The following is a 71,009-nucleotide window of genomic DNA, read 5'->3' on the forward strand; positions in this document are numbered from 1 at the left end:
TTTCCCTGAACTATAAACACTATTCCCTGCTTTGACACATGACTCAAATTTGGTGAACTGGTACTGCAAAACTCTACACACAAATCCCTACATTTTACAGTGCTTACACCATGTAGTCATGTAGAAAGCACTAGCATGCAACAATGTTAACTTAAGTCAGCATAGCTTGAGCCCAATTAGCACACAATTAACCAGGTGGAAACACTAGGAGTCAAAATTTAGCACACACCAATCAGAACCTGCGATGGATAGATAAAAGGGCCAAAGTCAGCTCATTCAGGTTTGAAACAATGGATCCAAAGAGATGCAAAGGAAGAGGACGTGGTGGAGAAAGAGGACGTGGTGAAAGAGGAGGACGTGGTGGAGAAAGAGGACGTGGTGAAGGAGGAGGACGTGGTGGAGAAAGAGGACGTGGTGAAGGAGGAGGACGTGGTGGAGAAAGAGGACGTGGTGAAAGAGGAGGACGTGGTGGAGAAAGAGGACGTGGTGGAGAAAGAGGACATGGTGAAAGAGGAGGACGTGGTGGAGAAAGAGGACGTGGTGAAGGAGGAGGACGTGGTGAAGGAGGAGGACGTGGTGGAAGAGGAGGAGGAGGTGGTGAAGGAGGTGGAGGTGGAGAACGACGGCGACAAGGAAGGGGAAGAGCAAGGGCACGAAGACAGTCAGTCTCGGATGAAATTCGAGCCACTTTAGTTGACCATGTCCTTGTCCATGGGATGACTATGAGGGAGGCTGGGCAACGAGTACAACCAAATTTGAGTCGCTTCACTGTTGCCTCCATCATCAGAACCTTCAGGGAGGAAAACAGGTAGGTGTACTTGCAGTAAGACTGCTTTGTACAGTAACGTTTAAGTTACTGAATTTATGTGTCTTGAGTTTCAGTATGTTTCCATTATTTTCCTGTAAAATGAATGTGTGACAGTTACAGTAATGAGTGCTTCTATTTTTGTAGGACACAGAGACGACCACCTGGTGGAGGCAGGTTAAGGCTTTTGTCGGAGGAGCAAGAGAGGGAACTTGTAAACATGGTAATTGCAAATAATGTAATCCGCCTGCAAAAGATTCAAAGGAGAGTGATTGAGGATGATCATCTTTTTCGAGGCATAAATGCCATCAGCCTCTCCACAATTGACCGCATCCTCCGAAAGAATCAATTCCGGATGAAACAGGCATACCGAGTCCCTTTCGAACGAAACTCTGACAGAGTGAAAAACCAACGTGTGGAATATGTTCAGGTATGAGTTTTGATACTGTATAAGGTATTGTGTACCATCACAGCATGGCAGTTTATGCTGCCATCTCAGCACTCTTGAACTTTGGTTCAGGGTACCGATTGACTCTACTGTGTTATGTGTTTTGCAGAGAATCTTTGAGATTGAAGGACGGCCTGTTCCCCATGAAATGATCTTTGTGGATGAGGCAGGTTTTAACCTGACCAAAAGAAGGAAAAGGGGGAGGAACATAATTGGCCATCGGGCTATTGTAAATGTCCCTGGTCAGCGTGGGGGGAATGTCACTATGTGCGCAGCCATCAGCCAACGAGGGGTACTCCACCGCCATGCCGTACTAGGACCCTATAACACTATGCTTCTCCTTGCTTTTCTTGATGGTTTAAGACAACATATGTTCCAGCTGGACTACAGGGAACCAGCACAGCCAGAGCAGCCTCACTACGTTGTTGTGTGGGATAACGTCAGCTTCCATCGCGCTGCTCTGGTTCGTGACTGGTTTACCAATAACCCAAGGTTTTCTAATATCTTTCTGCCTGCATACTCCCCCTTTCTAAACCCGATAGAGGAGTTATTTTCGGCATGGCGGTGGAAAGTGTATGACCGAGAACCTTATGTCCGTGTTCACCTCCTTCAGGCCATGGAAGAGGCCTGCCTAGACATATCAGTAGATGCATGCCAGGGGTGGATCAGGCATGCAAGAGGATTTTACCCCCGCTGCCTGGCTGGGGCCAATATAGCCTGTGATGTGGATGAGATTCTCTGGCCTGACCCAGACCAAAGACAAGATGCTGTGGTGGGATAATGTTTCTGGTGTGTGTTGTACTGTATAGTACATGAATGACAATGTGCCACTGTACATACATTGGTTGCGTCTTTTGTGTTTATCATGTGACAAGGGTTTTGAAGGGGAGAACCATAAGCAACCTAATTGTTTTGGAACTATTGTTTTGAATTAATTGTACCAGTGTGCAAAACTCTGTTGTAGTGTGTGTGTTTTTGAGGGCTTGTGTTTGATGTCTGAGGGCAAAGTTCGGTTTTTCAGCAGGGGTGAATAGTTTTGGGTGTAGAGCTTCATTTTGACCTGGAAATAGGATGTTTGGGGAATTGAGTGAGATGTTATGGATTTGTGTTTACTGTTGTGCGGATATGAGGCGTAGTTTCAAGAAATGTGTTTTAGCAATCGAGAAAAACTGTAATACCCATAATATGCCATTTTCGACCTGCCAAAAAGTGATTGTGGACTATAACTTGTCAATGAAATACTATTTCTGCTTCAAACTTGGTGGATGTCATTCAGAAGGGTCATATGTCAAATATTACATCTCAAACAGTCCCTCAGAACTGCTGAATAACCTTTAAGAGAACAATAAAACTGATAAAATGCCATTTTCAGCCTGCCAAAAAGTGATTGCCGCTCGTAACCAGCGCGCTTTGCCGTCAAGGGCGATCATTGGTTAATGGTCATGTGACTGATGCAAGCCAGATCCTTTTATTTAGTAAAAATGTGATTAATAGTAAAATATTATTGTTGAGGGGCACAGACAGGACTCCGCATGCACACACACATTTTAAAAAAAGAAAAAAACATTTTTTAACTTTTTTAACATACTGTATATGTGACACAAATATAAAAGTGATGTCTATCTATCTCAGCCAATGTACTCAAGACGTCAGGGCAATATGGCAGCTTCCAAAATGTAATGTGATTACAATCAATAGATATTTATAATATACATCTATGAATACAATATTATTTTTTCTATTAGTAAATAAAATTATTTAGTGGTTCACCTGGATTGAATTGTAAGTGGGAGCCAAAAGAAGGACGGAGGCAGATGTTCCACAGCAGGGCTGGACTGGCCATCGGGCGTACCGGGCATGATTTTTCGCTTTTATGGGCCAATGGGGTTTTATTTCTTTTCTTTTTTTAACGGTATAAATGAATGGTGGTGGACTGGCCATTTGGTCATGATCGACTCTGGGCTGGACCAATTACAGCCAAGGAGGTCGAACTTTAACGTTTAGGTGAAAAGGAACGCGATTTGTCCCGTACTACTTCAGCTAGAAAGCTGCTAATTCAATCATGAAACTGATGAATGATCAGCTGATCGGCTTTTCTCTCTGCGGAAGAAAGAGGAAACCAGTCACGTTAACCAACAGCAGCACGTTTAAGCTTGATCAGCTGTTGTTAGAATTTATTTAATATTACTTTCTAGTATCAGCTGATGTTTGCTGGAGCCACAGCTGTAAAAGCTGCTCGTCATGATGGTTTGGTTATCTGGTGAGAGGGAAACATGAAGATGAAATCAGGAGATGTCCTTACTGAATCATCAGAGCTGAACAGGTGATGGAGAAACAGGTTTACCTTTTAGGTGACATGAATGAGTTGAAGGGAAGTTATGAACTGTTTCTGAGAGACAAATAACACCAGGATCCTTTTCTATGTAGCTGACAGCTGGTAACTGTGCAGGGGCGGGTCTAGCAAAGTGTTGCCAGGGGGCCAGGTAGGGCATTAACAGGGAAAGGGGGGCACAAAGAAATACTTTTTTTTCTTATTCTTATTTAAAATATCTAGCTTTTAATAAATAATTATATGAATCTTACAACCAAAGTTTTTATCTGATGTAAAATGTATAGAAATCCATTATTGTATTCAGTAAATATTAAGTCTAGTATATACCCTAGTAAGTTATAGTATTCTTTCCTTTGGGAAGGTACCATCTGTGCAGTCTGCAATTCTGTTGAAGAAAGATGTTGAATCTATTTAATTGCTGGAGAAAAATAATAGATTTCTGTGCGTTTGTTTTATACGTGCATTAAATTAAAATCGGTTTTGTCAATTAAGCATCTTGAGGCAGAGGATGGGGGAGTGGTTCCCTATTTTTCTTTTCTTTTCTTTTTTTTCTGGGAGTTGACAACCCTATTAGTTAGGTATATGTAATTATAAATTAGGTTGTTTTATATTTTTGCTAAGTATTGTTTAGAATACCAGAACAGGGAGGATGGTGTAGGTTTAAGTTTATTATAAAGGTTTTATGGCTTTTCCTACAATACCATGGTGGGCCGGTCACTAGTCAAAATGCCCCGGCTGATTTTTTGTCCCAGTCCAGTCCTCTTTCAAAGACAGCGTGTAGTGGTACAGGCCCCGTACAGAGAGAGGAAGGGAGCCGGATTTAAATGCAAGCGTGTCAGGAAAAAGTGAAGAAATGAACCAAAACATAAACTGAGCAGGACAAGAGGTTTCAAACTTTCCAGGCCTCAAACCACATGTGCATTCTTCCTAGTAGTAAATCTATAAAAGTAAGGCTTTTATGAAAACACTGAATAAATTTTCAGGGTTTAAAACTTTTAATCGTGGTTTTGGTCCTTGCATAAGAAATGCATAGCTCACTGAAAATCCTCCTAATACATGACAAAGATAATTTTGTTGTAAATACAGCTTAAATTTAAAAAATACGTTTCCAATATTTTGCCCCACCCTCGTGAAGTTTTGAACGTGAGCTTCTATAGTAGCAGCTTCTTCTTTGTAATCTTTTTTCTCCACTCCTCATTATTCACCTCCCAGTGTTCAAACAGTTTGACTTAGTAAAAGAAGAACACTCCTTATCCACTCCATCCATCAAACCCACCCTCTCTCCGTTTTATCACCCCTCTCCACCTGCCCTGTGGCATCCCTCCATTTGTCTAGTGAGGTCATCCCTCTGTTCCATCTAATCCTGCGAGGTGCTCATCTTTCTGCCTCCATTTAATCCGCCTGTGGCCCCTGGCTCCAACCACACATACACATACACATGTGCATGCTTTTGCACACAGACTTGCAGTTATTCTTGTATTGTATAGTCAGACTCTCAGTAATTCTCACAGCATGCATACACGCATAGTCATTCAGATAGCACACATGCACTCATTGTGCCACGCCGCCGCTCTCTATAAAACTGCCCTCGTCTCTGTACAAAAGCCATTCTGTCTGTCCCTGTCCCTCTGTTTGCCTTTGTCGTCTGCTGATACCCCATCATCACACAGGTATGTCTCGTCTTTAATTAGATCTTTCTGGGGTTTTATTCTCATGAGTTAGCATAATTAAACAGTTAAACAGACCATTAAACATCATAGAGTGCAATTTTTATGGTCTTTGTTTTCTAATTGAGAATTGATTTTTCTGGAGTTTTCTTTCCTCAGTGGGATAATAGAAATAAAACTAAATTAAACAACACAGTGCAATTTTTGCAGGCCAGCTACTGTCACTGTAACGGATGAGACTCATCACCACTGGTCATTCTTTCCTGTGTCAGTATGTTCAAGGAATGTAAACATCCCTGAACGCACCACAAAGGAGAAATCATTAAAATGCGAATATTAAAATCAACAATTCAGGCCAGATAAAATAAATGGAAAACATGACAAGCTTAAATGTGTTAATCTGAGAGAAAAATCCAAATAAATTTCAGATTTGTGTTAGCCAAAATCTCCAAGATGGATTCCTCAAAAAAAAGCATACAAAGACAGCACAATTAAGTCTTCAAGAAAATGTCAAAGGTCATCAACACAACACGGTTGTTGTATAGCTTCTTCAGAGTTTGCTGTCTGACAGCTAATTAACTCTTATGAGTATGTGTGTGCGTGTGTAGCATACCACCATCAGCGTTGTTGCTTCGCGGTCATGCTCAGCAGCAGACACAGTTGCTGATAGTCTGATATCAGACTGGTTCATTTAGCACTCAGATGAAGTACTTAACAAGTGTGCACAAATGTGCTTGTGGTACATTTCCAGCAGTTACATCATGCCTGTTTCTTTCATCATCCGGTTAGTCACTCTCCAGTGTTTTCAGGCCTGGATTGTTGAGTAGAGCCTTTATTTCAACAAAACAAACAACACAGTGAGAACTTGCATGTTCTCCCTGTGCTTGTATAGGTTTCTTCCAAGTATTTTGGAATTTTTCCCACATTTGGAAGATATGCATGGATTTAAATTGGACATGAAATACTGTATGACTGAAAATGGGGCTTGTTGTCTAAAGTACTTTGGTCAACAAGTCTAAAAAGTCATCTCATTAAGAAATAAAGTTACACTACATTACACTAAGTTGGACACATACCAGCACCTAAAAACCACTGAAGCAGAAATGTGCTGACAAAGACGGATACAAGCCTGTAGTAAAAAAAAAAAAAAAAAGCTTTGAAAAAAGTTGTTCTGGAATCAATTTTGTTTCCATTTACAAACTGTTTTCCAAACTCCAACTTCCAAACTCTTTTGAGTTTGACCACACAATAGCTCATACTCACAATAAACTAATGATATATTGTGCTGTGGGCTGTGCATGGCACACACACACACACACACACACACACACACACACACACACACACCTGTTGTCCTTGACTAAAATTAACCCACTAAAGCCTGTGCTAGTTGCCCACTGAAACTTGACCCTTCTCCAGAGCCCCTGGTTTACTTATCCCCCCTCCATTCAGTTCCAAATAGGCACTTTCCAGCTATACCGGCAAGAAGTGTTGAAATACAAATATTTAATTAATCCAGTTGTCATTTCTCTCATTACCGTGTGTCATAACTTTATTCATAGGCTTCACTGCTGTAAAAAAAAAAAAGCCCTCTCTGGTAAATTAGGAGTCAAAACAATTCATAATAAAATGACACTACCTTTCTATGTGAATGCAGAGTGAGGGCAGCACACACTCTGGGTCCACTGGGGCTCACACCTGGGTCCCCGCAGTGTGAGCACCAGATGTGGCCTACAGTCACAATGGAACCAGTTAACCAGTTAACACTTTTGTTATTCTTGCAAGAAAGCACAACACACTTGCATAATGGGAGAGGGGAGCTTTGCTTAATTATACAATGGGTTTCCCATCATAGTACTTTCAGACACATGGCTTTGATACGAGTTTACATGGAGGTTAAAATGTTTTTCTGTCTCTCTGTCTGCACACCAACAATATCTCATGCTCAGTTCCTGTTTTCGTTGTTCCCCGACTTTCAAAAAACATGCTGTTCTAGGAAAATATTATTCATATAGTTCATTTGAATCCATGAGAAAGTCTGTTTGAATTAGAAATGGCTGTAAAAATCAGGTGGTACAGCTGCAGGAAATGTCACTTCACAAAATGAATGATATTAATGAAGCTCTAGGATTTTACATTCCTGATAACAAGTATTTTGAACAAGCAGTTGCTCTGCAGCTCTATTTAAAAGGTGTTAATTAACCAGAATTATAAAAGCATTAAAATAAAAGCCAAAATGTAAGTTCGAATTCATTAAAAATGAATTTTAATGAAATGCAATCCAGCTTTATTTCATTTGTTATTTTACGCAGTTAACCCCAAAGACACACTTTTAGAAGTAAGACAAGCCCCAGTTTTATGCAAATACTAGGAACATCCCATAAGTGTCTGTTATTGGGAATTTACTGCAAGTTGTGTTATTTTAATTAACAATCATGATGCACATCATGTGTTTTGTAATAGAAGGATGTGTAATATTGTTTTGGATGAACATAGCTAACAGGGTGGACAGGAAGGACATTACATGAAAGGCCCCTTCATCCCGGATTTAATGAATGATGTGGACACGGGCACCAAACAAGGCCTTTCTGCTCAATTAAAAGAGTAATGAAAATCCCAGAAAAGTTAAATTTCCTTTCCACATGAGTGTGTGGAATTTGCTTTCAATTTTGGATATACCAAATGATTTGGAGGTGTACTTTTGGCATATGGTCTCTCTTACTCTATGCCAAAAGCACACCTGGCTGTGTCTTGTGTCTGAAACTCATTGGTTAATACGCTCCAGCTCAAGTTTGTTTAAGTGGGACTGAATCTTTATACTATTTTGATTTAATGAGTCCTGTAAGAATAATTATGTCTATCCACAATAGTGGTTTGGATCAGTACGTTTCTGGAACTTATATATCATGCGGTAAGCTAACATGTGGTTAGTGTGTATAAAGAGAAATTGAATGCCTTGCTGCAATTCTGAATGCTGCGTCAGATTCATTTACTGGCCGTCCTTCATCTGTGTATACACATATACACAAAGTGAGGGGGTGAGTAACAACATGTGGAAGAGTTCACACTTTAAGATGCAGCATTAAAGAGCTGAGGTCTGCACCACACAGGGAAGAGAAAGCTTAGAATAATTCCTGCCTCCTTCAGTTCAACTGCACAAGGCCATAAATGGTTCAAGATGACAGGAAGAGGAGCAGGCCACAAATAAAAACAGAAGAGGTCATGTAATTTACTTATTTTTAAATTGTTAATCCATCAGTCAACCTACAAGGAACATTTTTCACTCTTTGAAGCTTCATGCCAGAAACTCAGTCTGTTAAAACTTAAAAAATAAAAAATAGATTGGAAATGAATCGCACACTCTTTCAAATTCTCTCACAGACTATGTTTATACGACAACGACCAAATGTGCTGAACATTGTCATTCCTAAATTATATTGTTTTATTGGTCAATTTTCACATTTTCATGGGTTGCTATCTTAACATACCTATTTCAAAGTTTCATCAGAATTCATTCAAAATTTTTTGACCTTCTTCTTGCTGAACTTCTGAACCTTGGTAGTTATTCGGCTGCTTGCAAATGCCCACCACCACCACCACCTTTCCAATCCACACCCGCTAAACTGTCAGAAGCACCACTGAGAGGGTGCACTGAGGACAAACATCAAGAGAGAGAAGGGAGACACTAGAAAGTGAGAGAAACCCTATCTCTCCTGCTCTTTATGTGTTTGACCCCTGTCACATTCTCACCTGTTGACACTCCATCCATCTCCCACGTGTCCCCCTGCCAGGAAGGTGTCAGCGCACACCCACTGTGAATGTTTGTCTCTGTGCAGGGTTTTATGTCAGAACAATGGCAGCTCAGATGGATAGTGTATGACTAAAAGCGTCACGATGGGGATTGTGTATTTTTCTGTCTCCACAGAGACGTTAGTCACCTGTGATTGAGTGAGGATGACAACCTCATATATTTAAGCCTGCAATGCATCATGTCACAATAGGTCGTTTCACTAGCAGGGACCCATCCTTGGTAACAATGAGGGATGAGGAAGTGTGAAATAGTGCTGCGGTTTGGGGAAGGCCTTGAAGGGGACTGGCGACGGCTCTCGGGCCGGGCAGATCCCCATGTACTAACGGGAAATGAATGGAGGAAAGGAAGAGAGGAGAGGAGAAGAGGAGAACAGAGGAAAAAATGGGGGGGAGGGGGGCATGAAATGAGAACAGCAGGTATTGGAGAAGGGGGTTTTTATAGGCTGAGGTCGGAGGGGGCGTGAAGGAGGAGTGGTCCCGCTCCTGAAATTCAGATGATATCTCCACTTGTTTCCATAGTCCAGTAAAAGCAGATTTTTTATCTGTTAGATATATATATTTATATATATGCATATTTGTTTCCTTCATGTATGACATATGGTGTGCAGTTAAATATCAAATACAATCAAAAAAGGAAATCTTGACAACTGTTTAAGACTTAATTATTTTTATCTTCCCTCTTAAAACAAAATATAGAAAGAATTCCCTGAAAGTAAAATGGCACAACAGAAAAACAATGTACTTACTCAATGCTTCTGACTGTTTTAAATTTTAAATCCACAAACCGAGCAGCACAGTGTTCACAGACAGCTGCTTTATTTTAAACGTCTACAGGACAAGAACCTTATTTTGAAATTTCACGTTTCACCTCTGGTAGCCATTTAAAAACTTGTTGTTTCACTATTAAAGTTTCATTTTTCTATCCATTTTCATCGTCCAAGATAAATTGTAAAGTTTTTGGACCTCCCTGTGTGTTTGCTTGTTATAATTCTGGGCAGCCTGTTGTATACCATCAGTCTCCATGCTAAAGTACTGAAGGAATAAAGGGTTCCTTTGTCCTTGTAGGCTCTGCTTTAAATGGGGTAAATTCAGGATCATTGCAGTTTTTTTTTTTTTATTGACTTTGGCTCAGGAAATAGAGTAAGTCAGTTGATCCCCGGCTCCTCTAGTCTGCATAGAGTCTGAGTGTGTGGGGCTTGAAGTAAACACAGCTCTGGTTGCTCCATTAAAGTCAAAAATGGGACATAAGTGCTGGTTCATTTTTCCATTTCCCCTGACTTTCAATTTGCTTTTGCTCTTTTTCTGAAAGAAATTCAGCAAGACTAAATTTGTCTGATCATAATTTTATAGAACCTTCAAGAAACGAACAATATGATATATTAACAGTAAATAAAATTATCTCTAAAGACACTAAAGGCCAAGTTTGTATGCAAGATGTTGTTTTTAATGATTACATTCATATATTTCACTGATCAGGATTTATCTTTACAGAATTTAAATGTAAAAGTTATATAAAAATAAAATACCAAGAATTAAAATAAAAATCAGAACAACAGTCATATGTGTTCCAATCAACTGAACTGTCTATACAGAAGTTACCAGCCAATGAGAACGCAGTGCTGTGATACCTGCCTATGTGGGAGGTTTGTGTCAGCACTAGAGAAACTGATCAGTAACAAAAAAGTTGAAAATAATGTAATCAAAGTAAGATGATCTATAAGATTATACGAGCGTCTTTGTTTGGCTTTTAAATTACTTTTATTCAGTTTCAGTTAATTGACTTTTATTTCCTTCTAGGGAAATCGTATTTAGTCATTCATTTTAACATGAGATAATAATGTTTTCTTTTTAATAATAAAAAATTAATCACTGCGCTCTTTTTTATAAAAATGCATTAGTTAGTTATGCAATCAGTTGGAAAAAATCTTTTGCATTGATGTTTAACATCTTGGCGTCATCATCCTGCATTTTCATTTTGTTGCAGGCATGTCAGACGCAGAAGAAGAATACGAGTGAGTGGAAGAGAACTTACAAGAGTTTTTCATTTGATGTCACCTCTCAGCTTTTACACTAGTGTAAATCCATGAGCTGACATGTCTATTGATAAATATGGTTTTTCTCTCATCCTTTTTCTCACGTCTCCAGGGAGCAGACAGTGGGTAAGTTCAGTCAGATCAGTCCATATCAGGCACAAGCATAGTGCAGTAAAACCATTATGCCTTAAAAATATACTCTTTGAATTCGAGTAAGTTAAATGTAAAGACCTCAGTAAAAACTTTCCTGATTAGCTTATGGCAGTGGTTCCCAAACTGTTTTTGCTAGGCCCCCCTTTGTTTTACAAGAAAAATGTTCGCCCGACACTTTGGGAACCTCTGGCTTATGGTGTCATTTGTAACATGATCATTTTGTCCATTATTGTTTCTGTTGGTGCCAAAAAAGTCAACAAACCAGGGTTCGCTTTACAGCAGGCCAACCCTGTGTTGGTTTGTTCACAAGACATGTCCACCTTTTAAATACACGCCATATAATCAGCATGGGTCTTTAACGTGGACAAGACACATTAAATCAGACACATAGTAATATAGTGACTGTACTATTGTACACATATCTGACTTGGTCTTTATATTTGTTTTCCTTCTCCCAGAGGTTGAGGAGGAGCAGGAGGCTGAGCCTGAGCAGCAGGAGGAGGAGGAGCAGGCGGAGGAAGATGGAGGAGGTAAGGTGTTGGAAAAACTGTTTCCATTGTGAATGGATGAGAACTTTTCTCAATCTCCAGAGATGCTCTCAAAGAGTTGTTCAAGCACTCTTATTCATAAATGTGCGAGTTGGGGATGAACTGACCTATCAATTTTCCCTGTGTCCTTCTTTCCCTTGTTTCCCAACATTGTTGGCTAATGTTCTGCTGTTGTTCTTATGGACCATCAGAGCAACAAGAATATCAAGGTAGGGTGATTGCACACCAGCTTAAGTCTCAAGTTTACCACATTTCATTTCATTTATTAGTCACTCACTTATCAGCAGACTGAAAACTAATAAATGATTCAGAGTTAGCCCTACACGCTAGTTTAGACACCACTTGTATACACACACACCTACCTATCTAGCTGTATACACACACACACACACACACACACACACACACACACCCCTATCTATCTGTATACACACACACACACACACACACACACACACACACACCCCTATCTATCTGTATACACACACACACACACACCCCTATCTATCTGTATACACACACACACACACATATATGCTTGCTGTTGCAATCTGTGTTTTAAAGGAGCAAACACTCAAAACAGAAGTTAAATATAATATTTATTTGTAGAGTGTGCCGTTTAAAGCTGCAGTAATAAATGTTGCCTTATTGCTTTATTGGATCAAGTTATGTATAATGTGACAAGCTTGGCTCATAACAACAAATGAACTGGGAATTTTACAAACTCTGCAATTGACCTGTGCTCCGAAATTTAGTGACTTTCAGTTCATTGTTGGGGTTTTACGGACCACAACTTTACTGTAAGAAACTTTTTACTGTCCAGTACCACATAGCAGTTAGACAAGTTAGCAGCTAAGTGTAACCACTGTGTAATTAGCAACTAAAGCTACAGAAGCTGTCCTTAGAAGCTGGGTTTGCTTGATACAAATGGATAGAATTCATTTGAATACCAGCTGGATACTTATGACATGAAAGAAGCACATTACTTCAGTTTTAAAAGCTCAGTAAAACATCATAATATTATATGAAGCTTTTGTTTTGGAAAATGTTTTCCTTTTAAAACTTGTACTGTGTTGTTTTCATTTCATCATCTGGAACTTCATCTGGAAATATTCTGGTGTTCATTATTACACGCAGTGCAAAGTGTATAGATGCGTTTCCTGCGTTTCCAATTCAACCTATGAAATCAGTTTGACCTCAGAGAACGTTTATGAGTCAAACTAAAATGCAAAAACATCTGCATTTTGCAATAATGAATGCTCGCAGAATATTCCAAAAGGCTACATTTCCCACAGCCACCATGTGCCAGTGTAGAACTGGCTCTAGTTGCATGTTGGGAAATGACAGTTTTAAAGCAATAGCTAAGCATTTTGGAATATGTGCTTATTACTTGGATGCTAAGAGTTAGATGAGATGGTTGATAGAACTCCATGTTTTAGTAAAAGCTACAGCTAACAGCCAGTTAGCTTAGCCCAAGAGCTGGAAAAAAAAAAAACGAGCTAGCTACCAGCACCACTAAAATGAGTTTATTAGTGTCAACTTACAGAAACATTGTTTCCACGTTTCCAGTCTTGGGTGTATATTTGTATTTACAGTACAAATTTAAATACTGTAATCCAGGTATTAGCTAGAAAGGTAATTGGTATATATTCCAAAAATAGCTAAAGCTTGCAGCACCAGATATATCCTGGAGCTTCTTCTGGTCATTTCACAACTCTTTTCCCATTCATTTATCACATTTTTTTCCTCTATTTTATTTATTTATTTATTTATTTTTTACTTTCTCTTGTTTTATACTTCCTTCTTCTGGATCTTTACAACTTCATTTCTTACTCATCTGTATTTTATTCTTCTTTCAACTTTTGTTCCCACTGTTTTTCCTTCCTACTACTTTTTTTGGTTTCTGCCTCCTCTTTCTTGCTTTCCTCATGTTCACACTTCACCCTCAATTAACCCTCCTTTGTCATTCCATATTATCATGTTACCATCCTTCCATGCTTCACTGTGTCTTTATGTGGATGGTCCTTCAGATCAAGATGCCCAGGAGGAAGGTGAGATCTAGTAGGCGTGCAGTTCCCTGAAGTGGTCACACTCATCACTTTCTTCTCAAGTTGGCACCGAATTTACGTCATTAATTATCTAACACATTGAGAGCAGGTTGACTTTTGTGGTTCTCACTGGACTCAGCAGTTTTAACTGTAGCCTTAGGAAACTACATAACATAGCTTTCAAAGTTATTACTTTCCATTTGCCTCATTTTCTGGTAAAATCTTCCAAGACAGCCTAATACAAACTAGCTGGTCAAATTCATGTAGCGGTTTAGTGTACCCAAGCCAAGGTTTTTTAATAGTATTATTTCACATGTTGTTATAACATTTAAAAAACCCGTGTTGCATTTCTTTCTCACTCACATGCTTGCTGTGTATTAAATGCAACGTTTGTATTTGACTAACGACAACCAGTCAGTTGTAAATACTTTCTACTCATATAGCCATTTGTTTTATCTTTGTCTCTCTTTTATTCAGAAGAAGAGCGCCCCAAGCCCAAGTATGTTCACTCCATCTGTTTTTCTTCTGTGAACAGATGTTCTCTGTTCATTTAAAGAACTGCTGTCTCACTTTGACTCTCTCTTGTATTCTTTACCTTCAGACCCATGGTGCCCCAACTTGCTCCCCCAAAGATTCCTGAAGGAGAGAGGGTGGATTTTGATGTAAGTCACAAACATGATATTAAACCAAAACATCTTTATAATAAATCCACGGCAGACCTCACCACGTTTTCATAATTTTCAGCACACTTAATTATTATTTCACAAACTTGGCTGCAGCTCTCCTGCTGCCAGCCGCACACATTACCCACAACACCCCCACACCCTCAGGATCCAGTACTTTAAACAGAGTGGTGTGATGAGCCGATGCAGCTCCGGTGCGTCAGCTTCTACTGCAGCAGTGCCGCAACCACGCCTGCCACAATCTTTATATTCCCCTTTTTTTTTTCTTTTTTTTTTTACACTTTTCACTTTTAAGTTGGCAAACACAGTCATCTTAATCTTAATCAAGTTTTAATTTGGAATTATTTCTGTTTCCTCTACCCTCACTGTCCTTGCATATTCTTAGCCTGTAACCGGATCCAATCCCTTTGCCAAACGCATGCCAGCTAGGGCACGAATAAGTTTGTTAATAGCGATAGATTTGGATCTGAGACTTGCTGCTGTTTTAGATGTGCAAATTCACTTTAACGCTGTGTACATACTCTTGCAGCATTTTAAGGGCATTTTCTTTTAAGCGCTGTGGCTTAGATTGTTCTTCCACATCTGAATCGAAACTCAGTGTGTAATATTATATCTTTCTATTCTATGAATACGGTGTTCCTCAGGGACTGGTAGTAGGATCACATCTTTTTGTGCACTTGCGTCAAATTATACAATGTTATTTATTGTTATTAAGCCATTAACATTAATCTTCCTGTTACATTAAATTATTCCTGCAGCCTGTAGTCTATCTAAGATCTATCAACAGATGTTACATTTTCTGAAAACTGTAACTGTCCCAAGAATTTCAAGTTTGTTTTTCAAATAGTTTACCCAGTTTCTGGCCAGTACAGCACTGTAGTGCAGCTGGTAACACTCTTTCCTCACAGGAAGTAGATTCTTGGTTCAAACCAGCTGGTTTAGACCTCAGTGTGTGGTCTTTGCATGTTTTATCTTTCGTGGATCTCCTCTTGATAGTCTCTTTGAAAGTCAAAAAGAATGCATTATGGGTCAAGTGGTTGTACTTGACCCAAAATCTTTTTCTAAGTTACAGAAATATTCTTCTTCCCCCAGGACATCCACAGAAAACGTATGGAGAAAGACTTACTGGAGCTACACACTCTGATCGATGTACACTTTGAGCAGAGGAAGAAGGACGAGGAAGAACTCATTGCTCTTAAGGAACGAATTGTAAGTTTACTTTGCTACCAACACCTCTCAAAGCAGTTAAATCCAACAAATGAATCATGTGTAGGATAAATGCTTCTTCTGTGTTGTTCTTAATATTACATGTTTTGCTGTCCTCTAGGAGCGTCGTCGTGCAGAGAGAGCTGAGATCCAGAGGGTTAGAGCAGAAAAGGAGAAGGACAGACAGAACAGAATTGCGGTAACAAACTTACACTCTGACATAACTGTAAATATTTAGAGTGAAGGTATTTCCAGCTTTTCTTTAAAGGTCAAGTAGACAAAGCTAATAGAGTTAGCCAAATTGTGAAATTACCTTTAGTATACGGTGCTTCATAATTTTAAATTATTATTGTGTGCCAATTTATTGAAACATAACATAAGACAAAAGCAAAGTTTGTACAGTTCTAATGAGCTTGAAAGGTAATATTTGGTGTGACTACTTTATTTGGTCAATACGGTTTGAACTCTCTTAGGTTTTCTTGTCATTTCTTTAAGTAGTTTTAAGGAATAGTTCTCCAGGCTTCTTGAAGGATATTCAAAGCTCGTCTTCGGATGTTTGTCTGCCTTTTCCCCCCGTTCTCTGTCACGGTGATCCTCAGTTAGCTTGCAAGTCAGATGCATTCCAACAGTTTTAACATGGTGGATCAAAATCTGACTGTACTTTTCTACAATCATAATTCCATCAATTCTGACAAGATCCCCATCACCACTGGCTGTAATGGAGCCCCAAAGCATGACAGACACTCCAGTGGGTTTAACAGATGGGCTGTAGACCCTCACTGTAGTACCTTTCTCCTGACCTCCTTTATACTTATCGAGAACAGTTTGAATCAAAAGTTTCCCGTGAATCCATCATTCCATAACACCCATTGCACTGATTTTTATTCCACCAGCTTCTTCATCTTCTTCTCCCCGTTGCCCACCCTTTTCTTAAAGTGGCTTCATTACAGCAACTATTCCACAGAATATTGTGCAAAAATACATTTTTGTGTCCGTCAAGATTTGTTGCCTTTAGTATTTTTTAGAGATTCAACTAAAGAAATGAGAACAAATGTGTTTTTGCAACAGGCTGATAGAAAGCTACAAATACTAAAGATACAATTAAAAAAATTATGCTGACTGTAGATTATGTGTAGAGACAACCTAACTCACTGTCTTTTTTATGATTGAACGTGCTATATATCAGTGTGTAGTGGCAAAACCCTGACCTCCAAAAATGGTCAGGTACAAGAACTTGACTGAAAATAAACGATATCAAACCAATGTCTAAAGACATAGAGAACTGTTGTTGAAGACCACTTGGCTCCTTGGAAGCAGAATATAAAGAAATGAGGGGTTACTCTAGACCAGAGGTCTCAAACTTCAGTCCTCAAGAGCCGCTGTCCTGAATCTTATCCATGTGTCCCTGCTGCAACACACCTGAATACAATTAGTAGGTCATTAACAAGACTCTATAGAACTTGACTGCATGGTGAGGAGGTGTCAATGGAAAATTGTACTTAGTAGTCAGTATAAGCTTTTAATGATATAAGTTTGCATATGATAGAATACTGTATGTTGACCTTTTGATGACTTAGACTGTTGTCCACTACAAGACTGTTTTATAAATTCTTTCTCACAGCGATAATAGCTGAACAAGCAGGAAGAGGAGAGCTGGACACTTTTATCTGACGCTCCCTAACAAGAAGAGAGGCCGCGTCTTTCTGTATCCCACAACACACACACACATACACCTGAACCACTCTTATCTTCACTCCCTGCGCACCAACTTTCCTCTGCCTATGAATAGACGTATTCACTGTTGTATTATTTTTGCATATAAATAAAGACAAGTGCAAGAACAGAGCGCTGATCACAGGGCCCCCACTCTGTTGTGAGCGTTCTGTGACCGCCCTTGTATACAAGTGAAAACCACAGCGTCTGTGTGTGTTTCTACCCTTAGACTCTTAGCTGAAGAAGTGTCTTTAGAATAAATCTCTTGACAGGAGGCAACCCCTAACCCTACTCAAGTATATGTAAGTGTTTGGAAGAATTTATCAAAGTACTTTTATTGCACCATGTGCATTCACTCACGAGCTGCTGTAACATGAATCAAATAGCTGAAATGCCACTTCAACATGCAGTCAAGGTCTACAGAGTCTAATAAACTGCTAATTGTGTTCAGGTGTGTTGCAGCAGGGACACATGGAAAAGGTTCAGGACAGCGGCCCTCGAGGATTGGAGTTTGAGACTTTAGCACAGTACTGTATGTTTTGAATTAAGAATACCAAATGTCCGTTCAGTTCTCTGGAAATTTTACCACAGCGTGCCTCTCAGGTCAGCCATACAGTTTCCAAATGTGTTTCTGGCTCAATTTCTGTTTATCTGACAGGAAGAGCGTCACAGAAAAGAAGAAGAGGAGGCCAAGAAAAAAGCTGATGATGATGCAAAAAAGAAGAAAGTGCTGTCTGGAATGGGGGCGAACTTTGGAGGCTTCCTGGCCAAGGTAGACAAATGGCTGTTGTCAGTCTGAGGTGTGATGGTGATGATGAGATATGGAGAAAGTGTTTACATATAGAATAACTGTGAAACATATGTGTTCTGTCCCAGGCAGAGTCGAGGAAAGGGAAGCGCCTGACAGGCAGAGAGATCAAGAAGAGAACTCTGACTGATAGACGGCAGCCACTAGCCATCGACAGTCTGAGAGAGGACGGGCTAAAGTGAGTCTCCTCCAGTTGGGACTGCAGACACCCAAGTAGTGATTATAATAAAATAACTACTATAACTTCACTATAAAGCAGCCCACCTTTTCTTAAAGCATTTTCCAGAAACTCAAGATAGTGATGATGCAGCAATAATGTCACGATTTCAGCACAATGATTTAATGTATTTATAAAGCTCAAAGATCCAATGAATGAGTGGTTTGTAGAACCAGTTCAGCAGAAATAAATGATTGTCTTGTCTATATGTATGTAGCTTAATCAGGCAGCAGGTCACAGTTGATAAAACTGGGTAGCTAAGTACCAAATTAGCTAGATTAATTAGACAAATCACAGTCGCTGACTACAAATGTGTAGCCTGCTACAAAAAGTAATTCTAACTATTTTTCACTTAAATGACTTAAAGCAGCGGTCCCCAACCCCCGGGCCACGGACCGGTGCCAGTCTGTGAGTCGTTTGTCCGTCAGTCCGTGAGTCGTACCGGGCCATGAGAGTTAAGGCTCGGCTGTGAAACTGATGGTTTTCAGGGTTATTAACTCAGTTTCCCTGGGGCTTTTCGTGTGTTGTAGTTGTGTGTCTTTGTTTGAAATAAATATTTACACGTTACTATGGCGCCCAGAGAGCATTAAGGGGCAGAGAGGAGGACGTTACTGTCAATGTTGTTGGCGCATTTCAGGAGGTCGCGGCTAATAAAGTTACACAATCACACAGTGAATTCGCTTTTATTATTAAATTTACAAAATACCACAGTTTGTGTCTTGGTCATATCATTTTAATTTGTTGTATTTATCCACCACACCTTAAAGGCTGGTCCATGAAAATATTGTCTGACATTAAACCGGTCTGTGGCGCAAAAAAGGTTGGAGACCGCTGACTTAAAGTAAAGGAAGATCATTTCTAACTTTACCAACTCTGCGTTTTAGGCAACGAGCCCAAGAAATGTGGAACTGGATCTACCAGCTGGAATCTGAGAAGTTTGATTTCATGGAGTGCATGAAACACCAGAAATATGAGGTAATACTGCAAACTGACTTCTCCACTTTAAATGTCAGACGAACCTTTACCCTGGCAGTTTTGTTCTTTCCACTGTGCATATGTTAGTGAACATTCTAAAATGGAAGGCTTTCTGTTTCATCGGCTGTGACATGAGGTCGGTTATGTAAATTAGACAAGTGGGCTATCCACAAACCTCAGAATCTTAGCTAAAAGGTCATAGAAATAATTTCCCCTAGGGATCAATAAAGTATTCTGATTCTGATATAAACCATTTCCATGACCACCAAAAGCAGTGAAAACAACAAACCATTAAAAGAGCAGTTACACAATTTCACAAAATTGACATAACACACAAACAAGTGAACCCCGTGTTCACTCCGACCACGTCTAACCAGGCAAACAACTAATTTTCTAAAAGCCAACATCTCACAGATTTCAAAACTGCAAGTTTCAAGCTCTGACCAAAGTTCAGCTGCAAAAGAAGACCACAAATAAAGTGCTGTATACAACATCTCTCATCCAAACAAAGATTATTATGAGCCCTTTTTATCTACTGCTAAGTGCTTTCTAGCTCACATTCACAGTCCAACAAACCCATCAAGAGCAACTCGGGGTTCAGTATCTTACCCAAGGATACCTTGACATGCAGACTGGAGTAGCAAGGGATTGAACATCAACCATGGTAGATAAAGAAAGTAAAGATTAAAAAAAAAAAAAAAAAGCTCAATGTGTAAAAAAGAAAATTTGTATACACGTTTCAGCGTTTTACTCTAAACTCTATTTAGCAGAATATGTTAATTGTGTTTCTGTGTGCCTCCTGCAGATCATTGTGCTACTGAACAGAATCCAACATGCCCAAAAATTGTGAGTACCTGCTTTTGTAAAATATAGTCAGATTTTACTCTTGTGTTTTCTTCCTGTTTTTTTTTTTTTTTTTTTTAAACTATCTCTGTTCTTTGTCCTCCAGCAAAAAAGGTCACGGCAAAGGAAAGGTTGGCGGTCGCTGGAAGTAAATCTGGGAAATACCAAAAAGGAAAACCACAGGACAGATGGCAAGGGAGAAAAAAATGAAGTCACTGTGGGAAATAAACATTTCTTCTCCATGCTTCTCTAGTATCAGAGCCTTTCTGCTTTCATTTTAAGAATGTGGTAGATATTATATCTCACTGCAAATTGACAATAAAATATATGCACTGTGTTTTGAGTAGCATCTTGAGTCTGCTTCATTTGTTTTGATTTTGCAAAGGCATGTATGCATATTATGCGGAGCAAGACTAATTAAACCATTGCATTTGTTATGATTCTGCTGCTTGTGGATCACACCTTCATCTGTTGTCAGTTCTCTTATATCTACATGGATAAATAAGCACATAATTTTACTTAATTTTGCTACAAAATGTTTATTAAGCATGGTTGTGAGACTCTCTGAGAAACATGAGGCATTTCTTATTGGTCCATCTTTTTACAAATCTACAGCAGTGACTGAGAGGAAGAGCCGTCAGATGAAAAATGTGAATGTTTAACAGCCTTGGTGATAGGATATGAATGTCAAACTCATGTATTACCAGTGAAACTCCTTTCTGCCAACGTAAACAAACTTTAATTACACATTTAATCCTGGAGATATTTTCTTATAAGAAAAACACAAGCCTGTTTTTCTTCGTGATAAAGAAATCTGTCAGCACGATTCTTTGGGATTAAGTTGTAAGAAATAAATGTGTAAACTCCAGAAAAAGTTCTGGTAGCTCATTGCACCGACTGTGTTATAATTATAAAACAGAGTTTCGAGTTTATAAAAAAAGCTTATAACAAAAAGAGTTTTGATCATTCACATTTTTTCCTGACTTAAAGAAAAACTGTCGGAAAAACAGGAACTTTTATGTCATTTAATTGTTTTGGTTTTTTTGTTACTTAATTACTTTGGTATGTAGTATGAATGTGACATGCTAGAAGAAGAAAATGTACACAGACAAAGAAATGGCAAGCTGTACAAGCCCGTGAGTTAACAGGAACAGGAGGGGAACAATTGTTGCAGTTCATGGATCTGGGCCAGATTATAAGGCAATTTCCAAATAATCTGAAGTGCGTCATTGTACTGTGAGAAAGATTAGTAGATATTTGAAAATGTTTTAAACTTTTAAAACAGTTGCCAAAATTAATCCATCAAAGGCTGAGCCGGGGGATTGGAGGCATCAGTCTGCCAGATGCAAGACTGGCCTGAGGGAGTCCTGCAGAAGCAAGGACCACAACAGAGCAACCTGCTATGGTTGGCCTGCAAGATGCCTAGGTGACCACGGAGACTAAGGCTGCTGCTGAGGGGCACCCAGCACCCACTCCCGAAAAAGGAGCTGGCTGCTACACTCAGGCTGTAGCCCTTAGAAGGTGGACGACATGCTGTTGTGGCACAGGGTCCCCAGAGCCCTGCCTAACACCAAGACTTAATCGTGGCCTGACTCTGTTCCTGGGGAGCTAGCCAGAGGTGTCCTTAGGACAGGTCACAGCTTTGAAGAAAAGGATGGACATCCTCCTCCTGACAACCAATCTTCACTGACTCCTGCCCAGGGCGAGGGCAAGGGAGTGGCAGCTGGAGGATGGCCAAACAACAGATGGGGGAGCGTCCCTGCCCGAGGGCCCAGACACTCCGCCATTGCTTAAGAGACATCCACCTTCCTCACCTTGCACAAGCATCCAAGACAGGAGAGGAGGGCTGGTGGTCTAGCAATCTGAAAGTAGGTGGCCAAGCTTGATATGTGACCCAATGGTTCATTCCTGACAGAACAGGTGACGCAGGTAGAGGGACAAAATGGATGCCGAATTGGCTATTAGACATGGGCCTGTGCAGCCTATCCAGCAGGGAGTCTATAATCTGTCCCTGCTAGGACATGTGGCCTTCCTAAGGATGGAGGTAGTAGGAGCAAAGAATGGGGCGAGGGCCCACCGGGAGAAGTGGCCCACAGGCAATCTGCTCCTAGCTGTGCATGTTGGAAAACCTAATACAGGCAAGTGACCACCTGTGCAAACCAGCAGGGGCGGCAAACTGCCTGCACACCAGGTCCTTAAAATAAGGCAGCAGCGGCACATGCAGCTGAGGGTGCAAAAGCTGCGTTGCATCAAACCTGGAATCCACCCCTGCATGTCGGGAAGTGGTTGGCTGACATGTTTAGAGGCAAAAAGGCGAGCATGGGCCTCTATTACATGCTGGTAATATGAAGCAGTCCATGAAGGACTGAGCTTCCCTGGTCAGCATGACATGTTGATAGCCTAAGCATAATACACATTTATCATACCCATATTGCAAAGGCATACAGATGCCTCATTAGACACAATTATGGCACATTTGGACCACCATACTCGCAAAGGGGCAGGGCCAGCTCACACAAACACACACACACACACACACACACACACACACACACACTGATTTCCCAACTTCCAAAAGTAAGTCACAAAATGCTAACTTTTGGTAGCTTTGTTACCATCCTTTGCAGGGGTCTCTGCTCTCCAGGAGTTCACTCTGTAAGTGGAGGAGGGATCTAGCAGAGGTGGAGGATGAACTCAACCTGGCTGTGTATTATCTCATGTAGGTTCCAGGGAACGGGGCGGCCTACCAGAGTCAGCAGGGGAGCTTGCTCAAAGGAGGAGGTACTTTGCCCCCCCTCAGTCCTTCCCTCCCCATCCCCAACTGCCTCCCTCTTTCCGCTCCATCATACCAACACACATGCAGGGCCTTGAGGTACAGGTGTGTCACTGAGGTGCATGGGAGGCATTCCTCCTCTGTCCGCTCCTGGCCACCTGTTCCTCAATTTTATTCCACAACCTAGACATCCACATTACTTACACTCTCCTAACACTTATATATAGGGCCTTGGGGGTGAGCACAATAAACGGCATCCAGTGGACGGTCTGTTTATTCACCCTCACTAATTTTTGATGGAGATGAGAAGAATTATGACCTGTGGGAGACAAAATTTTTAGCACATCTTAGACCAGCAGTCCCCAACCTTTTTTGCGCCATGGACCGGTTTAATGTCAGACAATATGGTAAGGTGTCGCGGATAAATACAACAAAATAAAATGATACGACCAAGACAAAAACTGTGGTATTTTGTAAATATAATAATAAAGGCAAATTCACTGTGTAATCGTGTAATTTTTTTAGCAGCATCCTCCTGAAATGCACCAACAACACTGAGAGTAACACCCTCCTCTCTGCCCCTTAATGCTCCCTGGTCACTATGGTAACGCATAAATAATCCTTTCAAAATAAGATACACAACTACAACACGGGAAAAGACCCAGGGAAACAGAGTTGACGATAAAAACCCTGAAAACCATAAATTTCACACCTGAGCCTTAACTCTTGCAGCCTGGTACCAAACGATTCACGGACCGGTCCGTGGCCCGGGGGTTGGGAACCGCTGTCTTAGACTACAAGGTCTAAAAGACACAACATGGAATACTAATGGTGAAGACGAGGACGATGAAGATAAGAATGCCCAGGCCTGTGCAGAGTTAATCACTTTTGATGAGAGAAGTTGCCGATGATAGACACAAGACAATGAAAATATTAAGAGGCTATTATGCTGGAAAAGGTAAACCAAGAATTATCAGCCTTACTGAATTGACTTCTCTAAAGAAAGTAAGCTGTTAAAGTGAATTGTTAAATGTTTGTCATTTTTATGCTTACCATCCATTTATACATGGTTTAACTGAGGGGCTGTAGTGTTTTATTACAGACATCCTTGTGAAGGTCCTTTTGATGTAAGCTTCCTGCCCAGCAGGAGGCCACACACACACACACACACACACACACACACACACACACACACACACACACTCCTACTTACATATAAAAGTTCACACATATACATACAATGCCTTAGAACCATGTGGGCGTTGCTTTGCTGTGTTTTGTGTGAACTGTCTCTCAATAAAAGGCAGCGAGAGGAGGCCGGATTTGGGGTCATTTTCGTGCTGGACACAGATGAGGCCTCCCTTGCGCAAGTACTCGATCGATCGACCGTCTTGTTTTCTTTCATGATGAATAAGTCTCTAGAACTAGCGGGGTTTGTGGGAACAGACCCAACATAAGCAGTGAACAAGTTTGCTGGAACAGGACATGACATGACTATTTGATAGAAAACAGTTTCCATCAGAGTCCTGCAGATCATTGTGTTTACACAAGGAAAACAAGAAAAGACAAAGTGATCCTCATCATATGGGGTGATGATATTATTATTGCAGCAGGTGAAGAAAGTGTTTTAAAAACTGAAGGGAATGCTAACTGCAAGGTTCAAAATGAAAGATATGGGTAAACTCAAACATTTTCTCAGTGTTGATTTTAAGCAAACAGAAGATTGTGTGAAAATGTCATAAGAGAGATATGTAGGTAAAATGCACGAGAGACTGTAAACCAAGATCAACTCCTTATGAACAGTTGAACTACAACGATGATGCTGAGAAAATGAAGAACGCCAAGATGCACAGAGAGGCAGTAGGTAGCCTTATTTACTTGACCTCTTGCATGCGACCAGATTTGAGTTTCGTTTTAAGTAAGCTATGGCAGCAATTCAAAGAACCAACTTTGGAACATTGGGTTACCATAAAAAATAAAAAAAAAATTGGGAGACAAAACATTGTGCTACAGGAAAAGTAACAAGGATCTGAGAATACAAGCTCACGGTGACTCATTGAGAACAAAGAAGCAGCCAACTGTTGCCTTATCAACTTGTGAGAGAGAGTACATAACTTTGGCGGCAACAACACAAGAATGTATGTATTTGACACACCTGTTGCAAACCACGTATGTGCATCAAAAGGGACCACCAAGCATTTGAGGACATCAAAGGACTATAGCGTTGGCAAAGAATCCTGTTAACAGGCAGAGCTGTAAGCATATTCATAACACATGTGGGGGGAAACTCGACAGAAAGGCAGACCTGAAATATAAAAGCGGGGTCAGAGGTCCAATGTAACGTGATATTTGGATGCAAATTATAATGTGATATTTATATCACATTATCATATAGTAGTATCATTTCCTACATTCTACCAATACAAACAAAATCAGCAGAATTTTAAGCACTGGTTTAAAGATAAAATAATTGACCTTAGTTGACCCTGAAGAAGAGGTCAGAGTATCATGATGTTTAGATTCTTCATTCCTTATATCAGAATCGTGTTTATTGGCCAAGTATATGTGCAGAGAAATACAAGGAATTTGGTTCCGGTAGATGGTTGGTCTCAAGCACAGCAATGTAAATCACACACACACACACACACACACACACACACACACACACACACACACAGAGCTGTGTAAACCAACTATAAATAACTAATCTAAACTTATATACAAAAAAAATACAGAAATGAAATGAGGTGGAATGAATACTACAGAATGTACATAAGGTGCAGTTGCAGTCTGGCAGTGGGAGCAGTGTGACAGGTCAACTGTTTAGGAGGGAGATGGCGAGGGGAAAGAAACTGTTCCTGTGTCGGGTGGTCCTGGTCTGCAGGCTTCTGTACCGTCTGCCAGAGGGCAGCAGATCAAAAAGTCTGTGTCCAGGGTGTGAGGGGTCTGTGATGATTTTCCCTGCCCATTTCCTGGTTCTTGAGACGTACACATCCTGGATGGAGGGCAGGGGGGCGCCGATGATCCTTTCTGCTGCCCGTACAGTCCGCTGCAGTCTGCTCCTGTCCTGTTTAGTGGCTGCACCACACCAGACTGTGATGAGGAGCACAGGACAGACTCAATGACTGCAGTGTAGAACTGGATCAGCAGCTCCTGTGGAAGACTGTACTTCCCCAGTTGTCTCAGGAAGTACATCCTCTGCTGGGTCTTTTTGAGGATGGAGTTGATGTTGGTCTCCCACTTCAGGTCCTGGGAGATGGTGATACCCAGGAACTTGAAGATCTTAACAGTCGACACAGGGTTATGCTGTTTGTATATCAGGGGTGTCCAACTCCAGGCCTCGAGAGCCGCTGTCCTGCAGGTTTTAGATGAGTCCTTGATCCAACACAGCTGATTTAAATGACTAAATCACCTCCTCAACATTTCTTGAAGTTCTCCAGAGGCCTGGTGATGAACTGTTCATTTGATTCAGGTGTGTTGACCCAGGGTGAGATCTAAAACCTGCAGGACACCGGCTCTCGAGGCCTGGAGTTGGCCATCCCTGTTGTATATCATGCCTATATAGGCCATCTGCTGCGACCGGTTGGGGTGAGAGAAGCAGAGGTGGGACCAAGTCATTGTTTTGCAAGTCTCAAGTAAGTCTTTATCCTGAAGTCACGAGTCAAGTCTCAAGTCACTGGTGTAAAAGTCCAAGTAAAGTCACAAGTCTGAAACTCTGAATTTCAAGTCCTTTCAAGTCTTTGAAAAAAGAAAAAAAGAATGTTGCAATGACAAGTTAAATGTAAATAATAAACCATGTTTTAAAAAAAAACAAACAAACACGTCTGCGTTTATCTCAACACATGATGAAATAAGTGAACTTACAAAATATACACAAGGTAATTCTGAAATTGCACCTCTATAAAATACAGCTCAATTCACAGAATAAACATTCAATGAAAAACACAAAAGCAGAACTTCCTGTTCAGTCAAAAAGTGTTGCGCTTTCCACAGTACAAAACAAAGAACCATTGCAGTAAATTTAGTGCAGTGTGATTAGCATGTCCTCTCCCTCTCACCTAGCCTGTTTGTGCAGATATGAGTTTGTCTCTGTCCATGTCTGAGTAACAGAGCGTGTGTTGTGTGTTCCCTGAGTTCAGGTACAGGACCCAATTTCTGAAACATACCCCGCTCACCATCCACCGACAATTCTGAGATAACAATCCGCATGTTATTCTTGTTAGCGCTTGTAGGACCGGATTTAAAATAGCATGACAAAAATATCATACACATTAAAGTCAAATAGTATCATCAACGTAGCAACATTTGCTAGTAAGATGATGCTATCTCATCGTAGCAAAAGAGAAGCACCACCTACCGTTCTTTATGCAACTTCAAATTCAACTTCAGTTGGAAGTTACCCATCTCCGTCTGTGATTCTCATCTTGCATGTTTTTTGCATATTGCATTTGTAGTTTTTTTTTTTTTTTATTGACTACTTCATAGTTTATGAACCTAAAAGAAATTACTCTTGGCAGCATTCTTGGGCTGAGCAGTTTTTTGTTTTTTTTAATCTTGTTGATTTGATTGGCTGTGCTACAGTTCACGCACACATACGTACGGAGTGTGGTAAGAATGAATGAATGAATGAATTTAATTAATGGTGCACACTTTTTATATATTATGTGTGTTATTATGTGTTAAATTTTAGATTTGTGGTAAAATATCAAGTCTTTTCAAGTAAACAGGTTCAAGTCCCAAGTCTTAGAACAATTTTTCAAGTCAAGTCTAAAGTCATAAAATTAATTACTCAAGTCCAAGTCATGTCACTCGAGTCCACACCTCTGGAGAGAAGGAAGACAGGATAAAACATGCTGTGGACAAGTGTGTTTCAGTGCAGAGAGGTCTATTAACACATGTTGAGTGAGAAAGGTGACTGAAAAGGAAATACTCAATGCATCATGGGAGGCCCCCAGCAGCCCACACCTATTGCAGCATAATTAAGAGAGGATTCAGGGTCACCTGGTCCAGCTCTAACTATATGCTTTAGCAAAAAGGAAAGTTTTAAACCTAATCTTGAAAGTAGAGATAGTGTCTGTCTCCTGAATCCAAACTGGAAGCTGGTTCCACAGAAGAGGGGCCTGAAAACTGAAGGCTCTCCCTCCCATTCTACTTTTAAATACTCTAGGAACAACAAGTAGGCCTGCAGAGCGAGAGCGAAGTGCTCTAATAGGGTGATATGGTACTACAAGGTCATTAAGATAAGATGGGGCCTGATTATTTAAGACCTTGTATGTGAGGAGCAGGATTTTGAATTCAATTCTGAATTTAACAGGAAGCCAAAACAGGAGAAATATGCTCTCTCTTTCTAGTCCCTGTCAGTACTCTTGCTACAGCATTTTGGATTAATTGAAGGCTTTTCAGGGAGTTTTTAGGACATCTTGATAATAATGAATTACAGTAGTCCAGCCTGGAAGTAATAAATGCATGAACTAGTTTTTCAGCGTCACTCTGAGACAGGATATTTCTAACTTTAGAGATGTTGCGCAAATGGAAGAAAGCAGTCTTACATATTTGTTTAATATGTGCATTGAAGGACATGTCCTGGTCAAAAATGACTCCAAGGTTCCTCACAGTGTTACTGGAGGCCAAGGTAATGCCATCCAGAGTAAGAATCTGGTTAGATACCATATTTCTAAGATTTTCAGGGCCGAGTACAATAACCTCAGTTTTATCTGAATTAAGAAGCAGAAAGTTAGCGGCCATCCAGGTCTTTATGTCTTTAAGACATTCCTTACAGTGTAGTTAGAATTCATTTTGCTTTAGAATTAATTTACGTATACAATCAAATAATACGGTCTTCTAAAATAAGTGCGCACTTTTAGTTTACACTGTTATGTGTATTATTTCATCTTTCTTTGTTTTCTGAGTTACCAGCTGCTCCCAGTCCCTTGGTTGATGACCTAAGAGGTGGAAAAGGGGCAGAGCAATATGGAGACCTGCAAATTGGGTCATACAACAACTGTCGATCATCCCGGGAAATGGAATTTCTTATGTTGGTTTCAGTTAGGGGTTTGTGTCTAGCCTTTTTGTCTTTGTGGGCTGATCAGACACTGTTTAAGTTTCCCCTTGATCTCATTTAGGTGGGTCAGTTTGTTTGTTGCCAGCTTTTGACAAGGGTTCTGTTACTTTGACCTATTTTATGGGCCCAGAATTTCGATTTTTTTGTATAATTTAGTTTGTTTTTTGGGTTAAATAAAAAACTTTTTATAGACTTTAATCTGTGTCTAACTTTCCTTTACTGCTTGGTCCATCACAGTGGCATTATTATCAGTTTGACCTTCACACCAGTTTTTTGAGCTTAATTTCAAATCATTATATGATACTTTGTATACACTGACAGAACACACCACACTTTCAAGAATCACATTCTTTAATATATTTTCAACCAATAAATGAGTAACGTGACTTAAGACCTTAGTGGATGTAAACTAAATGTTAATAGATTAAATGAATGATCTCAAAACTTTTTGAGCTATCATGTCTACATGTGCAGACAGAATGACACGCGTGCACACATGCAAACGTTACCAAAAACATAAGCTCCTGGATGGAGGTAATTAGTTGGTGCACACTGTGCCATATAGCAGCAGCTGAAGAACCAGCCACCAGAGAGTTAACATCAAACTTACCTTTGACATACAATGCATAATAATTTACCATTTTTATTTTTTTAATCTCCTGACAACACTTGAGAGAAAATATTCAAAGCGAACAAAAACTACATACAAAAGAAGCATTATTATAGGATTAGGGTTCAGGGTTGTTCAGGGTTACACCACAGAGTTAGAGATTGAAGAGTCAGTCTGTGAGGCACAGGGTAGAGCACCGGATTGGTAGCAATGTTGCATGTCTCAAAGAAGGAAAACAACACTGCTGCAACAATCAACATTTTTTCCATACTGAAATATTTCCCAACAGTTAGTAATGTTTGAAGCTTTATCATAATTAGTGTTTCGCATAACAAGCCTTTATCTGAGCTGCCTATAAAATTAACAAGAAACCCAGAACACAGCATTGCACAACCTGAAAGGACAAGCAACAGCAGGTACAACCGTATCATAATATATTTTTAATATATTTAAGCTAACTTAAAATAAGTATAATTTACTGTTGACAGGGGCTTTTGTTTGATACAAGCCCCAACTAAATCGTGTGTTCATTAGAGGTGCTGCTGTGGGAAAATGGCAGAACACTGACCTAGACATAATAAGTTTTTCTTGGAAAGAGCCTGAAGGAAAACAGTCATAAAGACACTTGTACATTTTAGTTGCATTGGCCCAGCAATTATCTGTACAAATCCAACTGGCATGTGTCACAGGTCAGCTTCAGTTTGAAATGTGACTTTGTAGAGTTGCACCATATCTGGTTGACCCCGGAGTGGCATTGTTTGCAGCGATTTCAGCAGCGGTCTAAAATCAAAGCAAAGCAACATGCTCCCTCAGGTGGACTATAGTGGCACTGCACTGCCATGGAAGCAGAGGACTGCACAGCAGTTTTTCATTTAAATGTATTTAATCTATTGTATAACTTTTTAAAATCAATATATTTATCAGTTATATATTGTTTTATTATTCTATAGCTAATAAGTGATACTAAAATGTATGTTCTGGTGACTTACAACATTTTATGTGCTCTGTTGAATACTTGTGTTTAGCCAATGTTTCTGCTGTTATCTGTTACAGACACCCGCAATTTATCCTTTAGCACAGGTCCTGTAATGCAGCGGTCCCAACCTTTTTTGCGCCACGGACCAGTTTATGTCCGATTGTATTTTGACGGACCGACCTTTAAGGTGTCGCGGATAAATACAACAATATAAAACCAGTATAAAACCAAAAAAAAGAAAGAAGATTTTTTCATAACACATGGGAAAAGACCCATGGAAACTGAGTTAATGATAAAAACGATTAAAAGAACCCGCTAAAAACCCATAAAAACCATGAATTTCACACCCAAGCCTCAACTCTCGCTGCCCGGTACCAAACGACCGATCCGTGGCCCGGGGGTTGGGGACCGCTGCTGTGACGCATGCAGTACTCTTACTTCTAATTCCATGAGAGTAAACCCAAACTTCATTTTTTTTGTAAACCTAAACATATAGATCTGGTCCCTAAACCCACTGGATAGTAAACCTAACACATGAAAACCAAACCAAGCCTCAAGTCCAACAGGATACGACCCCACCTGCTTTATTATACATTAGATTGTAACAGTTTTTACACACATCAGATCCAACTTTGTAATAACCATCCACATTTAAAAACTGATCCTAAATATTGTAACTTTACTCATTATTTCACTGTCTGTTGAGGGTAAGAGAAAAATAATTAAAGTTTAATGAATAATTTTTCAAATTCAAACACACACACACACACACATTTTCTTTTGGATTCTTCATCAAAACTGATTGTAGAGGCTAAGCCTACGCTTGAAGCCACTGAGGTGGTCGTTAACGGGGGTGATGCGATGTCACTGGTATGTATGAATTAATTAAACAGTCCAATAACTCCAGCAGTACTTATCTTGTTCTTTTTGGTCTTTATTCCAATATCATCTTAACATAACAGCGCAGCGGTCACAAACTGTTTACCTTCGTACAATTAACGACACACCTGACGCCGATTACGTGCGTTTACCTTATGCCGGGCTCACACTGTGCGATTTTTGGCCCATTTTGAGCCGATTTTTGAGTCGTGCGACCGTTTTGGTGATCGGCCCGAGTTTGTCCTTCATCGTGCGTCGTGCATCGTGTAGTGTACGTGGGGTAACGAGAAGCGATTAACACCTCACGACCAGCTCCCGATCATCAATCGCTTGGTCGGGAGGATTTCAAACCTGTTTGAAATCCTCACGACCGTCGTGAGGGTGTCACTGCAGCTTCTCACACTGCGCATGCGCAAACACAAATGTCAGCGAAAAAAACGGCGCAGCATGGCAGTGCAGCGTGTGATCTGGACACAAGCGATGGAGGCACAACTTGTAGAACTTTGGAAAGCTCACCCGAGCTTTTCGATGTGGCCTCACAAAATTATCACGACCACAAGAACCGTGAAAATAGTTGGATCTACACTGCTGCTCAATCACAGCTGCCTGATCAATGTTTTTCATAAAGTTGACGGTGGTGGTGTGCGTGTCTGTGTGAGTGAAAGACAGAGAGGGAGAGCGAGCGACAGAATTTCTGTTATAACCTTCATTTTATGAACGCACAGTTTGAGCACTCAGGTCGCATCAGAGCATCGGGCCGTATAGTGTGAGACCCTGCATCGTGACCTATGAACTTCTAACCCCTGCGAGTCAATCGTACAGTTTGAGCAGGAGCTGAATCGCGCGACTGAAAAAATCGCACAGTGTGAGCCCGGCATTAAATACCTTTACATGAACAAACCATACCAAAATAGAAAAGGGTGACCTCTAGCGGCCACATAAGGTATTAACCCAAAAATGGCTCCTACACTGATGTTTTTTTGTTGTTTTTCTTGCTCATCTGGCCGAAGGACCTGCAAGTTTATGGCATGTCGAGACATCCATCTGTCCGTCTGCAGTTAACTAGAACTGGTAAATGTCCAACAGTGTTGGTCTGAATTTAATTAAACTTACACACTCACTTAATGGGCCTGCGTCAGTAGTATCACATCCACTGATTTTCAAAAGGAGTTAACACACTGATTATGGGCGATGTAAAAATGGTTTACAATAAAATGTGTCAAGTTAATACTCCTCGGTGTGAAGGGTTGTCTTGTATGGACTATGGAGGGTGCTTTGGGTAATTCTTCATTTTCCTTTCCTGTGACACCCCTCCCTGCCTCTCTCTAATTCCTCCCTCACATGTTTGGCTCATTGTGTGAGACAAGGACTAAAACCAGCCTTTCACTCGCTTCATTGAATCAACACACACACACACACACACACACACACACAGGTACACTGAAATAAAAGCCACCACCATACAGACTGGGCAGAAAAATAGACTCCACTTTCAGTGCTGCGATTTATGCCAATAATAACACCAAGATAATAAAGGGTAATTTTAAGTTCAGTAAAACCTCTGAATGTGCAGTATTATATGGTAAATTTTCCAATCTGACACACAATAAATAAATACATTTGTCATTGTTTGGAAACATTTATTCAGCTATTTATTTACAGTGACATTAGATGCAAAGAAAATGAAAACATCTTTCTTTATACAGTTCTTTATACAGTTTATACACTTACCACACAAACAGAGAAGGAACCACAAAGACAAAGATAAATAAGAAGTAAAAACATGGAACACTAGATACAACAAATTTCATCATTTTCTTTGAAAAGTTTTAGGTTGTGTTGAAAACAGGAGCCGTGAAGATAAACTCATGGGACAAAATAAGGAATAGAAATTTGAGAAGAAGATTCACACATGAGCTCAGAGCTCCTCTGGTTTTTCTGTTTTCCTCCTCTGGGACAAAACAACAACGAGAACTGACAGCAACAGGCTCGGTAGGCTAGTTTTTGCTATTTGGTCTATTTGTACTGTAAGAAAGTAACAAAACCACATTTTTAACATTTTTAACTACTAAATGTTAACAGCAATATTTCACATTTCTCCTAAATTCTATAATGTTCAGCTCTTTAACCTCAGTCATTAGACCCAATGTTGTTGTATAAAACTTCATTAAACAGAACTTTGAGGCAGGAAATCTGCTAACAGATTAACATCCTTGCACTTAAACCTGCTAGTGGCCATGATAATGTAATATAAGACTGGGCTGTTGCTGGTCATAAAAATCAATCGAAAAGCAGGAGAAGCAGGGTTTCTAGGAAATGTAGTACTATTTTGGAGAACTCTATTAACCAGACAGAGTACCAGAATAGCAACATTAACTGCTACATAATTATACTAAAGAAGACAATTGGGATTAACCTGAAGACAGGTTTTGACTACATAAGCCAGTGTAAGCTTAATGATAAAATGGTCAATAAATAACAAAGAGTAGAAGACTTTTGCCTTGAAGCTCAGTTAAAATCTTAGATGATGCAGTCTTGTTAGTCCTCCAGCTTTATGGAAGCATGTTAAACTGTGTTGTGGCTCTTTAATTTATACTTTGTGAGCCATTCAGAGGAAGTGTGCAGTTGAATATGCATAATATGCATATGTTTGTAAGCATCTCTATAGGATGCAGTCATACAATGACATTTCGAAGTTATGTTACAAAAGGAATTACGTGTAATACTGAAATATGGTTAAAAATGCATTAAGTTATATAACTCTACAGGCATCTGGTTTATTATTGAAACAAACGCCCTGCTATCCACATGATGCTGTATACATGTGTAAGTAACTATGTGAGCGTCTTTAGCGGATGGGGGCCTTCAGAGCAGCATCCACTTCCTCCTCGGGCAGCAGTGTATGCCACTGGGCCACAGGACGCCTAGGATTGGCCAGCATGTCTGACCAGTGGCGCAGCCCGACGCCTGAGGCGCCGTAGCCAATCCAGCACTTGCCGATGGGATCGTTGCTGCCCAGCTTGTCATAGTCGTATACGGTGATCAGCACCTGAAGTTTCTGTGTGAGGAGACAGATGAGGCTCACCTTTTATATTTTTAGAATCACCTTTAGCAAGAGTTACTTAAATTCAATTTTAACCCATTCTTCAACAATCTTGCTTCAAGTCACTGAAGCTTGAGGGCTTTTGTTTGTGTACAGCTCTCTTAAAGTCCTACCACAGCATTTCAATCAGGTTGATACTGACTGGTCAGTGCAACACCTTCATTTTTTTTTTTTTTACACCCATCCTGTTGTAGATTTGGATCATTGTCTTGTCGTGTCCCATCTGGAATACTTTGGTAGTACTTTCACATTTATAATTCAACCTCTTAACACCTAGTGTAAGCATCATCATCATCAGTGAGCCATCCCGCTCCCCCAAAAATACTTTTTAAGCAACAAATTGTAAAAATGCTCCATGTTGCAATTATGATACAAATTAAAACTATATGAAATAATATTTGTAAATTAATTTTTTTTCTTTTTAATTCTCAGACGGTTCAATAAACACAATTTTTTTTAAAGGGTTGATCCATGAAATGACTGGTCTTCTTAGAAGGCTATATCAAACTAATTCATTTGAATTTTAAACCTATATTATTCCAGTGTTTTCTCTGCTCAGTCTCTTGTAAAACTATATAGCATACCGGGCATTAGTGAACTTTTCAAATAATACAACATATTAAAACTGTGGCATGAGTATCATTAGAGGAAGTTGGGGCAAAAGTAAAGGAAAATCTCTGCAAGAAGCACAAGATGAAATCACACAATCTATACGAGCTAGGTAAAAATGTTGCCTTTATTCTTGTGAGTTTCAAGAGCCAATCGAGAGGCAAACATGGGGGCACATTTTCCAGATGTTTGTGTTTCTTCTCATTCAAACACAGTGCTGGAATTTTCAGTCTAAAACTGGCACAGCAGTATTTCTAACAGCCTCTGTTTCAGGCCTCCTTAAATAAAATAGTGCATAAGCTGAATGCAACTACAGGAAAAAAGTTTCACAATTTAAGCCCTGTCCATTGATGCCACTCTCTGGTCTAAATATGACATGGTCAAACTGTGATGCATACAAACCTGGATCTGGGAGAATGGGATCTCGAAGCTGAAGCTCTCATTGAAGTAAGGATTCAGTGTGTTTTGCTTGACTGACGTCTTCTTCTTTTTGATTCGTTTGCCATTGTGTTGAAGAACTACCTTAACGAAGGGATCTGAGAGAGAGAGACATGACATCAGAGTAACAAGTTAGCAGAGCTCTCCAGAGTCTTTAGAACAAGCACAAGTACGAGTATGTGTGTTCACCTGACAGTCCTCCAACATCCATCTTCTTTAGATTCTTGGCTTCCATAACGTTAACCGTTAACTTTCCGGCAGTGGGGACATAACGAAGGGAAATACAGATATCACCGAGTTTCTCTTGCTGTCAGGAACAAAAAATAAACACAGGGATTTGGTTATCTTGCCCAAAACCAGTATGTACCAGTAGATTTATCATGTTTCCAGGAGATGGAAAAACACCTTTACCTCCTCTTTTTCTCCTCCAACCAGATCCCGCCATTCATGTATTGGCTGTCCGAGGTCTATAGAGTTCATGGGGATCTTGATTTCACCGATGACATCATGTTTACCAAAACGGTCAAAGTCAAAAACTTGCAGCACCAAAGTCTGACCGCCCAGTTCACTGTAGGGTATCTGAAGAAGAAAATGATTAACAATGTTGAGTGATGAGGTGGTGCTCAGCGATTTAAAAATGTATCATATAATATTATCAGTGTGATTCAAACCTTAAAGGTGAAGGTCTCATTAAACACAGGGCAGAGGTTCTTGCGCTGGACTTTGGTTTCAAATTTCTTTTTCTTGTCTGGCAACATGTAGACTTTGACGTAGGGGTCTGAGGTGCCGCCCATGTCCATGGCTGGGAGATCCTGAGCCTGGAGGATGCCAACTATCAGCTGCAAGAGGAGGGAGGAAACAGATGTTAGATGAAGGTCATAAAATCCTTCTTTTATTGGGTTAAATATGTGTGTACCTGATTATCAGTGAAGTTATAATCCAGTGTGTACTCAAGTTTGCCAAATAACTCTTTCTCCTCCTCCTCCTTCCCTTCCTCTCCTTCCTGGAAGACACACAAATTGGATAGAAGTTAACACACCATGCCTTAGGTTCACAAAAAAGTACCATGATTCTGCAAAATGTCTAAAATATGGAAAAGAAAATGAACAAGGAAGGCTTAAATATAAATATTTAAATATAATATTCTGGTTTGGAGTCTGTGTGAAAATATAACCCTTTGATGAAATAATCTATATTCTCCAGTGCCCACAAGCAAAGTATTGGCAGTTCTGACTGTCAACTCCTTTTGTGTTTACCCTAGTGTACTGTGGCTGTTGTGTGCAGGTTAAGCAGTGATTTCGGCCATCACTAGTCTCAACCTGGATAAAGGCCAAACAGCTGCGAACAGTTAATCAGTGATTACAATCAGATAGAAAACCCAGAGCTGCAGCTAACTCCATCTGTTGACATGCAGAGGGTGGAGGATGTATGCAGCCATGGATCTTTCTTGATTCACAATAATAATAATAATACCTAATAACACCCTCATTTCCTAATTTTAAATTTGATCAACAGCCAGCAGCTGATAGCTTAGCCACAAAATTGTAAAGAAAAAAAAAAAAAAAAAGAGGAAAAAAGCATCTACATTCTGTTACCATTTAGGATAAATGAGGCTAGCCTTGGGCCTTAGGCTTCCCTTTCTTTCTGTTCCTAATAGCTGCTAAGCTAGCATAAAAAGCTGTGCAAATCTGTGATAATATGTGGCAGTTAGGGTGAATTTTGCATAGCCTGTAGAGATCTGTATCCCTCCATTGATACGCTTCCTCAGACAATCACTGACCCACCACCAAATTCGTCATGCTGAATAATGTTACAGGCATCAAAATGCTCTCCAAAGCTTCTGCAGACCATCTGTGGGGCATTAGACATCAGTGGTGGACCTGCCAGTTCTGGTCTTCTATTGCAAATAGAAATCAGGTTCACAGTGCCAGACGATAAACAGAGGGCCCACTAGAGGCCCTGAGGTCCTGGAGGGGTTATATATTATATGTAGCCTCATGCTACCAGTGGTAACACTGACTGTAGCCAAATGCAAAGCTAATAAAAGATAAGGGGTAAAAATCCTCCATGTGTAAAAACATTCCTGTTTGGGGGGGTGTCTCAATGTTGCCCCTCTACTGCACAACCCACAGTAAGGGAATTTTAGACCAAACTAAGCAGAGTTACCAAGTAGTGCAGGTTTTCTTCTTTTTGAAGAAAAGAAAGTCATCTTTTCTCACCTTTTTCTCCTCTCCCTCCTCTCCCTCCTTGTCCTTCTTCCTGCGTCCTCGTCCTCCCTTCCTCTCGCGGGCCTTCTTGGGCTTTTTGCCCTTGTTGATGCACTTCTTGTAGATGCAGAATCCCAGGCAGCCGACAAGAGCAAGGACCACAACCACAATGGCACCCACAGCCCACATGGGCACTGGAGAAAGGAGTGAGAGGAAGGGGAAAGGTAGATTAGTGCTGCATAAAAAGAAAACAGTGATCACACTACACAGGTCCAAAAGTTAAACCCTTTTAAAGTGTTAATGTTAATGTTTCATCTAACATAATCAGGTCACAATATCCAACAGGCTTAGTGGCTCTCAGCCCTCTGACTGGTTTAAATCAAATTATTAGCACTCTTACCGTGAGCATTTATTGAAAAGCGCTACTGTTTCTAAGAAATGGTCGCAAGCTATACTGTAGATGAGTAAATAAACTTAAAGACTGACTCTTTAAAATACTTGCTTTTAGGGTCAACATTTTATCAGTTGCCTTTTTTCATATATTTGCTGTTCTGCCCAGGATGAGTTGGAATAAACTTAAGAACGTGACTCTGTGTGCGACAAACACAGCAGCATGAGATGTGAGATGAACTTACTCTTGAGTTTATGGTCTTGGAGAGCAGGACAGAATGGTCACACGGAGAAGAAATGAGAGAAGACCGAATGGAGAAAATGAATGACAGGATGATGAAATGAAAGAGACCCTGATCTGGTTTCTGAATTTTCTGAATTTTCATCTAACATTTTCCTTAAGTTTACACTATGAAAGTTTGTGATTTTTTTCTTTTCACCTAACATAGATTAAACTGTAACATTATGTTTAGATAGTCGTGTGCTCACTTGGCAGATGTGTAAGCTCATTAAAGAACTTGTTCTTCATGCTGTTAAACTGGTGGTGGGAGACGGGTGGTGGAGGGGGTCGCCGCTCCTTCTCCTCCTCCTCGGCTGCCCGGGGGAGCCGCACTCCAGCCATGTTGACCAGTCGCATTGTTGCTCTGTAAAAAAAAAAGAAAAAGAAAGAAAAGCAGGCAAACAATAAATAACACCATCCAAGCTAATCGTAAAGACAGCTTGACGGAGACAGCAGCGTGACGATAGGATTGCAAATCGGCAGATTTAGGAGACAGAAAACCAGAAGCGATGCTGTTTTTATGTTCAGTCACAGTCAGTCCTTCTCTTTGTGTGTTTATACACCACTACTGCGTGTCATTAAATTGCATTTTCTCTCTCCCATAGTGCATTTGTCTATGTATGCATTTATTTTTTCTCCTTCCCCTCATGCCCCTCCCTGAATCTGGTTCTGCTCGAGATCTCTTCCTGTTATGCAGGAGTTTTTCCTTTCCACTGTCATCAAGCGCTTGCTCTCTGGTTTTCATTTTCCTTTTTATATTGTAAAGCCTTATGATGTGCTTTGAGATGGCTTTTGCTGTGGATCAGCATTCACATATAAAAATATAAAAGCATATGAAAATTAAATTCATTGTTAAAAATTAAATTAGAGTTTCCCTGCAACAGATTGGTGACCTGTCCAGGGTGTACCCTGCCTCACGCTTGGTGCACAGCAGAGGTAGGTTTGTGCCACTTTGGATGCAGTGAATTAATGTTAATTTATATTTATATGGTTGATAAAATGGTTGTGATCAGGCAGCCACACATGTCCAGCAATGGTAGGCAGCTTTTGGGAAGAGTATTACAAATTGGTTGTGGGGAAGTTAAGACCTCTACTAAGTTTAGTCTTTAGATTAATTGGATTTTTTAATTTTACCTACACGATGCAACAGAATTTGCAGCTACAAAGTGCAGTAAAGTAATAGCTCTTCTCACTGTTTCACTCTGATTTAAATGTGCCCTCATTTCATTCTCTGTCCTTTTTGACCTTTGACCTGGCTGTAATCCCTTTAATCCTCTCTCCCTCACCTCATTCTCATGCTCAAAGTGTGTGCTTAGTCTAAAGCATTGTTTTTTATCAGGTAAGTGAAATATTTGTGTGTAAGTGTCACTGTAACTTCATCACTTTTACATAGACTGCTGTTGTGTAGTTTAATCTGTGTTATGTTTGATTAGGTATTCACATATTTCATACATTGTGTTCAAACTATAAAACAAGTAATTTTATCTGTATGTAGCAGGAAACTGAATTACCCCAGTAAAATCAGGTGCTTTTAGAATTCCACTTAAATAAAAAACCCACATGTACAAGATTAATAGAACAATCAGCATATTCTAGACTACATATGAAACAGTTTAAGGAGACAGTTTTTGAATGATATTTAATTTCATTATTTAGAGAGATTTTTTTTTTTAAGTGGCCCCTTTGTGGCCCTACAATTTGTAGTGAAACTTAAAAAGGTAAAAGTTGTGCCTTCCTGCTTCACCCAAGACATTTCAAATCATGCAGCTTTTCCTCTGAAGGCAAACAGTTGATGTTTCTAGTTTGTTTTGCACTTTTCACAGTTTGCGCATGTTTACAGCAAAGTTAAGAGAACCCACTGTGCAAACTGGCAGTGACCACAGCAATTTGTTAGCAACCAAATCAATCAAATGAAGGTTTTTAACCAGGAAGCTCCAGAACCAGTTACCTACCAGCTGGAGACTACACATTTTTCCCTAGCAGCCAGGCATTAACAGCTAAGAGGACTAAGTCTAAATGAGTAAGGTCTGATTTATTGTCTCAAAGACATTTTTCCAGGTTTTCTCAAATCCAAAACTTCACTTAATACAACCTGATGTTAAAGGCGTACTTTAATTTGGAGCTTTTGGCTAACAAGTTGTTATTTTGTGAACATCTCTGTTTCTCAGTCAGAAACACTGCTCGTTCCTGATTCTTGGTAAAACAAAAAAGAAAAAAAAATGGGGGGAGAACCAAATTGCTCTGGTTAAGGACTTCACTCACCGATAGCTAATAACAAATACATTTTTAACACTAACACACTTCTAGTCCATTTGAAAGTGGCTACATTGTATCACTTTCTACAATGTAGCAACCTAATACAAATACATATTACTCATCCTACTTATGTAGCTGAGCAGATAAATAAGCTACATCATAGCAGACCACAAGGTTAGTGACTTTTAAACACACACACACACACACACACACACAGGCCCCTCCCACGCTAGACATCCCTCTGTCGCTGCACAGCACTGTAACAAGATTAATTGTCAAAGGTAATCCAAAAATCTCAGGCTTAACCAAATTAAGGACAGTTTGCCTCTCTGGGGTTCCTCCCCTTTCTCCGCCCACACTGTCACCACTTCTCCTTCACTCCTTCACTCCTCCTCCCTCTGTTGTCTCCATCTGTCTGTGATTAGTCCTGATTTAGATACATGTCTCCCTGCTGATATGCACTACTGCACACGGAGAGGCTCATACGCAACATATTTCAATAATGAGATCTGGTTTAGCTGGCAAGCTTTGTTACAGTGACCCTTATAGCCCCCTGATTGTATAAGCAGAGGATTAGAGAGGGAGACTGAAGTGTGTTTGTGTGTCTGTGTGCATGCAGATACATAGAATAATTCACTGTATGTGTATTTTGAATGGATTTGCACTTTGAAAGCATTTATAAGTTGTCCCGTTGTCACACACACCGCACATTGCTGTTAACACTAAACTGCATCAAAAAGAGGTTAAAACATATTTACACACAAAAATATAAAAAACATGTGAGTCAAAATAAAATACAATTAAATTATTTCAATTGCAAATAAATTAATGCTTCATTTTATTTTTTACAGGATGGGATCATCAGCGTATAACATATTAGTTTAAATCAAATAAATGTGTCAGTAGGTATAAGCCTCAGATGGTATAGTGAGGATCCTGGATAATAGCAAACATCATATTATGTATCATATTACTGTTTATGCCACAGGAAGGTGTGTTAAATAACGACATGTTTGGAGGGATTTAGAACACCCCAAAACCTTTGGATGATAATTGCACATGTTTTCTGGGTCACAGCAGCTTTAAACTGGGCTCCACCCAAAGTCAGAATCCTGGTCAGTAATGTGTGCGTCTGTCCAGAATTTAAAGCTTGGAGAAACACAGTCCACCCAAATCATACGTCAGAAGACTGAAATTCAGTTGAAAGATTATTCATGTGAAGCAACTCTTGAAGAGAAGGGATGCCCCACACACAATAGTAGCAACGGTTTTGGAATAACGATTTCTTTTTCCTGTTTTGTTAAGAAAACCCGTGTTACAAACAAAGAAACCTGAATCTCAGAGTTTGTCAAACATGACAATAACCAGTAAAGTGTGTTAATATTCTGCATCAGCCTCACATTCTCATGTTCTTTATTTGCAGTGTTGTATAACTGAGTAAAATGACCCTGATGTGACTGATACTGTATAAATGGTATTCATAGTAAGAGTACTTGTTTTAGCATAGAATAAACTGGAAAAGAGACAATTCCAGCTGACACAAAATGCAGCAGACATGTGAATCAGCACTTTGTTCTTCATTTTATGCACTAATTTGTTCCTATGATTAAAAACTCAAAACTCTAAAATGTTTTCACATTACTGTAAAATCTGCCCTTTGAGAAAGTGCTGCCAAGAAGAAGACAACTTAGAAAGGTGTTCAGTGTATACAGATTATTAGCCATGATGTAATAATCAGATTTGTGCTATGGTTAAAGAGTAAATCATGCATACCATTCAGCACATCAACCTTTCATATAGGATTTGCTATTTAAGCTGCATTAGTCTTCTTAAAGTTGCTCTGTATCTGCAAGCCACTTTGCTACCCATCTCCATCTCACCTTGATAATGAGGTAATATTTTGTATCTGGGTTGTTCATATTATCACGTCCTGGATACAAAAAAACCCAAAAGGCTAAAAATGCACTTTGTAAAACATCAAAGATGCACTTTTCTGTAGTTTATCTTCAGAACACCATCATTTCACCTCATTCGATCTGGAAACGCGTTGGATACTCTGGTGACCTTGGTGACCTATGGTAACAGGCACTGTTGGAGGAACTACAGATTGTGGATATTCCTTGCCAGTACATTGTCTTTCATAAAGGAGCACAAGGTGACTTGCAGCTGGGGCTCGACTGCTGCTTTTAATAACAGCTCTGTGAATGGCATTTATTGCCTGCTGGCTGGTTCATCATTTTATTTACAAGGAAACATCTCAAAAGCTATTTTTGAAATGTTGCACCTCAGAGTTTACAGAGCTGATGTATACAAGCTTCAGTGAGCCATCAGATCATCCAACATGCCTCCACCAAATACTTGGCTTGATTAATCAAATAGACTTATTGATGTCTAAACCTCACTTCTTCCTGTTAGTAGATGGAAAATGAACCAACAAAAAAAGCAAGGTTCACCTCTAATACAGCAGCACATAGCTGCCAACCATGACAAAACAGATCCTTTTTGTGGAATAGATTAGCTTATCAAAACAAAGTTACTAGAAAAAGTCATCTGCACTTACAGTAGCCCTGACAGGAAAGAAGCAAACCTTTAACCTCCATAACAAACAGAGATGTTACAGGTGAATACAGCAGGTGACTTCACGTGATCACAGACACTAGAAATAGAGGTGGATTCCTTTAATCCACTTAGACTAATCTTTACCACCTTAGGAATCCTACACTATGTATCATCAAATGTATTTCCCAAGAAAGAACTTTCTCACTGCACAAAAACAATCGATACTCAATAACTGAAGGGTGCAAATTAACGTCTACACTGTTATATCTTAAGAAATTTACAGCATGACTGTAATATGCTTATAAATACACAGATGTGTACAAAAGCAGGGAGGTATTAACTGTAAATAAGACCTGAAATAAGACACTAATAGATACAAAGCTTGATACTTTATATCTACGGTATAGACAATATTAATGTGAACAGTTTGATTAAATGTATATTTTATATGCATTATATACCTAAAATAAACATGATACAGTGAAAATAAAAGAGGAAAAGCATAACTCACATGATTTAACCTCAGTCCGTCTTGTGTCTTTTTCTATTATTACGTTTTGCATCCAAATGTTCTCCACCATAAATCCTCCACCACTGATTAAAGAGAAGCTGTTGTGCACGACTCTCTCGCTCTCTCTCGCTCTCTCTCTCCCTCAGCCCTTCTGCACTAATCCTTGCAGTATCTCTCACTGCCAGCTACTAACTAATCACCTAGTTTAGTTCTGTTTTTTCAGCGGTAGTCTGCATTTCATTGCTAAGATCATTCATATAATACAGAAACACCTTTGAAGCTACTTTTGTAATCAAATTAAAATCAAATGGCTCATAAAGGCTCATTAACACAGTGACACTTTATTATTTAAACTAGCAGAGAGGAAACATACAAACATACAATCACTGTAGTGATGATGCTATGATACATTATATTGCAACAAACACTCTAATCTGACAAATATATACAATTGTGGGTAAAACATTTGTATATAGCAATTAGATGTTGGCACTGACAGTGCCCTAGACAATGTCTATGCAAAGTTTCATCATGATTGGTCAACTCATCTAGGAGGAGATGAATGGGGTCCAGCGGGTAATTACATGCAATATGTTTCTGATAATACGGCAACTAACAGTAATACATTGTTAATCACCAATCTGTCTATATAGAGAGAAAAACCCATTTAACAGAAATTCATAGTTTTTACTTTTACATTTGCACTCAGTAACCTGGTAACAAAGGAATATAACCTGAAGTTGAGTTGTGCTCACTGATAAAGCCTCATTCAAAATGATGAAATCGTAGTAGTAGTTAGTCTGCATTTATAAATTGGACAGCAATTATTTGAAACCTTCACTAATCTCTCTTAGAGTGACTGCAGTCAGTCCAAGTCAGACTGCAGCTGTTTGCAGAAAGGTTGCCTCCTGTAAGGTGAGATGAGCCCCCTTATACACATTGCAATTTGCATTTCCAATATGTTGTTGGCCTTTACACTAGGGTTCTGTCTTTCTTGGTGCTGTAGAAATACACTCTTTGCATGTCGTCCCCAGCACCTAATGAACGGAGAGTAGAGTAATTAATCCCCAGAAACACAATACTGTGAGGAATCACAAGTGTACAATAAATCGCAGAATGGATTACAGTGGTATAAGCCCAACCTAATTGGCAAATGAAGTTGAGTTGTTCCCCACAGTGGATGTCCTTCCACTGGAAGTCCTCTCTGCTGCCCATGCCGCCACAGGTGTTCGAATAATAGTAAGGGACCGAATTTTGTGGCCAATGGAAGAAATTCATGGAATGTCCAGACATCCAGAACCAGTCATTTCCTCTTAGTGACCTGTTGGACAGAGTGAACAAAATGCTGCTGTTTATGTTATCTATGGATGTTTAAAAGCTTTTTCTCTTTTTTCCACAATTATATGATCCAGATTTATCTTTATGATGTTAAATAGGGCAAAAAAACTAAAACTCCTTCCAACCATTCATCCATTTTCTTCCTCTTACAAAGTTCAGGGTTATTATGAACTAAATGCACTCCTGTGACCCTCGGTTAGATAAGTGGTGCTCTGTTAGTAACTTTATGTGTTCTCTATCTTCTTTTAAACCTTTCCTAGTCAGTTTGAGTCATTGTGTACATTGTTTGCATTGTTACTTCTTCTTCTGTCTCTTTGTGGTCATTTCACCTTTCTAATCATTGGATAGATTTCTTTTTACATTGTATTGCAACTGGACATGAACAACATCTCATTCCTTCTTTCACCCCAACCGGTCGCAGCAGATGGCCCCGCCCCTCCCTGAGCCTGGTTCTGCCGGAGGTTTCTTCCTGTTAAAAGGGAGTTTTTCCTTCCCACTGTCGGCAAAGTGCTTGCTCATAGGGGGTCATATGATTGTTGGGTTTTTCTCTGTATTTATTATTGTGCGATCTACTGTACAATATAAAGCGCCTTGAGGCGACTTTTGTTGTGATTTGGCGCTATATAAATAAAATTGAATTGAATTGAATTGAATATTATGTCCTGTTCATTCATTGAGGTGTTAAGAGCATTTACATGATAAGCACAGTACCTGCGCAGTCCCAGCCAGATGTAGTCTGTGAGGGTGAAGGGAAGGCTGCCCAGCAGCTGCTCCAACTCGTCTTGCTCCTGTTGGCTGTAAAGGCTGAGCAGGTCCCAGTGATAATGTCGACAGTACATCAGAGCATCAGACCAGCAGAGCCTCTTTCCCACAACCGTCACGTTCCTTTTGCCCAGCAGCACGCTCACAGTGGGAGGAGATGGTGGAGGAGTCAGTGAAGGAGTGACAGCTTTGGGGGCTGAAAAGAAAGAATCTTGGTTCCGTTTGTTCCAACCATGTTTGGTTGTTTTCATTTTGTTTTAACAGGCTAAATTGTAAGGTTGCTTTCAGCTCCAAATTAAAATATGAATACTGAGAGGTGGAAAGCAATATAGAGACAATATAGAAAGCATCAACAAGCACATGCAACCACAACATATGGTGCTAGAAAACAAACACACCACGGCCATACCATAGAGCGAAGCAAACACCTCCACTTCACACATTGTCAGTATTTTCTCAGGTCCTGGTATGAACACAGTGATGTAGCGACCTTCCATTTCATTACACTGGAATGTGTATGTTGGGGAACTCCCTAATGATTTGACAGTGCCACACCTGATAGATTTACACAAACATCAAACTTATTTTATCTACAAAAGAAAATGTTTTGGCTAAACAATAATGTGCTGTTATTTAAATAAGAAAAATAAAATCATAAATATTTATGGAGAAATCATGTCCTACATGGAGTTTTTAATTCCATTTTGATCCAGTGAGTTTCCAATCAAGATCTGCGCCCCAATAAGCCTGTAAGCTGTACTACTGCCTCTGTTGATGATGGTGACAGCAGTGACCTTATGGAGACCCAACAAGTCTATGCGCCACCAGGGAGAGTCCTCTGTTGGTGAAGTGTGGGTACAGCATCCTTGTGGCACATCTCCATTTCTGCATCCATCGACAGCTTTTGAGGCCCAGTATTCTGTCCCAGACCAAGTCGATGACTGTACTGTTTCTTTGTTTAAGGCCACATTTGGAAGCGGTTCCACTAAAGTATTGAAAAGAACAAACAGATATGAGTCATTATCAGGCAGGTGTGTTTCAGTAGCTCAGCTTCAGTCACTAAAAGCTCTACCTCGGGCAGCATACACCTCCACTTCACACAGGGTGAGAGTTTTCTTCTGTCCAGGAAGAAACAGGTTCACAAAGCGACCCTCCATGCTGCCTCCATCACACTGGTATGTGTAGGTTTTACCCGCTTTTATGTGGGAGATGGAAGCACACCTGACAGACGAATATATGCGCACAATATTATGTTAATATTGTGGGCTTCCTGTTCTCTTCAAGTTTAAGAGCCAAAATGAACATGTTGGAATTTTTATGGATTTTCCCAAAGTTGGATAGCATGTATCTCTTAAATTCATTTCATAATGAAAATTGAATTCTCATCATTACTTGGGATTATTGTTTCCATTGTTCTCCAGTGAGTTCCCTATTCGGATCTCAGCTCCATCCAGTCTTTCAGCACAGCAATCTCCTCTGTTGGTGACTTTTACACTAGTGATTGTAAAGCTGTGCTGCAGGTCTACCCTCCACCAGGGGTCAGTTTCGTCTTCTGCAGTGTGGCTGCAGAACCCATTGGTATAGAACGAGCTCCGTCTACCGTCAATGGCTTTGGATGCAGCAGCAAAAGAGAGCGTAGATGACTGAGTAGCTTCTCCTTTAAGTGCTAAATTGGGTAATGGGTATCCTTGAAAGAAAACCAGGAAAAGTCGTTTTCTGCAGAAGGTGCACTGTGCAATGATTTTAAAGGTCACACTTAATTTTCATAACATTTTCTGACTCAAAAGACTCTCCCATATACATCCATAAGACAAATAATCACTGGAAATGTATATGTAGTCCTGATCAAAAGTTTAAGACCACTTGAAAAAAAATGGCAAAAAGCATGCAATATCTTGAAAACAACACTTAAACTGAAACAGACTGAACTCAGTAATGAGTAGCTCCACTGTTATTGTTGATCACTTCAAAAATTCATTGCAGCATGCTTGATGCAAGTGTGAGAGTGGGAACGTTTCTCCAAGTGGTGAAGCTGGATGTACAAAGGAAATCTGCTGTCTGGAACTGTTATCTATTTTTGTAAACTGCACACTCAAAAAAAATGTTTTGTCTCACTATCAATTCTTCTTGTTGCATGTTGAAGCTGTACTTGGAACCTAGTTCAGATCCAGACATGCAAAGCATGGTGTGTGTGTGTGTGTGTGTGTGTGTGTGTGTGTGTTTAATTTAATAATAAGAAACACCCTGAAATAAAGCCCTGATCAATTTTTTTGCTTTTGTCCCAAACTCATGGATGTTTGCGTAACACTGATTTTAACAATAAAGTCCAATAAAGACCAGAGAGTCTATGAAATACCAGATGTTTGTATCAGTGTTACGACCCTGCTCAAAAGTCGCAACATAAATAAGGGGAGGAATACCAGATTGTAGGTGACAAGAGGTTTTAATCCTAAAATGCATAGCAGGTTTGCTAATATGGCTGGTACCCCCAGGCACAGCTAGTGAGGCTTTTTGAAAGCCTGCCTCAGGTAGGCCTTGATCAACACCTGACTAGGTGTGGCCAATTAGCACCAGCTAACACATTGAGGAGATGAGGGGCTGCAGAGGGACGTAACAATCAGCATCAGACTGAAGTGTGATTACCATAGTACACTTCAACCTCACAGAGACTTAGGATCTTCTTGCTTCCAGGGAGAAACACAGTGACATATTGTCCCTCAAAAGACCTGCAGGGAAAGTAAGATGTCTGTCCACTGGGAAAGTGAGAGATCACAGCACACCTGTGAAGGAAAGTGAAGGAACTAAATCTTCACATAATGATTTAATTATTTGGCGCTTTATGAATTGTTTTCACCTCATGCTTTCATGGTCATTGATCTCTGTTGACTTTCCAATCCAAATTTCAGCACCATCTAGCCCGTTTTCTAGTTTCTCTGCACTGGTAATTAGTACAGCGCCGATTGTGTACACTTTTTCCAGGTCTACCCTCCACCAGGGATCAGATTGTAATGTGGTAAGTGCGCAGGACCCTCTTTGATAGCTCGAGTCTCTGTTGCCATCAACTGCCTTGTCAGCAAAACCCAGGCTGTCATTGTTTGAGGACTGTACAGCATTCTGATTCAGTGCCAGGTTTTGGAGGAGATGACCTTATTAAGAAAAAAACAGTAGTAATTAGTCAAATTAATAGATTGCCCTGGGAGTCGAGGGTGGTGGCAAGGGGTGTTGGAGTAGGATTGTACCTGTTGGTGCACCAGATTCCATCAAGAAGAAAAGACCTGTTAACATAAAGCATTTCAAGAGCTTTAGTTTTTCTCCCTTTTAAAGACTGTATAAACAGTAGAGGTGGGAGGATCGATCCAAATATCTATAGTATCGATACCAACACTAGTATTGACATGTGATTGATACTAGCACAACAGAATCAGTGTAAATAACAGATGTTGAACAAAAGTTCTTTAGAGACAGGCACATTCTAGGCCTCCAAAAAATACATGAAAAGTTTAACAATATGTTTTGCTGGTATATGGTTATTGTGGAAAGTAAAAATCACAGTGATTCAGTGGTCATTAAAATGTGTTCTGAATATGTATATTAATGATGAATCATGACATACTACTCTCCCCTACATGAGCTGCTTTAATAGGTTAAAATGATCAGTATTGGTATCTGCAATACTGGCCTTTTATTTACTTGGCATTGAATCAATACCAAAACTTGGAGTATCGCACAGCAAATAACAGTTTTGATTCATTTTTATTAATTCTTGAACTGGAAAAAAACAGCAATCTCAAAGAAATCACTGCTGACATTACCGTGAAAAACATGTCATCAGTATTTTATATAATAAAAGGTAAACAAAATATAAAATAATAAAAATGATAATTATAATAATAAAATACTTATGCCTTACAATGTGGACTTGGTATTATGCTTAGTATTTTTGGTCTACACAGATTTAAATAAGCAAATTCTGCAAAACCCTTAACTCTACACCTTGCACTATTTTGCATTACTTTGCATTATTTATCTCATTTGTTGAGTTTTGTTTGCAGTGTGAAAGATGACAACACACCTGTTTATAAAAGTGCCAAAAAAAGAGAAAGAAAATGAAAAAAGTCTTCTTCACATAACAATTGTAGAATGATTATATTTCACCCGATGCTGTTTTTTGTTGAATTTGGGATTCAGATTTCAGCATTATCCAGCACTTCTCTAATTCTGCTCTATTTGTTATAATTTCAACATCAATTCTTTACACTTTCTCCAAGTCCCTCCACCTGGGGTTGGACTGTAATGCGGTAAGTGTGCCTGATCTACTCTGATGGCTGAGGCGTCTTTTCCAGTCAACTATTTGCCAGCAAAGCCCACAAAGCCACTGGACAAACGTGTCTGTAACTGTTGCGGGCTGATGGCTCATATGTGTGAGTGTAGAGTGACATGCAACTCTTTAGTGGATATTATGTCTGACACTGAAGCCCTGTGCTGAGCAAAGGGAGCGTGTCCAAATGAAGCCCGTGTCGATCGTTCTTCAGAATATCACGTGAACAACGATAAACAGGGCTCTGAAATGACATGACTGTTAATGCCTCATTATGTGATTTGAGCTTTTGAAGAATTGCAGGAAAGACACTCTTGTTTGTCTTTCCAGCAAAACCCACATTTTCATTGACTCAAACAGAGGAAACAGAGGCACAAACAAGAAATATACTAGAGCCTAAAAACACTCTTAAATCCAAAAGAAACATAATATAAGCCCAAAACAAAAAACAAAACATTTGGTCAAACCCAGGACCTTGAGATTAGAACGGGTTCTTGATTTTTCAAAATAGGCACCCAAAGAGGAAAGAATTAAGGGAAGATAATATTCTACAACATCTCTAAGTGAGTAAAGCAGGTTATGAGTAAAAGAAGAGTAAATTTTGTGATTATGCATTTTTTTTTCTTCATAATTGTGGTTCATGGTGTGGGTTTTAAATAGATTAAAACAATAAAATATCTGGCACTGATTCTTTATGTAGGAAAATACATTTAGCAAAAGGTAATTTACCTGTGAAGATCCAAATATAATCCATGCCATTCATGTCTCCTCGAAATGTCACATCGATTATGAAATTGAACAAATGACATTAATTGCTGATATACACCAGCTGGCAAGTAGATGACTTACTTTCTCCGTAGTTTTCTTCAGAGTACTACGAATAACATACTGTATTTAGTCTGATAAAGGAGAACATATGGAACTTCAATGAGTGTTCGTCAATGTTTGCATGAAGAAAGACACACCCAAATGAATATTTGCACTTTCTGTAAGTTTCCCCACACTGCCAGCCCCTTAAGTTTCTTTGTTTTGCAAATGTTTTGCATTTGAACACTCTCACATGTCTTTTCAAAACTGTGACGAGTGTGACAAAGAGTCAGAGCACTATTGAGCTACTTGACCCAGCTCTCTTAGCTAATTTTAGACTGATTTTTAGTCAGGATTCACAATTCATCAAAGTACAAATACAGGTACTACGCTGTGGTGGTGTGAGTGGATTCCACTTTGTTAATGTTGACAAGGCCACTCAGCCAAATATAATTGTGGCTGTTCATTACACTTTGCCGAAAGCTTCTTGGGCCAGAGCTTTGAAAGCTGCCTCATCCAGCAGCTTTCGTAAGATTTACCATCGAGCCAGGAAATGGCCAGTGCACGTGTTTTAATAGGACTCTACTCAATTTGCTGTATACTCTGTCGGTGTTCAGAGAGACTAGAATTCATCTCTGCCCCAGCTATGCTATTGTTATAGTACCACTCTTATGCAGGCCAGTGTATGTTCTTTTGCGTCGACCCCATTGCAAGAGATGTTCATGTGTGGATTCAGGAGCACCAAATCCCACTGTACATTATGTTTCAAGGACCTAGGGAATGACTGCTGACCACAGAAAAAAGAATTTTGACCAACATGTTAGAGATGCACCACTGAAAGATGGCTAATTAGTATTTCTGCACAGCATGGCTGGGAGGAGAATGAGAGATCTGTGGAGTGAAATAGGCTATATAGGGTCCAGAAAGCACCTAAAGAGAATGGGGCAGTATATACACTTGCATCTTCAGATAGCCATAGCAAAGTAAATCATGTTCATTGTACCTTTTTAAAGGATGTAATATGATAAATTATTATACAATAATTATCATATATTATGTTACATATTATGCTGAGAAAGGCGGGGTACCCCGCCTTTCGCCCTATGACAGCTGGGATAGGCTCCAGCACCCCCCGCGACCCTGGAAAGGATAAGCGGAAGCGAATGGATGGATGGATTATGCTGAGAGTGGTTCTGTTGCTGAGGTTGGGGTCATCCTGTTATCTCTTACTGCCTCAACTGCTTCAATGACTGGAACACAAGTGAGGAGAGATATTACATCATACGAAACCATTTGCCTCCATAATGACGTCTCTCACTTTCTCAGAAAAATCCAAGGTGTTCTGGATGTGGTGTTTAGAGCTGACTACCAACAGGTTGAGGATCAAAGCCAGAAACTTTGAGATGTTATAGATGACCGAGTTGATCAAATAAACAATATGATCTTACAGGTACACCCCTTGTACCTGTCTTCAGTATCTTCAGTATACCATACCGACTTGGTGTAGTTTCCCCTGGTTATAACCTGTGGTATGAGGTCCGGTTAATAGCATGGTCCTGTTTCAGACAATCTATCTATCTTCCTGTAACTACTTCCTGGGTCTCGTTTCACGGACTCATAATTTTCCCATGATAGTCTTTCTGGTTTAGCAAAACTGCCCACCAACCCTTGTCTGCCATAAGGATGACAATGTTGTTGTCATTACTAAGCAATGTGAGTGCAGGGGACTTTGCATTGCTGCGATAGGCCAACACTTTCACATCTGCTTCCACATCTGCACTGTTGTTGTTTCAAATTGCTGATTCTGTGGCTGTGATCATTTCCACTAGTGAGATTTGTCTCGGTGTTCAATCATTTTGCAAGACTGTTATTCAGTGCTTGAGTGAGTTGTCTGCCAGATACATACTCATGTATCCACATCCTTGGTGTGGCATCTTTGTCTCTTCTAGCCGCTGAGAATGCGTTCTGTGTTTTGCTGATGTCAACAAGTAAGTCAAACTTGCTTTGTTTCCTGGTCTTAGATGTTTCATGCTGTGCTAGATGAGCCTTTTCAATGAATTCAAACACCATTTGAAGAGTATTCTCATCTAGACGCACTGTAAGTCTCAATCTGAGCCGCTCCTCTTTTGAATTTAACACATCGATGGTAAAAATTTGTTTGTCTCACCTGTTCATTGAGCAGCTGGCTCTGTGCCTTCTGGAAGATTTTTGTTGTGCTTCCTGTAGTCAGCAGTCTTATGTTATGTTTGCTCATGCTCACATACTAGCTTTAGGCAGTCCTTCCCAAAGTTGGTTAAAATATCTTAATGCATGCTCAATGATCCAGGTAAGGAAATCCTAAAAAGTTGATTCTGTTCAAGTGAACATTGCGTTTTCAGTGGAACAAACATTCTGTCATCCATCCAAGTGCCTTCTTCAACCTAAGCTTCCTGCAGGTTTCCCCGTCCTTATAAACAGTACATCTGCAAAATGACCGAAGCCACACTGATTAACAATGGGCTGTGGTGTCAGATAATTTCACCCACAAACTAAAACCAAATCATCACCCGTGCTTGAAAGTTGGTATGAGATGTTTGTTTTGATATGCTGTGTTTAGTTTTCTCCAAATCTAGCAGTGCATTATGGCCAGACATCTCCACTTTGTTTTCATCTGTCCAAAGGACATTGTTCCAGAAGTCATGTTCCTTTTAGAGGAAAGAGGAATTCAATTCAATTCAATTCAATTTTAGTTATATAGCGCCAAATCACAACAACAGTCGCCTCAAAACTCCCTTTGGACAGGAAGAAACCTCCGGGAAAACCAGGCTCAGGGAGGGGCGGCCATCTGCCACGACCACTTGGGGTGAGAGAAGGAAGACAAGATAAAAGACATGCTGTAGAAGAGAGCCAGAGACTGAAACAAGTATGATTCAGTGCAGAGAGGTCTTTCTCACAGTAACCCTTCCAAACATGCCATACTTGTTCAGTCTTTTTCCTAACTGTACCGTCATGAACTGTAACATTTAACGTGCTAAGTGAGGTCTGTAGAGTCTGAGATGTAGCTCTTGGGTATTTCTATTGCACACCAGCCCTACAAGCACTGAAATCAGCCAATTTTTTTTTTTCACCCCTTGGTGCTTAACTCATTGAAATATAGTGATCCCTCATTTATCGCGGGAGTTACGTTCTAAAAATGACCTCCATCCGAAAAACTGCAATTCTCATTTGCCTCAGTTATGGTCAGTATTCATGATTCCACCAGAAGAAAGAGACTGGACAAAAATGGCCCGCGTGGCAGAGTTTTAAGACAAAAACCACTGCTGAGCAAAAGGAACATAAAGGCTCGTCTCATTTTTGGCAGAAAACATTTTGAAGATCCCCAAGTCTTGAGACAAAAGCTGAACTTTTGGGACAGTGCGTGTCCCATTACATCTGGCATAAAAGTAATGCAGAATTTCAGAAAAGGAGCATTATACCAACAGTAAAATATGGTGGTAATGTGATGGTCTGGGTCTGTTTTGCACTTCAGGACCTGGAAGACTTGCTGTAGTAAATGAAACTATGAATTCTGCTGTCTACCAAAAGATCCTACAGGAGAATGTACAGCCATATGTCTGTGACATCAAGCTGAAGTGTATTTGGTTTCTGCAGCAGGACAATGATCCAAAACACCAACAATAGCTTGAAAAAACAAAATGAAGACTTTGGAGTGACCTAGTCAAAGTCCTGACCTAAATCCGATTGAGATGCTAAAGCATGACCTTAAAAAGGCTGTTCATACTCAAAAACCCTCCATTGTTGTTAAAATACCACAATTCTGCAAAGATGAGTGGGCCAAAATTCCTCCACAGCGCTGTAAAAGGCGCATTGCCAGTTATTGCAAACTGATTGCCGTTGTTGCTGCTAAGGGTGACCCCAACATTTGTTAGGTTTAGGGGGCAATCACTTTTTCAACAGGGCCATGTAGGTTTGGCTTTTTTTTTCTTTTAATAATAAACACCTTCATTTAGCAACTGCATTTTGTTTTTACTTGTGTTATCTTTGTCCAATATTTACATTTTTTGATGATCTGAAACATTCAAGTGTGGCAAACATATAAAAAAAATAGGAAATCAAATCAAATTAACTGACATGTTAGATGTCTGGACTGCTGCTGTACCATCAACAGCAGCCAGCAAGAACTAGTGACAAGCTCTCATAATCGCAGGAGGCTCCTGGTGCTAGCACCAGCGATGGAGAATTACAGGAGGGACTGCAGTCCCAACAAGACAGTGAGGAAGAGACAGGGGAGGGTGAAATTAATGTGGTAACAAAACAGACTGAGGGGTGTAATTAGCAAGTGCAAGTAGCCCTTGGTTAAATCTAGCATCAGTGCCTAACCGGTCCAGCAGCTCATCGAACTGGTACATGGAGTAAGCATCAAACTGTGACACTTCATTCATCTTGCAGTAGTCAGAACCGTATAGACCTTTCTTCACCACAAGAACTACGGGGCTGCAACAGGCGCTGTGCGACTCTTTGCCATCATTGCTGTTGTTGCATAAGGGGGCACAAGATGACCTCTCCTCTTAGTTCTAATAATAAATATGAAAACATTCTCCACAACAGAAACCTTGAAAAAGGTGGGTAGGGCTAAAAAGAAACATCAAATGATAATAAATATCTGCAGCTCACATCTGTCAAACAATTGAAACAGTTAATGGTAAAACACTGCCCCCTAGTGGTCAAAGTTCCAGTTAAACTTCTGTATGGGCCTATTACTTAAAGAACCTTTGAAATATATTAAAATGTTTTCTCACAGTATATTTTAACTAAAATAAGCATACTATCATATGAATACACTTTCTATACAGGTGGCTTTGATTTTTCTCAGTAACATTATAACAAGGTTATTTTTACTGGGTAGTTCATAATTCTCTCCATTCTCAAGTATGAGCTTAAGATCAGTGATTACTGTATCAATAGATATCTGATCTCATTTCCAGACCGCTTTAAGATTACATGAGATCAAGTTTACTGTAGATCAAGTCCATTAACAAAGGGGACAATGCAAGCATGGCTTGTCAGTCCCAGCTGTGTTTCATCTTACCAGAAAAAGGCATTTGCAGACACTCATTGCTTTTGTAGTCCTACCTGTCAGAATTCATCCACCCAGTAGCTTTTAAGTAAAAGCACAGTCACAAGTAATAAAGTCTCCTTGCTTTCAACCATGCAACTGCAGGTCTGCATTGAGGTGGAAGTGTACCAAAATGTTGTCACAAGTGTCAGTTAACATGACTTCACTGGGCAAAACTCCAAATAACACTCACATTCTGATTTAAACTCAGTTATTTGTACACCAAGTCACTGAAGTGATTCGTGAGTCACAGATGCAGACAGACGACAGATCCAGCTCAAAATGTTTATTCAGATTAACAGATCAGAAACATTTCCAAATGTCAGACAGCTTAGAAGCAGAGCCATACCCTGATAACATCCATCTCTCCATGTGACACTTCACACAAAAACACCACAACATACAAGAACTGATGCCAGCTTTAAAGTCAGGAAATCAGGACAGAAATCATTCTCAGTGAAACAGCTGGAGCAGAAGTGAGTTTACTTCAAAGCCTGTGTTGTTAACATGTTGACTCCAGGCTCACTTCTAGGTCTCGGCATTTAGCTCTTGTCACCCAGAGTGTGCTTGTCAAACAGGTACTCTGCCATCTTGTTTTTGTGGGCGTCCATGCGGGTGAGGTTAGTGATGTGGTCACCCAGCTTCTTGATAGACTTCACCTGCTCATCCAGGTAGTGGCTCTCCAGGAAGTCACACAGCTGGGAAAACAAAATACAGTAAACATTTGGTGATTTGTCAAACATGCACAGCATGAACTAGTTCAGTCTTTAACCCCAAACTCCTCCCTCCTACTCCCACTTACATGAGGGTCATTATGCTGAGAAGCCAGCTTGTGCAGGTCCAGCAGAGCCTGGTTGACATTCTTCTCCAGCTCCAGAGCACACTGCATGGCCTCCAGCCCGCTGCCCCACTCGTCACGCTCTGGTTTCTGCACAACAAACAATTCTGTTATAGACTGAACACTTGTTTTAAGCTTTGTACACATTACACTATGCAACAACAGGAAGAGAACAAGTGTCATAACACTGCTCATTAATCCCAGTTTCTGTGTTGGAGACAGTCAGCTATGTCACAGCAGGACTAGATCAGTTTGTACACACCTTGATGTCCTGGAGTAAGATGCGACCTCCTCTCTTGTTCTGGAAGGACAGCAGCTTGTCAGCGTGCTCCCTCTCCTCATGGCTGTTCTCCTTGAAGAAGTGGGAGAAGCCTGGCAGGGCCACATCATCACGGTCAAAGTAGAAGGCCTGAGAAATCAGACACAGGTTATTAGTACACAGCAACAATTATTCTGCAAAACAAAAACACCCCACAAAAAACCCACACACACCACTGAGGTCACAAATGAATGAATACGCTGGATTTGTTTTCATCGTGAAAACCTTTAAAAAGACATTAATGTGCAGTAAATTCCGCAGGACAGAGTCTACATTTGTTTCCTGCGAAGCGAGTATGTGTATTGAAAAGCCACCGTAAGCATGACGCAGCATTTTTTTGGTAACTTAGTGACAGTACTTGTGGTGAAAATATACTCTGTATCTGGCAACCTGCCTATTTGCCCATGATAGTCAACAAAGAAGCCGCTACTGAAATCATGCATTACTGAATTTAGTAACAACATACCCGACTTTAAATCTACCGATTCCATTCCCCTGGTCTCTTTGTCTAGCGTTAAGCTAATATAGCTTGAGATTGAAGTGATTATATAAATCAGTATCACATGAAGTGTTCTCACCATAGAAGTGTAGGTGTAAGACGCAAACAGCTCCATGTTCACCATCCGGTTGATGGCGGCCTCGCAGTCGCGGTGGTAGTTCTGACGCACTTGGGACTCCATTTCGGCTGGCGTTTCTTGTGTTTTTTATTAGCAAAAAACGGTACAAAAATAAAGCTTTACGCCGACTTTATCTGTAGTGTTCAAGTAGAAAAGGATTTTTGCTTCCGAAGTGCAGCGTAGCTGAAATGTAAAGTGGGACGAAGACAAGAAGTTCCGTTCAAACACTGTTGAAGCAAGAACTCAAAGATTTCTCCCCTGGTGTGAAACGACACACCCGCGGGTCCCTGTATTTATACTCCACCGGAAGTGCTCGTGCCAGACATTACGTATGTTTCCACCAATCACTGAGCACAGGTATCTGTAACAAGTGTGACACAGGATGAGGTTGCATTTTTTTTTTTTCTCCTCCTGATTCTTAGAAAGCTCATCATTAACTTTAATGTTTAATGTGACCTGCTGGGAGATAGTCACGTGCGATGACAAAGCATTTTCATATTTCATCAGGAAACAAGCAAACAAGCATTGTGGCTGATCGGACACACCCCTCTTACACACTCTTCACACTCCTGTCATCTGAAAAAAGGTACCGAAGCATTCGGGCACACACATCCAGACTGTGCAACAGCTTTTTTCCACAAGCCATCCGTCTCCTCAACAAAAAGGGATTGGACTGATAAACACACACGCGCGCACACACGCGCACACACACACACACACTATCACTCAGCTTAACTCAACTACCTCAAAGCATTGAGACTGGACTGACTAATCAACACAAGCGCAAACACACTGACCTACACCACCAAACTATCGTACACACCAACCTGTAAATGCTCTTTTGCACAATATTATTACTGGATTTTTTGCACTAACTTCTTTACTTCCTAATTTTTGCTGCTACACTAAGGAATGTTTACTGCTCCTCCACTACCTAGCTACTACCTACCAAGTTTTTCCTTAGATAGTTAGATAGTTAGTTTTTGTTAATTCATGTTGTAATTTATGTTAGGTCAGTCTGTCTTGTCTCTGCTAGCCAGCTAACTAGGCCTCTTAGTTAGCTAGTTTAGTGTTTTCTGTTAATTTATGTTGTAAATTTATGTTGCATGTAGCACCTTGGTTCTGGAGGAACGTTGTTTCGTTTTAACTGTATATGTTTCGTTTTAACTGTATATGGTTGAAGTGACAATAAAGCCAACTTGACTTGACTTGACTTGACTTGAAAATATGTAAATTATATAACGATTAATCCCCAAATACTTGTAGGTGTAGACTTCCTGATGCACAGGCAAATGGAACGATATCTAGTCAGTTGTTTGATACGTACAGTACTGTGCAAAAGTCCTGAGCCAAACAAAAGACGTGAGCGTGCTGCCCAACTTTCACCACGCTCATATTTATAATTATACGGTTCTTGGAGTGAGTGCATACACTCATGAAGTTTTTAGTAACTTCAGGTCACTGCAACAAGCCCAGGTACAGTTTACCGATGGATGAGTACAGGACCTTGAAATGCACCGTGTAGAACGAAAGACCATCGTACGTATCATAAGTTTACCAGTCTCACAAATCGTCTTCATAAATACACATTCGTTAACCGTTTATTAATAGGACCTTTGAGCTCAACGGTAATTAATTAGTAGTGGAAATAATTTCTGGTACGCATTACAGAAATGTAGCAGTGACAATAATATTGTATGCTGTAATCGTACTGGGCAATTAGTGATACAAAAAAGCTGTTTTATCCTGCGAATAAAAGTATATGTTTTTGTCAATGTACCGTGGTAATAACAGAAGCGAAACGCAATATTGTGTCAGGACAATTCACTATTTATGCACAATAAACAAAGGAGCATAGCGCGACAATTTCTGTTCAGCGCCAGACTTGCTTGTAACCTATATCACCAATTATGTTATGAAAAATGACGTATTAACTACAACAGAAGACGTACCCTTGTGGAAATGCTTGGAGCAGACTAACATGTGAGCTGGAGTGTTCTGGGACGTTATATTTGGTCTTCGAATGGCTGCAATCCAGGCCATCCGTCGGCTCTTTGTTACTTCGGAAACATGGCTTGAACAATTTCTCTTCAACGACGTAATCTGATAATAGCCGATCTCTTTACCCGTCGGCTTCCCGTGGCTGTCATGCGACCGGCTATTGCAGTTAATAATACAACAGCTTCTTGCCATTTTTTGTGTTTCTTTTTATCGCTGTTTGACTGAGTTCAATTGAAAGCCTGCGTGCGCTAGTACCTTTTGCCACGAGTTCCCAGAATCCTTTGCGGTTTTACCCCTGAATGACGTCACATTTTCAATCTCTATTGACTGACACCTGACAGTCGACGTTGTCTCCAAGCATTCAGTGCAGTGCAGAAATGGACAAATGGTTAACAAGAAAAAAAACGCCCTACCACCGAGACACCGGCCACTACAGCCAATCAGCTCATGTCTGAAGATGCATTTGCCAGTGACCGCACAGGTGATTGTTCAACAACAATGGTCAGATTGGGGTGCTACCACAGATGTATCTGTGGTTACTAGCCAAGTGGCTAGCATAGCTGGAGACAGTCATGGTGTCAGGGGAAAATTTCCCAAATAGAAAGCTGCCAAAGTAAAACAGAGACACAGTGAGACAATATAAAAAATACCTATGTACATGGGTGAACTCTCGGGAGAGTCACACAGTACTCTTCTTTATTGCAGGTTATATAGGCACGTAGGTTACACAGCAGACGGAGGCAGTCTCCGCCTGTTCTCAGAATATATTGCTTAACTGACAAATGCATATCTTACTAAACATTCTGTCCGTACTATACTAAACGTCTGCTTAAGTGGCATTTTCCGTTGCTTTTTGCACAGGAACTTGTCTTCACAGGCATTTGATAAGCATAGGCAAGGTTTCATGTTTTATCAGGGTGAATCATCATTCAGAGTTTACACAGTTATAAGCAAAGCATATTTGAATAATAAACAAAATCTTTTCACACATGGGGAAAGTGATTAAGGGTCTGATGCAGAGCCTCAAAGTGGGAGAAAGCATGTCACCCTGGACTGTAACACACCCTCATCAAAGAAGCGCAAATATGATGACAATTATGTTTCGCTGGGGTTCAAGTGTGTAAATATTGGTGGATTTTCCCGGCCACAGTGTGTTAATTGTGCAAAAGTATTGTCTCACAACTCAATGAAACCTTCATTATTGTGCAGACATTTAGAGACAAATCATCCCCATTTGAAAAATAAACCAAGATAATATATTGAGCAACAGCTAAAATCACTTTCAACAAGTAAAACCTGCATTCGAGTGCCAGATCCTATGAAGAAAAACAGACTACAAGCATCTTACATGGTCAGTTACAGAGTGGCTAAAACCAACAAACCCCACACTATTGTGGAGGACCTCGTTCTCCCTGCTGCTTTAGATATGGTGGGGACAATGGAAAAGGCAAAAAAGACGATACAGTCCATTCCATCATTAAACAACACTGTCTCATGGTGCATCAATGCAATGTCAGAAAATGTTTTACAGCAGATACTTCAGCGCATACGTCACAGAGAATTTTATCCAATACAGCTGAATGAGTCCTTGGATGTGGCTAGCTGGCGCATCTCCTCCTGTATGTGCGCAACATTTATGAAGGAACTATCAAGGAGGACATGCTGTTCTGTAAACCGCTGGAAGAAAAGACAACTGCCGCCGATATTTTTCAAAAGCTGGACACATTCATGAACACACATGGACTCGTGTGTGACAGAGGTGTTGGCATCTGCAGTGATGGCGCATGACTGGGAGACACAGAGGTGTGGTTTGGCGTGTGCAAGCAGTCATGCCGGATGCCTCTTGGGTACACTTCACCATTCACCGAGAGGCTCTTGCTGCAAAGGGAATACCTCTCTGTCTGAAACATGTTTTGGACACCACTGTAAAAATGGTTAACTTTGTGAAAGCCAGGCCGCTGAACTCCCACTTATTTGCTGCGTTGTGCAATGAGATGGACAACGAGCATGAGACTTTATTACTCCACACAGAGGTTCACTGGCTATCAAGGGGGAAAGTGCTGATTCTTTTCTTTGAGCTGAGGGAAGAACTTAAAGTTTTCTTCGGTAACCATCCCTTTGAGCTGTCTGAACATTTGCATGATGAAGAGTACCTTACTCTGTGCGATATAGTTTCTCGTCTGAACGAGGTCAACCTCGGATTACAAGGCATTTCTACAACCATATTCAATGTTCAAGATAAAGTTGAGGCCGTGATAAAGAAGTCAAACCTTTGGAAGAACTGCATGGGCACAAACAACACAGAAGTCTTTCCCGTGCTGCATGATTTTCTGTGCTTAAATGATCTGACACTATCAAACAGTGTAAAGCGCAAATGTGACATGGTAAATGGCCTGTATTTGTATAGCGCTTTACTAGTCCGTAAAGACCCCAAAGCGCTTTACACATCCAGTCATCCACCCATTCAGACACACATTCACACACTGTGAATGTACAGTGTACCTTGTGTACCTTGAGGAGCTGGTGGCGCAGTTACGCCAATACTTCCCAGAGACGGACGGGTCAAATAATTGGATACGTCACCCATTCCCCGCCGAGCCTACTTCGTTATGACCGTCTGACCAGGAGAGCCTAATTGAGATCGCCACAGATGGATCTCCCTGGTGGATTTCTGGATAGGACTGCACACTAAACAGCATGCGCTGGCTAAGCGCGCTGTCAAGACTCTGATGTCTTCCACTACCACCTACTTGTGTGAAAGGGGATTTTCTGCTTTAAAAAACATGAAAACAAAATACACAGCAAGACTTTGTGTTGAAAACGATTTAAGACTCAGCCTTTCCCAAATTGAGCCAAATATTGAAAAGCTGTGTGCCCAAGCACATCCATCACATTAAATAAAGTTCTGTTTAATGAAAGTTCACATCTGGCCTTTACGCTCTCGACAAAATGATGAATTCTAATAAATCTTTTGATACACTGCTAGTATTAAGTAGTAAAGTTCATGATTAAAATTGTGTCATTACTAAAATATTTTAATAAATTCATTTGGTGGTGAGAAATAATCGACTATGCAGTATTTATTTTTGTGCATGCGGTATTGCATTGTATTTATAGACACTAATTAGGAGTCATTGGTAGCAGACATGTCTCAAGGGGTATGTGGCTGGAAAACATTTGGGAACCACTGATTTAAAGTAGTCTTGAGCAATAATTCTCGGGTTTGTGAAGATCTTTTAAACTTTTTATTTTTACTTTTTCCCACTCATTTTTAATCAAGTCCTTGCACCTGACTGTATTTAGGTGAAGATTTGTTTGTTAAGCCACTTAACACTGATCCATAATATACTGAAGCACTAAATAAATAAATAAATAAGCAACTTAACAAAGAACCTATTTTAATTGTGTGTTTAGGAACTGTCAGCCTGTCAAAAAACACTAAGCAAAACAGACGTAATTTGTTCCCATTTTGCATGCTGAGTCAGTGAAAAATGACAAAGATAAAAGCATAAAATATTACTTTTCCACCAACAACGTGATTCTCAAAGAACTATAGCCTATCCCTTGAATTCGCTTCTGTGACACCATCGCTCGGCATGTTCACTTTCACTTCATCCATAAACCTTCTCTGTGGTCTTCACCTTTTCCCTCCTGCTGGCAGCTCCATAAAGAGGTATGAATTCAAATTTGAAAAATTTGGTTCACTGTCAGTATACAAGGAGGATGTGAGGAGAAAGGTATAACAATGAATGTCTACAACAAACTGTAAGAGGGAGGCTCTGTCATGGTTTGCAGCTCCGGCTGGTGATGTTTGCAATCTTGACAAAACTGATGGAATTATAATAACAGAAAAGGGCTGTATGACTTTGAGCTACCGTCCAATACCATCTGGGAAGCATTTTACGTTACCCTCCGTCACAGACGGTGTGTTCAGTGAAGATGGTCACCAGCAGGTTCTAGGTCAATGCATCTCAAGCCCACATCCACTGCCACTGCACTTAAAGGAAGTTGGGACAATGTTAAAGACTTTCTTCAGGCATTTGGATCAACTAAGTCCATGACAGTCAATCAGGCAGTAGTGCCTGGACTGGAAACAAGCTATCCGTAAAATATAAATACAACATACCAATTTTGTGCATTTGAATGCAAAACAAATGTGTTGTTTGAGCCAGAGACTGCACTTATGGCTGAACAATAAATACATTTTATATCAATTATATCAATAATATAACTTGCAGTACAAAGTTATGGGAAGCTTAAACTTTGTTTCAGAATAACTGAATCTGTTTTTATTGTAAGATAATATATTATATTATAATATGTATATTAAAGTTTTAAATTGTGTAACAATTTATACTTATTGATTTTAAAAATAAAAGTTGGGATGATTTAACTGCATTACAACAACTGGTTTAAAAAAATTTTGATCATACCCACATACAATGTTTGTATTGATTTAGCATAGTTGTGTTTGTCATTGTTCTGGGTCTTTGAACCAGCATTTTGTGTTTGTGGAGTCTTGAATCTCATCTTCTTGCTGTATTCTTAGAGTGATTTACATTTCCTAGTGTAGTTTTCTTGTGCTTATGAGTTTTCTGATTATATTGTATTTATTTTAAGTTTAATTTGTTTTGCATCTCCCCCCTTTGTGTCCCTCACTCTCTCTGTCGCCCTCGTTCTCTAGCTTCAGTGTCTTTGCATTTGTCTTCCTAGTCTTGTGTCTGTCCCCTGCCTGCGTTCCCTTTATCTAGTCAGTCTCGTCTCAGTGTTTGTTTCCACTCTCCTCCTGTGTCCGTTCCATCTGTTTCCTGTTTTATTTTGCCTGTCTTTGTCCTGTGTGCACTGTGTTCTGCTTTGCCTCCTCTCTCCTGTCAGTGTGCAATTAGTGTCAGTGTTGGTCCATCCTCTCCTCATTCTGTGTATGTATTGAAGTCCTCAGTCTCCCTCTGGCTGTTGCTGCATCATCCCCGTTTGCTGTGTATTTCCATGTGGGCCATGTTTCAGTTGTTAATTAATCTAGTGTATAGTTCCTAATTTCTGATTTTTTGTATGTTTTTACACTTGAGTTTATGTAATCACAACTGTAAAGCTACATGTTTCTGTCCCTTTGTTTCTGAGTCCTGCATTTAGGTCCTACCTCTGCCTGCCACACAGCCACAGAAATCTCTGAGGTCGAAGGGCAATCAAACACAATGTTACTTAGTTGCATTCAATTTGCATGCAATCAAAATTAAAACTAGTTATTTTATTACTATCGTACTATATACTGTAGTACTATAAACACATAATGAAGAAGTTGCTTTGACTTAGTTAACTTTTTAATTTTCTGACAACAGTAAAATTCTTTTTTATGTTTTACAAATTAATCGGAAGTATAAAGAAATATCAAAGATTAATGGTAACATTTATGACAAATCACAAATGAGATTTAGTGGAATATCTACATAGGCGTACTGTTATGAAAACAACAGAATGATCATGAGACACTGTGGTAAAGAATACAGGATAAACACTGCGGGCTCCTGATAGGTTTGTAGCTTGAACCTATTCGCTGGAACGTTGAAGACAATGTAATTACACAGCAAGCAAGACACGAAGTAGGCAAAGTTCTTTATGTTTCACGTGCACGGGAGAGAACTGGACAAACGCCGTTCCTTCGCTTGACCCCAGTTGCTCTCGTCCGCTCTCCCGTAACACTGCTCTTTTATTGAGGTTACATGAATATGCATAGGTTCATTAACATATGACGTCTACATACACACAAAGAGTACCTTGCCTGTGCGTTGTGTAAGTGTGTGTGTGTGTGTGTGTGTGTGTGTGTGAACCTGTGAAGACTCCCCAAAGCTGGTGCCAGGAGTCTAACGGTCCATCTAAACAAAAGGCTCTTATACTTAACCAGATATACGTGTGTTTGCTATACCATATATCAGCAAGAGAAGATATGACCTCTCCTAGGAGGTGTGTGATCTATGCCAGAACACTCTGAAGAGGAGTGAACGCACTCCCCTCTTCATGCTACACAGAGTTGTTACAGATCTCCTAGGATGAGACATTCTTTCAATCTACAAATGATTATATACTTGCGGCCATGAAAAATTTGCCAATAGCAAACAGTTTATTTTGCTATTGACACTTGTTGGGTGTCATTTATTGAATTCTGAAAAAACAAGCCACATCCACAATTTAATATTTTATTCTTTTAACAAATAGGGGCGTCACTACCATGTGGAAGAACAATACGCAGCCACAACAGCCTGGCATTTCAACCTCATGCTGGTCATCAGGTTGGCCACACACTGCAACTCAGCCAGTGTGTGACCAAGTGCTGTGTTGGTCACTGTGTTAAATAGGGTTGTGTCCTTGTTTTATTTTTGTTACATTTTTGGAAGAACCAAACTGCAGGTTCAGAGAGTGTTTCATTTTGCAACAACTGTATGTCATTGATATCTATGATCAACTACTTATTCCAAGACAAAACCAAGTTCCCAAAAGATATACTAAAATATATTCTGTAGATACCATCCAAGATGTTGGGTCTAAATACCCCCTTTACGAAGCTCTACCGGAGTATTGCACTCAAGCTTGTATCTTTTTCCGACTTCTACAAGTTCATTTTTAAATAAAATTTAACCTCAAGGCCCAAACACAGTCATTTTATCCTGTTTTCCTACCATCAAAATATGTATAAATACATTACACAGCACATTTTGACACTCAGACTGTTGAATGCTTTTATTTTCAAACTTTTCAATCCAGGAAAGCCAAATGGAAAATATAAAGTATAGATTTTATATGAACAACAGAGTCTGCGTCTAACTAATCAAAAGGTTTTTAAGCCATGAAGCAGTTCAGCAAACATGTAAAGCAGCAAAAATACACTTCAGGTAGAAAAGTGTTTTCAATAATTAATTACTGATGGAAGACTCACTCTAGTGTACTTGAATTAATTTATTTTAATTCAGCAAGAAAGGGAAAAAAATCACGAACCCGAGGAATACTTGAAACTTTATGCAAAACACTCATGGGGTGGTGTGAACATAAACCAAAAAACCAACAAATGGTATCCACTACCTGAAAAATGGCGCCATCTTGTGGCCTCTATCTGTCACTGTAATTCCTTCAAAGCTTTGTGGAAAATGCTTCACCTGTAAAAGTTCCGTAGTCACCACTGACAGTTTTGTTTACCTGCAGAACGTTCAGCGGCGTCATTCGATGACGTCACAGGAGAGTCAGAACGCAAAAGTAGCAAGTAAACCTATGACGTTTATCTCTGCATCATTATATTTGGATGTAATTGGTGGAGAAATATCAGTTAACACTTCGCAGCGTTCCTCGCAGTATTCACTTGGCTTACTCTACATTTACATCGTGTTTTTAAAAAGCTTGCTAAAAAGTTTTCAAACAATTTTAAACGACTTTCGACAGTCTGAAAGTTTTAAACCAGTCAGCTTAAAAGTTTGACAACTGTAGTTTCCTCCAGACTGTTTTCATGGATCAAATGGAGAGTGGAGACGGACAGCATAACGACCCCATTCGAAGTAAGAGCGTGATTTCTCTTTTCAGTTTTCAGATGGATTATCTGACAATTTGTTATTACACATAACAATTTCCAAAGTTTTAAGGCCTCAGTCACACAAGCCCAGAGTCTGGTCTGTGACCCCTGAAAACCTCCGTGTGGTACGGTGTATTTCCTGGTTCACTGGGAATACACATATTTCTCTTTTAATCCACGTTGCAAAGAGTTGCTTTGCAAAGTGGATTATTTAGACTTTGCATTACATATTATATATAATTATAACAATCCTAATTAATTAGTTTAATAGTGCATTACTACAGTGAGGGCTGAGGAAAACATTGAAATAGTGACATTTATAGGCTGCTGCTCATCGACTAAAGCCTTTTTTTAAATTGAAGGAGCAATCACACTATAATAATTTTAATGTATGTATGTTTGTATGTTCCCTGTGTAGTTGCACAAATTGGAATTTGTGGACAGTTTTGGCATCGTATGAATGATAACAATAAATTATTTCTCTATTTATTGTTGTAGGGGTACCAATCCCTCAGCTGCTTCTTTTACTGGAGCAACATGAAGAAATCGATGCTATTCGCCCGATGATCCGCTGGCTGCAGGTTGGTCTTTCACGTGGGGTTTTGACTGAAGAAAGCCTCCTTGTTTTGAATCAAGTGATTCTTCAACTGCCGCAAGATGAAATTGACGACGATCTTCCTAACAATGAAGAAGAGGCTGATGTTCTTGCAGGAGGAATTGAAATTAATCCACCTCAGGAAGAAGAAGGACCCCAGGAAAATATTATAGCAGAGATCCCAGCACGAGAAATTGAATTAAACCCGGCCCAGCAAGCAGTAGATCCGATAGTGGAAGAAATTAGATGGTTCTGGGAAGACGAGGGGTCTGACAGTGACAACGAAAGTGTCCCTGAAAATGACAATGATGACAGTGACCCTGATGAAAGTGACCCTGATAACAGTGACAATGATGACAGTGACCCTGATAACAGTGACAAAGAAGATTCAGACAGTGGACAGGCTGCCCCTGTGTTATTGCCCCCCAGCCCAATACCGGGGGGTTCCAGGAGGAGACCAAGGGAAGAGGAGGACGATGAAGAGGAAGATGGGAGAGACAGAAAACATTTTAAACGCTGAATTTTGCTGCTGGACACTCAGCATTGCACCCCATCTTCCAAACCCAGTGTCCGACATGTAACATCCTAAGAGACTGAATCTTGGCTGGCCTCCTCTGACCCACTGATTTAATTTCCTGCAACCAGGGACCCTTTTACCTGTGGCACAATGTGATTGTGCAAACAAATGGATGAGCTTTTCAATACTACCCAAGAACGAGGACGGCTCACACTGGAGCCGACACTGACCTCATCAGTGTCAATCAAACTCATCAGCAACCAGCTTCAGGTATGTTCCTTTGACTGATCATTATACCTTACAGTGATATCACTTATGATTGTAATAACTTGTTTCAGACTGATTCACTGTTTATTAGAATATAATATACATTCTGTTTCTTTCTCCAGAGGAGCTTGCATCCGATAAAAGCAGCAGGGACAAATCCAGGAAACAAATGGTTAGAAGGAAGGAGTCAAAGGGTACACCATGCACAAAGTTTTGGACCTATTACAGCCCAGGTTGAAGATGGAGTTTTGGTCCACTCATCTGGTCTGGATTCTGCTGACTTCACTGAAGGGATAGATCCTTGCCATGAAATGCAGGGATATATTCATAAAATGTTGTTTGTTTTTTAGTTAAAGAGTTAATAGCACCAAATGTGATTTAATAGAATGAATGACAAACTGATGTGTGTATTAAAAACATTCAATATTAAACTGCAAATCTGTCCTCAGTAGTTTTCCTCTGACACCGATGCATAAACTCTACCTGTCAACTCCGTCCCAGCGGTACCCCAGCGGTACCCCAGTGGTACCCCAGTGGAATATTGAACCGTTTTGGAGCTGGAGCAGGGCCTTTATATGGAGGTATATTGTGGGAGTAGAAGTGTGTTTCCCTAGATCAGGGGTGTCTAACTCCAGGCCTCAAGGACCGGCACTTGAGGCCTGGAGTTGCCTACACCATTCCCTGGGCGTCTAGGGCAGGGGTGTCAACACGCTTGAGTCAGATGATTAGTTCATTCCCAGGCCTCTGGAGAACTTCAAGACATGTTGGAGAGGTAATATAGCCATTTGAATCAGCTGTGTTGGATCAAGGACACATCTAAAAGCTGCAGGAGACCAGCACTTGAGGCCTAGAGCTGCCTATCCTGATGTAAACCAAACAGCCAACAAATGGTATCCACTACCTGAACAATCTGCGGCAACAGTCGACTAAAACGTCACCACTGGCTCACCCCTTCTCGGGAACCTTGCGCCGCTTCTTTTTTGCCTTTCCTTTAGATTTCAGGGAATCATCGTCGGCTGATAAATAACGTTTTAGGTACTCAGCCTTAGAGAGTTCCTGTCCTTTCTTACTGCCTGTGGAAGCAGCCATCATTGTGTTGTCGGAAACTACGGGTGGCGCTGAGGTTCAAGAATGCTAGTTCGGATAGCGGATGCAAGGGGTAGGCTGAGATTGAGGCAGGTAAGCAAGCATGCCTAAACTGTAAACAATATTATTATTAATAAATGCGAAATAAGGGCAGTATAGTTAGCAAATAAAATAATACAAATAAATTAATACAAATAAATCATGAAAGGGTTTTGAGGAATTTACCATTGTTAACTCCAATTTCACTCCAGGTGCAGTGCTGTGAAAGTATTTATGTGAAGGGGGAAATAAACCTATTCAGACTTACCTGTCCCTGTGTAAAACAGTAATTGCCCTGTTGTTAAATCATTAATTAATTTACTGAAATTGGGTTAACTGTGATAAACCACATTTTTTGCTGAGGTGCAAAAGTGAGAGTGAAATAAAAGAACACCAATTGTGTAGTTATATAGTTTTAATCGATATCAGTAAGAGGAAGTTAAACTATCACCAAAAAATTGTCAGTCATGTGTTGGCATTGTTTCTACATCATCAAAATAATATTGGTCCAGGTTTACTGACACTTACTGACACCGTCACATTATCAATGCTGGTCATCATGCCCTTTTGCTGCTAAAGTATTTATACCTACTTTTCTATACCTTCTTCTATATTCTTCTCTATCCTTCTTCTATATTCTGTTTTTAATCTTGTTATTGTTATTTTATTGTTATTTATTGTTTTCTGTTATTTTTTTTATCTGTTTTTTAAATTCTGTTTCTTCGTTATTCTGTTTCTTTTCGCTCTGGGGCCGTGTGTACATAATTTTCGTTCCACCTCATGTAAACATGTGATGCAAATGACAATAAAGCTTCCTTGAATCCTTAAATCAGCATTGCAACTGACCTGTGATAATGTCTGAGCATCCAAGAAGTTGGCTAATTCAATTATCACTGGCAAACCAATGTGAGTAAACT

General features: G+C 40.0%; 5 protein-coding genes across 9 annotated transcripts; 3 read left to right on the top strand and 2 right to left on the bottom strand.

The window, feature by feature from the left end:
- The first annotated feature begins 576 nt into the window (after window positions 1-576).
- On the top strand, window positions 577-2,428 carry LOC109202012 (uncharacterized). Its single transcript, XM_019358248.2, has 3 exons — window positions 577-808; window positions 953-1,235; window positions 1,363-2,428. Exons 1-3 carry the CDS (start codon window positions 717-719, stop codon window positions 2,032-2,034), a joined length of 1,047 nt encoding a protein of 348 aa, XP_019213793.1. The 5' UTR covers window positions 577-716; the 3' UTR covers window positions 2,035-2,428.
- A 2,707-nt stretch (window positions 2,429-5,135) lies between these two features.
- Window positions 5,136-20,636, top strand: tnnt1 (troponin T type 1 (skeletal, slow)). Of its 4 annotated transcripts, none has more exons than XM_013272080.3 (15): window positions 5,136-5,255; window positions 11,047-11,074; window positions 11,208-11,221; window positions 11,707-11,778; window positions 11,988-12,005; window positions 13,827-13,847; window positions 14,322-14,343; window positions 14,446-14,506; window positions 15,620-15,736; window positions 15,855-15,932; window positions 18,105-18,218; window positions 18,323-18,432; window positions 19,356-19,446; window positions 20,252-20,292; window positions 20,396-20,636. In XM_013272080.3, the coding sequence occupies exons 2-15, from the start codon at window positions 11,049-11,051 to the stop codon at window positions 20,439-20,441; spliced, it is 831 nt and encodes a 276-aa protein (XP_013127534.1). In that variant the 5' UTR covers window positions 5,136-5,255; window positions 11,047-11,048; the 3' UTR covers window positions 20,442-20,636. The 4 variants fall into 4 exon arrangements, with proteins under 4 accessions (XP_013127534.1, XP_013127535.1, XP_013127536.1 ...); XM_013272081.3 differs by having other exon boundaries at window positions 5,152-5,255; window positions 14,325-14,343; XM_013272082.3 differs by lacking the exon at window positions 13,827-13,847 and having other exon boundaries at window positions 5,152-5,255.
- Window positions 20,637-33,211: 12,575 nt separating this feature from the next.
- On the bottom strand, window positions 33,212-44,073 carry syt5a (synaptotagmin Va). Of its 2 annotated transcripts, XM_005468566.2 has the most exons (10): window positions 43,942-44,073; window positions 38,825-38,979; window positions 38,581-38,595; window positions 37,958-38,139; window positions 36,655-36,741; window positions 36,410-36,577; window positions 36,150-36,317; window positions 35,928-36,045; window positions 35,703-35,836; window positions 33,212-34,646 (listed from the first exon to the last, which is right to left on the bottom strand). In XM_005468566.2, the coding sequence occupies exons 2-10, from the start codon at window positions 38,970-38,972 to the stop codon at window positions 34,437-34,439; spliced, it is 1,230 nt and encodes a 409-aa protein (XP_005468623.1). In that variant the 5' UTR covers window positions 38,973-38,979; window positions 43,942-44,073; the 3' UTR covers window positions 33,212-34,436. The 2 variants fall into 2 exon arrangements, with proteins under 2 accessions (XP_005468623.1, XP_005468624.1); XM_005468567.2 differs by lacking the exon at window positions 38,581-38,595.
- A 12,459-nt stretch (window positions 44,074-56,532) lies between these two features.
- LOC100705593 (ferritin, middle subunit) lies at window positions 56,533-58,315 on the bottom strand. The gene is made up of 4 exons (XM_003446409.5): window positions 57,997-58,315; window positions 57,362-57,508; window positions 57,064-57,189; window positions 56,533-56,959 (listed from the first exon to the last, which is right to left on the bottom strand). The coding sequence occupies exons 1-4, from the start codon at window positions 58,096-58,098 to the stop codon at window positions 56,804-56,806; spliced, it is 531 nt and encodes a 176-aa protein (XP_003446457.1). The 5' UTR covers window positions 58,099-58,315; the 3' UTR covers window positions 56,533-56,803.
- An 8,884-nt stretch (window positions 58,316-67,199) lies between these two features.
- Window positions 67,200-69,405, top strand: LOC109194147 (glutamic acid-rich protein). The gene is made up of 3 exons (XM_005468565.4): window positions 67,200-67,574; window positions 68,087-68,970; window positions 69,090-69,405. Exons 1-2 carry the CDS (start codon window positions 67,526-67,528, stop codon window positions 68,701-68,703), a joined length of 666 nt encoding a protein of 221 aa, XP_005468622.2. The 5' UTR covers window positions 67,200-67,525; the 3' UTR covers window positions 68,704-68,970; window positions 69,090-69,405.
- Window positions 69,406-71,009: the final 1,604 nt, after the last annotated feature.

This window comes from Oreochromis niloticus, linkage group LG4 (genome assembly GCF_001858045.2).
Source record: "Oreochromis niloticus isolate F11D_XX linkage group LG4, O_niloticus_UMD_NMBU, whole genome shotgun sequence".
In the NCBI taxonomy this organism is placed as follows: Eukaryota; Metazoa; Chordata; class Actinopteri; order Cichliformes; family Cichlidae; genus Oreochromis; species Oreochromis niloticus.

What these genes read in the sequence shown, in the direction of transcription:
- LOC100705593 (XM_003446409.5), bottom strand. Translation starts at nt 58,098, where the DNA reads ATGGAGTCCCAAGTGCGTCAGAACTACCACCGCGACTGCGAGGCCGCC. An exon ending in CTTACACCTACACTTCTATG is followed by an intron (nt 57,509 to 57,996) that starts GTGAGAACACTT and finishes CTGATTTCTCAG; the next exon opens with GCCTTCTACTTTGACCGTGA. An exon ending in TCTTACTCCAGGACATCAAG is followed by an intron (nt 57,190 to 57,361) that starts GTGTGTACAAAC and finishes TTTGTTGTGCAG; the next exon opens with AAACCAGAGCGTGACGAGTG.
- syt5a (XM_005468566.2), bottom strand. Translation starts at nt 38,972, where the DNA reads ATGCGACTGGTCAACATGGCTGGAGTGCGGCTCCCCCGGGCAGCCGAG. An exon ending in ATGAGACCTTCACCTTTAAG is followed by an intron (nt 36,318 to 36,409) that starts GTTTGAATCACA and finishes TTTCTTCTTCAG; the next exon opens with ATACCCTACAGTGAACTGGG. An exon ending in TTGGAGGAGAAAAAGAGGAG is followed by an intron (nt 36,046 to 36,149) that starts GTAAAGGTGTTT and finishes TGTTCCTGACAG; the next exon opens with CAAGAGAAACTCGGTGATAT.
- LOC109202012 (XM_019358248.2), top strand. Translation starts at nt 717, where the DNA reads ATGACTATGAGGGAGGCTGGGCAACGAGTACAACCAAATTTGAGTCGC. An exon ending in ACCTTCAGGGAGGAAAACAG is followed by an intron (nt 809 to 952) that starts GTAGGTGTACTT and finishes CTATTTTTGTAG; the next exon opens with GACACAGAGACGACCACCTG. An exon ending in AACGTGTGGAATATGTTCAG is followed by an intron (nt 1,236 to 1,362) that starts GTATGAGTTTTG and finishes TGTGTTTTGCAG; the next exon opens with AGAATCTTTGAGATTGAAGG.
- LOC109194147 (XM_005468565.4), top strand. Translation starts at nt 67,526, where the DNA reads ATGGATCAAATGGAGAGTGGAGACGGACAGCATAACGACCCCATTCGA. An exon ending in GCATAACGACCCCATTCGAA is followed by an intron (nt 67,575 to 68,086) that starts GTAAGAGCGTGA and finishes TTATTGTTGTAG; the next exon opens with GGGTACCAATCCCTCAGCTG.
- tnnt1 (XM_013272080.3), top strand. Translation starts at nt 11,049, where the DNA reads ATGTCAGACGCAGAAGAAGAATACGA. An exon ending in TTGCTCTTAAGGAACGAATT is followed by an intron (nt 15,737 to 15,854) that starts GTAAGTTTACTT and finishes GCTGTCCTCTAG; the next exon opens with GAGCGTCGTCGTGCAGAGAG. An exon ending in ACAGACAGAACAGAATTGCG is followed by an intron (nt 15,933 to 18,104) that starts GTAACAAACTTA and finishes TTTATCTGACAG; the next exon opens with GAAGAGCGTCACAGAAAAGA.